Source organism: Bombina bombina, chromosome 4, assembly GCF_027579735.1.
Source record: "Bombina bombina isolate aBomBom1 chromosome 4, aBomBom1.pri, whole genome shotgun sequence".
Lineage (NCBI taxonomy): Eukaryota > Metazoa > Chordata > Amphibia > Anura > Bombinatoridae > Bombina > Bombina bombina.
The window spans coordinates 1,044,899,032-1,044,971,120 of record NC_069502.1 but is presented as its reverse complement, the minus strand read 5'-3'; positions in this window follow the sequence as shown (position 1 = coordinate 1,044,971,120).

The following is a 72,089-nucleotide window of genomic DNA, read 5'->3' as shown; positions in this document are numbered from 1 at the left end:
GTGCAGCTTAGGTGATAGGCAAGTTGCAAGTTAGAGCATTAATTACTGTTGTGACAAATATTGGAGAATCATAGGAAAGCAGTTTGGAACACATAAATGCAGAGTTCTGAGTTTATGTATTTGTAGCATGATATTGAGCAATGACAAGTTGTAACAGTGATTAATTGTAAAGTTCAAAGTATGATTCAGTTGTAGCAAACAGAGAATGATCATCGCAAGATACAAACTTGCAATTTAGATTGAGTTCAGAGTTATGCAAAATAGTAGTGTCCAGGAAACATATGGTTACTTGCGCTTTAGTAGAAATCAGGCTTAAGTAGAGAGGTAAGGGTCTAAACTTGAATATCTCAAGGAAAGTCCATGCTGGAAACAAACACAGGAATCTGTAAATCAAGAACAAACTTCAAAGCTAGAGCAAAGCATAATAGGCCTGAAATGACTAAACAGAGGCTGAGAGAATCAGGTGCATGAATAATTTATTAAGCAGACAAGTTCCAGCAGTAGAATCAAGGCAGACTATGCCCCAAACAGCATGTTTGACATAAGCAAGGAAGGCAGTCTTAAAGGGACAGTGGTAGCAGGTAGGCAAATGTTACAAAGTGCTATATTTCACTGGACTTGTCTTTCTTTGACATACAGAAATGCAGGGGATGCCCCTGCTCCTTAGTGGACAATTTATCAATGTCTGGCGGACATGATACACTGTAGTATATCATGTCCGCCAGACATCCCCGAATGCCGACAGCATACTCTATCCGCATTTAACATTTCACAAGCAGTTTTGGTGAACTGCTTGTGCAATGCCGCCCCCTGCAAATTTGTGGCCAATCGGCCGCTAGCAGGGGGTGTTAATCAACCCAATTGTATGATCAGGCAGATTGATGTCCGCAGCCTCAGAGGCGGGGGATGAGTTAAAGAGCAGCGGTCTTAAGACCGCTGCTTCTTAACTCCTGTTTCCGGCGAGCCTAAATGCTCGCGTGGAAACAGATGCATTGGGGCTTATACGGACCTTGTTAAATCGTCCCCCTTAGGGACGTTCCCTGCATTTCAGTATGTGAAAGAGAAACAATCCCTGTGCAAAATATCACTGCATGACATGAGATTTCTGCTGCATTTACACTTTGTACTTTGTATTTGATATTACTTTCCACTTCAGTGTCAGGGTTTTTTCCCTGTTTTGTTTGCCATGTGCTGCTGGCAGCCATTTTACTCACCTCTCTTCCTGACTATGGTGCATTGTGGGGGATGCTTCTCATTTCCTGCACTTCCTTTTATGGCCAGACTGGTGTGCATCATCCATGTGAGACAGGATGCAGTCTCAGAATTATGATATCATCACTTATTATTTAAAGGGCCTCTGTTCAGTATGCTTTGCCTTTGCGTTGTCTCAGACCTGTTTGTGAGAGTTCCTGTGTATTACCTGGCTGCCTGTCATCCTACCTGGTTCCTGATCCCTGGCTTGTTCCTGACTCTGCTGTTTTCCTTGTTGCTGATTCCGGCTCGTCTGACTATTCGCCTTGGCTCCTGACTCGGCTCGTCTGACTACCTGCTCTGGTTTTTACTCCTGGCTTGTTATTTGACTTGTGGACTTTATATTATTTTTTGCTATTAATAAAGGTGTGATTATTTTTGTTTGCACTTCTCGTCTCAGTCTGATTCCTGGCACCCTGACATTACGCAAAGGCCATGAATCCTTATGGTGCTAATAATCCACCTTTACCTGCCATCATTTCCAGGATGGATGTACAGGATCACCGCTTGGATCAATTTGCACTAGCCGTGCAAACCCTGTTGACTCGCATTGCACATTTGGACCAAAGTGTCCCACAAGTTATGGCTGCTCCTGTTTCCGCTGCTGCACCTATGCCTACCAGGAGCATGTCTGGTTCTGCACCTCTACCTCAGCGATATGAAGGTGATCCTATTCAGTGCAGAGAGTTTTTGAACCAGGTAGGCATTTACTTTGAGATGTTACCTCAGGCGTTTCCCTCTGACAGAGCTAAGGTGGGATTTCTCATCTCGTTACTCTCTGACACAGCTCTTGCCTGGGCTAATCCCTTGTGGGAGACAAATAAACCTGTGATTTCAAATTACCCTGAATTTGTGGCCTACTTTCGAAGGGTATTTGATGTTCAGGCTTGCTCCTCCTCTGCTGCTAAACGACTCATCTCCATTCAGCAAGGTACAAGATCTGTTGATCAGTATGCTATTGAGTTCCGTACGCTTACCGCAGAGGTAGGTTGGAACAATGAAGCCCTTGTTGCTGCCTTCTTTCATGGGCTCTCTGATGCGATTAAAGACGAAGTTGCTGCTAGAGATTTACCAGATTATCTCGAGGCATTGGTGTCTTTTTTGATCCTAATTGACATCAGACTCAGAGAGAGGCCCTCTTGCAAGGAGCGCTTGCAGAAGCATCCTGTTCCGTTGTCTCCTACGTGTTTGTTCCCACCCATGCCTTCCTTTCCTCCCATGCCTCCTGGTCCCGAGTCAACAGGTACTGCTGAGGCGATGCAGTTGGGATTCACGCGTCTCTCCGTGGTGGAGAGGGCCTTTAGGAGGAGGGAGGGGCTCTGCCTCTATTGTGGGTTACAGGGCCTCCTTTTGAGGTCTTGTCCACACGGCCGGGAAACACTCACACCTAAGGTCCTGTCGGGGGCAGACCTTGGGTGGTTTATCCTCGTTCCCGGAACCGAAACCTTTGGTCACGGTTGTCCTTTCCTGGGTGGACTCCTCCATAGTTACTTAGGCTCTTGTTGACTCCGGTGCTGCGGGCTATTTCATTGACAGTGCTTTTGTATCAAAGCACTCCATTCCTGTTTTGCCTCGGTCCATTCCGCTTGCTATTGAGGCCATTGATGGCAGGCCCCTTCAGCCCGCACTCGTTAATCACGAAACTGCTCCGTTGTCTATGGCTGTTGGGGCTCTCCATTTTGAAACCCTCCAGTTCCAGGTGATAAACTCTCTGCATTTTCCGGTTGTTCTGGGTTATCCCTGGCTCCAAAAGCACAATCCCAGTCTAGACTGGCACAGATCCGAAATTTTGTCGCGGTCCCCGCAATGTATTTCCACTTGTCTTTGGAAACCAGTTAAAGTCTTGTGCACTTCTTTGGTATCTCAATTGCCAGAGGAGTATCGAGAGTTCCTAGACGTTTTCGAAAAGGTGCGTGCCGGTACGTTGCCTCCTCTCTGGTCTTAGGATTGTGCCATAGACCTGCAACCTGGAGCCATTCCTCCTCGGGGCCGGGTGTACCCTCTGTCTGTTGCAGAGAATTGTGCTATGGAGGAGTATGTTGCCGATGATCTGTCGCGGGGGATCATCCGCAAATCCTGCTCTCCTGCAGGGGCTGGCTCCTTCTTTGTGAAGAAAAAGGGTGGCGAGTTAAGACCATGCATCGATTATAGGGGTCTTAATTGTCTTACCATTAAGAATGCTTACCCTATTCCGCTCATTACGGAACTCTTTGACCGCTTCAAGGGAGCTACGGTCTTTACTAAACTTGATTTTAGAGCAGCGTACAATCTCGTTAGGATTAAGGAGGGCCACGAATGGAAAACAGCATTTAACACCAGGATCGGGCATTATGAGTATCTCGTAATGCCCTTTGACCTATGTAATTCTCCTTCTGTTTTTCAAGAATTTATTAATGATGTCCTACGAGATATGTTGCAACACTCACCCACACTTGAGGCCCATCGTTCTGATGTTACACAGGTTTTTCAGAGACTACGTTAGAACGGCCTGTTTTGTAAACTCAAGAAATGTGAGTTCCATCAGACTCAAGTAACCTTCCTAGGTTATGTTATCTCCATTGCAGGGTTCTCCATGGATCATGACAAGTTATCTGCAGTTCTGCAGTGGCCTCGCCCAGTTGGTCTTCGGTCTATTCAATGTTTTTTTGGCTTCACCAATTACTACAGAAAGTTTATTAAAAACTTTTCTTGATTGGTCAAACCTATCACAGACATGACCCGTAAAGAGAATGATCCACTCCATTGGTCACCTACTGCCATTAAGGCCTTTGATAGTCTTAAGACTGCCTTTGCTGCCACTCCAGTTCTGGCTTATCCTAACCCTGTCCTGCCTTTTCGTTCTTGAGGTCGATGCATCTGAGACTGGAGTAGGTGCCCTCTTGTCTCAACGTCCTATGCCTGATGGTTTCTTGCATCCGTGTGGTTTCTTCTCTAAAAAATTGTCTCCAGCAGAGTGCAATTATGAAATTGGTGACAGGGAATTACTGGCCAAAATTTTGGCACTCAAGGAATGGAGGCATCTTCTCGAGGGTACTAGCATGCCAGTGCTCATTCTTACTGACCACAAGAATTTAACTTTTCTATTTGAAGCAAAACGTTTGTCGCCCCGACAGGCCAGATGGGTGCTATTTTTGTCTCGGTTTAATTATGTGGTCTCCTACCTGCCTGGTAGTAAGAATGTTAGGACTGATGCCCTCTCTCGACAATTTTCGCCTCTGTCCAAGGAGGAGTCTGTACCTACTCCTGTTATACCTCCTGACCATATTTTGGCTACCATACATACTAATTTGACTTCTCCCTGGGGGAGGAGATCCTGGCTGCACAAACCAATGCACCTCCTGAGAAACCTATTGGTAAGTGTTTTGTTCCTGAGAATCTTCGAACTAAACTTTTGCACACTTACCACTATCATAAAGCCGCAGGTCACCCAGGCAAGAACCAAATGATTTGGTCTGTCACTCGACAATTCTGGTGGCCAGGTCTTCGTTCTGATGTTGCTGCGTATGTTGCCTCCTGCTCAGTTTGTGCACAGAATAAGTATCCTCGACGTCTTCCTGTGGGTCTTCTTCAACCTATTGCTAATGGTGAGCATCCTTGGACACATCTTTCCATGGACTTCATTGTCGAGCTCCCTGTTTCCAATGGCAATACTGTTATCCTTATGGTGGTTGACCGTTTTTCTAAAATGTCACATTGCATTCCCTTGATGAAGCTGCCTACCGCTCAGGAGCTTGCTTCCATTTTTGCCAGGGAGGTCTTCCGTTTACATGGGTTACCCAAAGAAATAGTGTCGGACCGGGGTAGCCAGTTTGTCTCCAGATTTTGGCATTTCTTTTGTGCTCAAATGGGGATCCAGCTTTCCTTCTCCTCGGCATATCACCCTCAATCCAATGGGGCTGCGGAACGGTCTAATCAAGCTCTGGAACAGATCCATTGCTATGTCTCAGATCACCACAATAATTGGTCTGAACTGTTACCTTGGGCAGAGTTTGCTCATAATAGTGCTATTAATGCTTCCTCCAAGTAATCCCTGTTCATGGCGAATTATGGGTTTCAACCATCCTTGTTGCCCGATTCATTCATGTCTCAGGGTATTCCGGCTTTGGAGGAGCATCTCCGGCAACTACGTTCCTTGTGGGTGCAGAATCAGGATTGCATTCATCGATCTATGCAGCGCCAAATGTTCCAGGCTGATCGTAGGCGTCTGCCCGCACCTTCCTACCAGGTTGGTGAGAGAGTTTAGCTGTCCTCCCGCAACTTGAACCTTCATGTGCCTTCCAATAAATTGGCTCCCCGTTATGTTGGTCCTTTTCGAATGCTCCAACGGGTTAATCCTGTGTCCTACGCTCTTGACCTTCCTCCTGCTATGCACATCTCCAATGTTTTTCATGTCTCCCTCTTGAAACCATTGGTTTGTAATCGGTTGACCACTGTGTTGCCTCATCCCCATCCTATCTTTGTTGACAACCATGAGGAGTATGAGGTCATCAGCATTATTGACTCTCGTATGTCCAGGGTTCACTGGAGGGGCTACGGTCCAGAGGAGCATTCTTGGGTTCCCTCCTCTGATGTTCATGCTCCCGCCCTCCTCCGTGCCTTCCATGCCTGTTTCCCCAATAAGCCTTTTGTCCTCCTGCGGGGGAGGGGTCGTTGAGGGGAGGGTACTGTCAGGGTTTTTTCCCTGTTTTGTTTGCCATGTGCTGCTGGCAGCCATTTTACTCACCTCTCTTCCTGACTATGGTGCATTGTGGGGGATGCTTCTCATTTCCTGCACTTCCTTTTATGTCCAGACTGGTGTGCATCATCCATGTGAGACAGGATGCAGTCTCAGAATTGTGATGTCATCACTTATTATTTAAAGGGCCTCTGTTCAGTATGCTTTGCCTTTGCATTGTCTCAGACCTGTTTGTTCCTGTGTATTACCTGGCTGCCTGTCATCCTTCCTGGTTCCTGATCCCTGGCTTGTTCCTGCTGTTTTCCTTGTTGCTGATTCTGGCTCGTCTGACTATTCGCCTTGGCTCCTGACTCGGCTCGTCTGACTACCTGCTCTGGTTTTTACTCCTGGCTTGTTATTTGACTTGTGGACTTTTTATTAATTTTTGCTATTAATAAAGGTGTAATTATTTTTGCACTTCTCATCTCAGTCTGATTCCTGGCACCCTGACATTCAGATTATGTTTTGTTTACATTTAAACTTTGCATTTCTATTTTTTATACAGCAGTGTATTTAGAATTGTGATTTTACAAATTTGAATTATGCGTTCAGAGTTTCTGTTTACCTTTAACAAATTAGGATTGTACGTTTTATATTTATGTGTATCGTTTACAAATTAGATTGTACTTTGCAATTCTTCTATTTAAAATAAAACTGAAAAACTGTCAGCTTTAGTTTCCCAAAGCTACATTACTTTCTTTGTGTCAGACAATCAAACATTCTCTAGATTGGAGACAAATTATAGTGCAGACTTCACAGGGGCTTAACACACTGAATTTTCGAAGAAAAAGGGCTGAACCTGGAAGTCCCAGAGAGATGAGAGATGCCTTCCTAACCCTTAATATCCCTTTAAGTAAGAACCTCCCATCAACTCCCTACCCCAATTTAAAGCTCACCTTTTCAAGCACACTTCTCTATCCTGCTTTATAGGATATTATTAGGATATTTTCCTTTACAGGTCAAACTACGAAGTTATTATCTCTAAATCTAACTTCTGAAATACTTCTACCTGAACTTCGTATTTCATTAAGTCTCTTTATATATCTCAAGCCGTTACAGATATTTAACTTACAAGTTTGCTTAGCTTGAACAAATCAACTGTTTCTCTCCTCGCCGCATCGATAACCGGAAGTAAGTCACGCTCACACGCCACGGTCTCACTAACCGCTCGAGTCTCTTCCAGGTAAGACGCTCACTGCTGTTCTCCCAAACTCATCGTCTGAACGGAATAAGGTAAATTGCACCCAGACTGTATTACTTGTATCTGAACTTTGCTTACAATTTACTGCTTAAGTCTGCTCTCAGCTTTGCATATATAAGATCGCAACTGAATCACCAATTTACTCAATCTGTCTGAAGTTAAGTGTTACCTCGCTTAAAGGACTTTGTATATATATCTTTTAGTTTGGTGTGTGAGTGTGTGAAGATGAATGGATGAACTGAGACACAGAAGATAATAATCAAAGTAACAGTTATCTGAAGCTAAGTTAAACTCTCTATCAAAACTGTTGCTCTTTAAAGATTATGTTCTCGTTACTCTTTCTATATAGTTCAAAAAAGGCATATTACTCAGAACATTCAATCAAGTCTCTGATAATATGATTTAACTTTTGAACAATAAGCTCACCGTTTTTGTTCTCTTTTACAAAGAAATAGTATCAGAGACAATATACAAAAGAGCAACAAACACTATTTTTTTTTTTAAAATATATCTTTATTGAAAGGGAGTTACAGCATTAGACATCAGAAGACATACATCTCATCAAGTATACAATACTTAACACGGAATTCAGTTTGCTTAGTAGTCGGATCACAAAATGACTAGATAGATATACAGTTCCATCCTCATTAGCGTATTTTAACATGACAGTTTACGATCCGTCAACAGGGTGTTTGCATATATCAATGTTTGTCCAAGTAGCTGCTACCCTCCATTTTTCATATTTTATAAACAATAACTTAACATAACTTATAACCTTATTAAACCTACTCTAATAAATAACATTGACCGAACACTCAGAAACAGTTCAGCCTCTGGGGGATATGTCTTTTTAAATCTTCCTTAGAAGAGAGAGGGGGGGGGCAGGGAAAAAAAAAAAAATAGTAGAGAGGGAAGTAAGTTCCTACATTTCTTAGAAGAAAGATGTAACCTCAATGTCGTACCCGGTCCCTGCTAGGGGTATATTAGGGAGAGGTTCAGATATTGCTCCCCACTTCCCCCTTAGTGTCGCTTCCATCATTATTTCAGTCTGCAGGAAGGGTCCCAATATTTGTTTTGTTTATCTAATTGGAGTGTTCCCAGGAAAGTCTTCCACTTCTTTAAAAAGGACAATAATCTTCCACCTGTATCCAATAACGTGTCTTGTTGCTCAATAAATATTTGTTTAAAAAGGGCTCTTTTGAACTGTGCCAGTGTGGGAGGGCGTCTAGTACACCATAAAGTCAGAATGCAATTCCTAGCTATCAAAGTACAGAGGGTGCAAAAGGAATGTGACTTTGCATTGATCCCCTCCCATGAAAGCAGGTATATATTGTCTATGGTGAATGTTATCTCTATTTTCATTATTTTCTTAAACCAGTACTGCAAGAGTCCCCAGAAGCGCCGAACCATAGGGCAGTCCAAAAAATAGTGGGATAAAGAGGGATTAGGGAATCTGCACTTAATACAGTGATTCGGGAGTTGGGGGTTCCATTTACTTCGTCTACTAGGTGTGATATAGTCTAGATGTAGCATCCTGATTTGGGCCTCTCTCAGTGTTACACTTAATGTAGCTGATTTAACTTTTAAGATGCTAGCTGTGATGTCTGCGCTAGTGATATCTGGTGTGAGTACTTTCTGTAATTTAGATAATACGTAGCCCTGTGTCTTGACCAGTTGGGATCTAAGCAATGTCCTGTACAGTGCCGAGATGGAGAAACCTCCCAGGCTATATGCCGTTTGAGTGATTGCAAACGGGGATTGATGCCAGAAGTTCTTATCCGAGTCTATCAGAGCGTTCATATAATGTCTGATTTGCAGGTAAGCAAAAAAATGCCTGTGTGGTAAGTCAAATTTAGTTTTTAACTCCTGAAAAGTTCTGACTGTGTGTAGCAGTGGGTCCAGGACATCACCAACTTTATTTAAACCCCTCTCCCTCCACTCAGCAAAGGGCGCATGATCGCTTCCCGCTGGGAAGTCAGGATTCCCTATAATAGGGATAAACTTTGGAGATGGTCGGATAGAGCCAAGCAGTTTATGCGCCTTTGTCCAAACTTTGAGAGGGTCTTCATACAAAAAGCTGTTTCTTAGCCGCTGTGGGAGATCGCCCAACGAGAGATAAGGCAACATATTCAATGCCAAAGGTGCCACAACCGACTCCTCTAGTGATTTATCACAAAAATGTTGTGTGTCTAATTGCCAGTCCATAACTCTCAGAAGCGCTGCCCAATTGTAAAACTTGATGTTTGGGAGACCCAAGCCTCCCTCCAGAAAGGGATGGTGAAGCTTGTGAGCAGCCATTCTAGGCTTCTTTCCCCTCCACACAAAGTGTTGAATTGCTTTCTCCAGGCCTCTAATGTCTTTCTTGTGCAGCACAAAGGGAAGCATCAAAAGTGGATAGAGGATTTTTGGCAACAGGGACATCTTAAGAAGATTTATATGTCCCGTTAAAATTTATTTATACGTCCATTTCCCCATCTGGGAGCATATCGAAGCACATTGAGACTCCAGGTTCATCTGATATAATTTATTCGGATCAATGTTTAAGTGAATCCCAAGATAGGTGAGGGAGTGTACGACTTCCACAAAGGGATAGGCCGTACCTCCGGGACTGTTTCTATGTAACCACAGGATCTCAGACTTCAGATTGTTTATCTTGTATCCAGAGAAGCTACCGAATATCTCCAGCGATTTCAAGATCCTTGGAATGTGCGTCCTGGGAGATTCCACAAACAGCAGCATGTTGTCTGCATACAATGCTAGCTGTTGGACACTGTTACCTACTCTGACTCCCGGAAAAATCTGTCTCAATTTAATCGCAAGGGGTTCCAGGGCAAGGTCAAAAATCAAAGGTGACAGGGGGCAGCCCTGTCTTGTGCCTCTTTCAAGCCGAAAGTCTGGAGAAAAGTGTCCATTAACCATGATTCGGGCCATAGGGGCTTGGTAAATTTTGCGCAATGCCGTGATGAAGGGGCCCTGAAAATTAAAACGTTCCAAGGTGTCAAAAAGATAGGGCCACTCTACCCTATCAAAAGCCTTTTCTGCGTCTAAAGACAGCAGAAAGGCTTCTGGTTGCTCGTCCGCCCCTCTCCTCTCGTCCTTTCCCGGTAGTGATTGATCACCTGAAGAACCCGTCGCAGGTTGGTTACAGACGATCTGCCAAACACAAATCCCGTCTGGTCAGGGTGTAAGAGGCCAGGGAGTAGAGGTTTTAAGCGATTTGCCAGTATTTTGGTATAAACCTTGTAGTCCGCGTTAAGCAATGAGATTGGGCGGTATGATTCTGGGGCAGAGTGATCCTTCCCCAGTTTGGGAATCAGGGTTATATGGGCTGATGAGAATGTAGGAGAAGGGGAATTATTCTCAGTGAGGAGATTATTATATAGCTTCCCCAGCGCAGGGGATACCTGGGATAACAGCATTCGATAGAATTCTATCGGAAGGCCATCTGGGCCAGACGCCTTGCCCAATGCTATTGATTTTATTGTATGCTGGATCTCTTCAACCGTGATGGGCGCATTCAGAGACTCTAGCTGCTCCTCTGTTAAGGTAGGCAGTACCAGATTGTCCCAGAATTGATGCAGTTTTGCCGCCTCAGCCATTGGTTGTTTGGTATATAGGGATTGGTAGTACTCTGCAAAGCAGTGTGCCACCTCCAGTGTCGTTTTGTATGTTGTCCCCTTATAAGTCAAGGCAGCCACTTCCCGCCTCGCTTCCTTTTTGTTTACCAGGGATGCCAGCATATGACCCGACCTACCTCCAAACCTGTAGAACTTCCCGGCAGTTCGCAAGAGCCCATACGCTGCTTTTTGCTTCAAGAAATTGTCCATTTGTTCCTTAATCCCTACAAAGGCGTCATAAGCCTCTTTGGAGTTAGTAATAGAGTATGTTTGATATGCCAGATCCATACTCTTCTGAAGTTCATCATGTTTCCTCTGAAGATTTCTCTTCAGCGTCGACATATAAGAAATAACCTGTCCCATAAGGAGCACTTTTGCAGTGTCCCAAAACAGCTGTGGCCTATCTAGGTTCTGTTTATTGTCAGTTAAAAAATCATTCCAGCAGTGTGTAAGGTATTTTAGAAATTTTTCAGAGTTCATCAGATAAGTTGGGAATCTGAGTATGTTTCTGTTAGGTTTGGGCTTATTTAAGTCTAGCACAATTTCTATAGGCGCGTGATCCGATAGTATGATCGAATGTATTTTTTCAGAGCGAACCAGCGGGATCATGGAGTCAGATACTAAGAATAGATCTATTCTAGAAAATGAACCCGCCGCCCTAGAAAGACATGTGTAGTCTCTATCCGTTATATGTCTCCTTCTCCATATGTCACAGACCTCGAGGTCAGACTGTAATCTCTGAAATATTTTGTGTTCATATCTGCCTCTATATTTCAAGGACTTAGGATTGGCCTCTTGTGGTGGGGGCCTCGATCTATCCAACTGTGTATTGGGGGTCAGATTAAAATCCCCACCCAAAATAAATGGGAATCCTGTGAATGGGGTAAGAGCCCGTATGAGTCTGTCCCAGAACAATGAATCCTTGTTGTTTGGTGCGTATAGGTTACAAAAGATATAAATTGTATTGTCTATTTTGACTTTAAGTATAAGAAACCTACCCTCACTGTCTTTGCATGTATGAAGGATATCAACTGAATTTCTTTTCCCGAAGAGTATGGCAAGTCTCCTACTTGAGCTGGTAAATGAGAGATATGACAGTGTGCCCACCCATTGTCTTTTAAGTTTATCATGCTCTTTATCAACCAAGTGTGTCTCTTGAAGGAATGTAACATCAGTATCTAATTTTTTTAGGTGTGTCAGGATCAAGCTTCTCTTAATCGGGGAGTTGATGCCCCCTACATTCCATGAATGGATCCTAAGTGTCATTTAAGGCCAAGGTGGGAAAGAAAGAGACAGAAGAGAAGAAGAGGAGAAAAAAGAAAAAAAAAATTCCCCCCGCTCCCCCCAGTCAGGGGACCAACCTGCATAGGATGACTGTGTTTTGTTCAGTTTGCATGTAGGTGAAAGTACAGTCCTGGCTGAACTTTCTTATATAGGGGTTTGTGGTGAGCCTTCAGGGAGTCGTGGCCTTGCTTCACAGTTGGCTGAACACAGTGAGTTGGACTACTGGGAAGTTTCAGCCTGCCCCAATAGCACCATTGAGTGCATCACGTTTGTGAGTACATCATCGTTTTATATTTTTTATCATTTGTTCTGGTGGTACTAGGCCATTGTGGCGCCTCTGTTTTCTTTCTACAGATAACAAGAAAGAGTTAGTGCAAAATATACAGCATAAATATAAGTAAGTACAGGCAAAAGTCTGGGGGTGGCCTGGGGGTGGCCTTGATAAGCATTGGGGTTATTATACAATAGTTATCAAGGCTCTGGGGTTGTGTATAGGCAAGAGCTACCAAAGTGTAATTTACATTGGAAAAGGTCACAGATAAAAGGACATTAAAGGGATGTTAAACAGTTTGTTTCATTGTTGTAATAAAAAACACTAAGCAGAGGGTTGTACCTACAAGAAGTCATTGCAATACATATTATTCAATATTTTAAAAGGATTTTACTTTTTTTCTTCTTATTTTTAACTTAAAGGGACAGTCTAGTCAAAAATAAAGTTTCATTATTCAGATTGGACATGTAATGTTAAACATGTTAATGTTATCATCAAATGGGCTTTGTTCTCTTGGTATTCTTAGTTGAAAGATAAACCTAGGTAGGCTCATATGATAATTGCTAAGTCCTTGAAGGCCGCCTCTTATCACATGCTTTTTTATTTGCTTTTCACAACAGGGGAATGCTAGTTCATGTGAGCCATATAGATAACATTGTGATCACGCCCGTGGCTTGTGGCAAACTGCACTAATTGGCTAAAATTCAAGTCAATAGATAATAAATAAAAATTCATGTGATCAGGGGGCTGTCAGAAGATACTTAGGTACAAGGTAATCACAGAAGTAAAAAGTATATTATTATAAGGTTCCAGAACTGTCTTGCCTGAGGCAATCAGCAAACCTTTCAGAATGGATTTAATAAATGATGTTCGCCTTCCGGGGTTATCAACAATCCACATTCCCTTTGGGCCATAGGAAACCATCCCCCTCCCTCCTGTGTTAACCAACATAACAAATAAAACAAATAACATGTCAATAAACATTACACATAAAATAAAACTAAGAACACGGTAGCTATTGCTGTTATTAATGTATTTCAAAGTATAGCAATTTTATGTTTTTGTATAGAAAAGAATTTACAACCAGCCCCGTGGACCTGTGAATTTCAACTTCACACAGGCCCATCAGGGGCAGTCGTTTAGAGGCCTGTCGCTGAGCCAGTGATATGCAGTCATTCAACAGGATCATATTAGCGAATAAAACATGTAAGTCAAAAATAGTTTTAGCAGCCTTGCCATATGTGGGTTCCACGTTAACCTGTCTGTATAAAGACCTGATTAGCCCATAGAAGGATGTCCCAGCTAGCCCCACGGACCCGTGAATTTCAACTGCACACAGGCCCATTAGGGATAGCCGCATAGGAGTCCATCGCCGGGTCAACAATAAATAGAAATTTAACAGTATCACAGTACCTATCATGACATATAATTTGAAATTATTTTCAACAGTATTACCATATATGAAATCAGTGATGATCTGTCTGAAAGGAGTTGTGACCAATCCCGAGGACCCGCCACTGTCATCTACACCTGGGTCCTCGGGAGTCGGCCACATCGTAAGATGTGTCTGTGGTAGACTGCATACCCATGCTTGTAAGGCGCAGGTCACTGCTAGAGCATGTGTCTCAGGTCCCTGTAGGCTTTTATGAGCCATCCGTAACCCTCCTGTGTTATCAAATAGAGCAGATGAAACAAACAACATGACAATAATCATTACATGTATAGTAGGATTAAAAAAAAAAAGAAACCCCTGGCGTTGCAACAAATATAATTCAGGGTTATCCTCGACTCAGCAGTAGCATGTAATAATTCTTTGTTTTTATGTAGAAAAGAAATTTCAACCAGCCCTGTGGACCTGTGAATTTTAACTTCACACAAGCCCAGCAGGGGTAGTAGCATAGGAGCCTGTCGCTGAACCAATGATACATAAGCGAGTAATAGAATCACAGTAATAAACATAACACATAACTTAAAAACATTTCTAACTGGGGAAATAAATTTCCCAACATTACAAACATAACTTTCTCCTGGTTTGATCCCTGCCCGATTATCATTGTCACTGCTAGTAACTGGGATGTGTTTCTGAAGTTTAATGGCATAGTATATTTCATGTCTAGTCAGTCCAAAAACTTTTAACTGAAGTTCTCTTCGGGAGGGCCAGGAGGTTCCAAAATGAACCCTCATTGCACTCATGGGTCAGTGCAGCGTGTAAATGCAGCAAAATCTCAGCCCCCCTTAGCCTTCTCCACTTTGTTTTTCGGTTGTCAAATAAGTTTCCACGGCTTGAGGAGAGTGGAAGAATTTGGGGCCATGGGTGGTCTGTAGCCTAAGCTTTGCAGGAAATAACAGTGCTGCCTGTCTTCCCTGATCGTAGAGACGGGAGCAGATGGGCGCAAATTCCTTGCGCTGTCTTGTAACCTCAGAAGAGAAGTCTTGGAATAAAAGCAGCCTATTGCCCTCATAAATGATTTCCTTCTTCAATCTGTAGGCCCTGAGAATTTTTAGTTTCTCCTGGAAATTGAGACATTTAAATATAACTTGTCTTGGCTTGGTGTTGTTGGTTTCTAGATTGCGCTCCGGGCCCACTCTGTGAGCCTCTCTACATCAATAGGAAGGATATCCTGTGAAATGCCCAGGAGTTTCAGGAATATCAATGCAGTAAAGGCCAAGAGATCCTTACCCTTCACCTTTTCAGGGAGGCCTACTATGCTCAGGTTATTGCGGCGGCTACGATTTTCCAAATCGTCAACTCTCTCTTGTAAAGCCTTATTTTGATGCAGAATTTGCTGTAAAGAATTGCCAGCATCTACTTGCCTATCCTCTACGTCTGAGATTCTATTTTCAGCCGCCGTTAGGCGCGTGGAGTATTGCCTAACCTCGCTGGTGATAGTATCTAGGCCCGCCTGCAGGCTCTTCATTTTAGGTAGAAAGAAAGATTTAAGTTCTGTCATTAGTTGTCCCCTGTCATCTGCATTACTGGATTGCTCCATTGGGGGTGGGGATGTTTCTGCACTCATCTCAGAGTGGTGCCTATTCTTTTTATCTCCCACTTTATTTCTATGGGCCATGGTGCTGTCTTGGGGGGATGACAGTTTATAGAAGTATTTATCCACTTTCATGTAAACTTGGCCTGGAGTCAGCCTTTACTATGTTGTATGTGTGAGAATCTCTTAAGGGCACAGTAGGTATAATCACAAACACTGTAATGTGGTGGGTATAAGGGTATTGCACTCAACAGCCCAGCACACTCTATTGCCAAGGGTATTAAAAATTATTCGTGCACAAGATCTTAATAATGCAGCACCTCTAAGTTGTGCAGAGTTCTGAGTTCTCAGTGCTGTGTCCACTGGGCAGCAAAAAAACTGAAACGGTGATGGTTAATAAATAGCTGTAAGGCTTTCAGTAGCTGCCTATTCAATCAATGCCATGTCATATGCTTAGCTGTACACAGTCCAATCACCCCCAGTAGTTCAGAAACAATGCTGGCACCCTCAGTCAGGTTTGAAAATGCCCAGAATTATCCCCAAAAATGTCTCTCACTTACAGGGTGATTTGTGTAGGCGTGTAGGAGCAGAACAAAAAAGTGAATCTTACCCAGATTTTTGGCCAGAGCTGCAAGGGGATCTGTCCCACGTGTATTCCAAGATGGCTGACTAGCTCCGTATAGAAGTTACAGCAGCAGGAGTCTGGAGCTGGGTGTTGCGGCTACTAAGTTCCGGAGCTCGCCACTTAAGAGATCCCTCCAGGAGTGTTAGGCAATCTCTCTCACCTCAGCCTCTGGTTCAGGCCTGTCTCACCCTTTCCACGTGGCTTGACTGTTAGACATGTGTACGAGTGGAAAGGGGGAGCGGTTCTTCACCCCGTCACTCAGCCGGATCTCACCTCGGGGTAGGCGGGTGATGCCCCTGTTATGTCCTCACTATCTTCGGTCCCTTTCCGGAGCTCCTCTCTGTAGCTCAAGTAGCGGGGAATGCTCCGACCCGCCACTCCTCTTTGTCTTAGGCACTGCACGGACTTGCAGCGGGGGCAGATGTCAAACGCCGGTGCTTAGAATAGCCGGGTACCCAATGTACCAAGGTCAGAATGCACCCAGGTCCTTAGGAGAGTATAATGCCCGCACAATAAGGGCAGTTATATAGGTCAGAAACCCTCAATAAGAGTTTGCAGGTCCGGAGCTCTTACACCAGGCTGCTTCCTCCTAGGCCCGCCCACCGGAAGTCAACAAACACTTTTTAAGTCAAAAAGTGTGTTACAGAATTAACAGGCCTCATACTCTGCTAAAGTAACAGTTTAACCATGGAAGCAAAAGAAGTTAAGAATGAAATCACCAACATTAATAAAAAATTGGATTACCTCGCCCATGGTTTAACTGAAGTACAAACAGAGAACACTGCATTAAAAGCATTAATTAAAGAATGTTTAACCCCTAAAGAGCTGGAGATACCTGAGCCTCAGATCCAGCCTCCAACTCCATTCTCTGGTAAACACGCTACTTTCAGAGATTTTAGAAATGCATGTAACTTACTTTACTCTCTCAAACCCAGGACATATCATACCGAGAGAATAAAAGTCTTTATCACCATATCTTATCTAGTGGGTGAACCCAGGACATGGGCCAACAGATTATTTGAGGCAAATGATCCTATAATGAATTCCTTACAGGAGTTTTTTTCTGCCATGTCCACCTTATATGAGGACGCTGATACTCAGATTAATGCAGAATTTAAATTACGTGCCCTGAGACAAGGGAAGAGGACCGTTGAGGAATACATCACAGACTTTCAGATGTGGGCCTCAGATTTCAGATGTGGGCCTCAGTACTAACTAATCCCAGTTAGTTAGTACTTAAAGATGAATTATCTCGTCTGGAAATGGCTGAGACTTTATCAGGGCTCACTAAATTATGCATTACGCTGGACAGACGTCTAAGGGAGTGAAAAGGCAGAGAGAATGGCGAGTGACAGCGTTCCAAGACGTTCATATCCTGCACAAACTTCACAAGAACCCCTATCTAACCCCCGTACCTATGGAGATTGAGACTATTAGGGGACCACTTACCCCAGAGGAGAAAATAAGGAGAAGATTATCTAACCTTTGCCTATACTGCGCACACAAAGAGCATTCCGTCAGTGCTTGTCCTTTACTATCCAAACAGAAGAAGGGTAAGAGACATCACATAAAACAGTTACACAATACTAATAAGACACATCAGTTAACTATACCTCTCTCCTTACAGTGGGATCAACACAATCTACAGACTGAAGGATTACTAGACTCTGGGGCGACGGGTGTATATATTAATACTGATTTTGTTGTTCAAAATAAAATTCCCACGGTGTGCAAAGCAAACCCAGTCTTTGTAAAATTAATTGATGGAACCTTAGTTATACAGGGACCTATCACTCACCATACCATACCACTCTTAATAAGTACTATAGGTGGGCATACTGAATATTTATCTTTTGACATACTACCTATAGCTCAACATTCAATTATATTAGGGTATACTTGGTTGAAGACACATAACCCTGAAATAGATTGGAGTCAAGACACTGTACTCCTTACTTCTACTTATTGCAAAACCACTTGTTACCCTCACTGTAATATAGCTAGAATGGAACAGGGAGTACCACTGGTTTATCAGGATCTGGGAGATGTATTCGATTTAAAGGAGGCAGAAAATCTGCCCCCCCCCATAGGACAATAGACATCATACCAGACTCACAGATACCACATGGGAAAATATTCCCAATGAGCCAAAAGGAATTACAAGATCTACGAACATATTTAGATGAAAACCTTAGAAAGGGATTCATTTCCCACTCAACCTCACCAGCAGCTGCTGGGATGTTTTTCGTTAAAAATAAAGACGGAACATTGCGCCCTATTATTGACTATAGAACTCTAAACAAAATAACGATAAAAAATCGATACCCCCTACCCTTAATTCCTGAATTACTGGAAAGATTAACTGGTGCCACGATTTTCACGAAACTAGACTTAAAAGGGGCTTACAACTTAATCCGTATAAAAGAGGGTGATGAATGGAAGACCGCATTTCGCACCAGATACGGCTTATATCAGTATAACGTTATGCCGTTTGGATTATGTAAAACTCCGGCAACGTTTTAGCATTTCATAAATGAAATTTTCCATGACCTCACTGATGTCTGTGTAATCATCTATCTGGATGATATCCTAATTTATTCAAAAACTTTATTAGACCATGAAAAACATGTTCGGTGGGTCTTGACAAGGTTGAGACAAAACAAACTCTACGCTAAATTAGAAAAATGTATTTTTCATGTGTCTGAAATTAAGTTCTTGGGTTATATTTTAAAACCCAATAAGATTGAAATGGATCCACAAAAAATCAATGCAATTATAGATTGGCCTAGGCCTACAACTGTACGCACACTCCAGAAATTTCTGGGATTTGCAAATTTCTATAGATTTATCAAAGATTTTTCAACAGTGGTAAAACCCCTCACTCAATTGACTAGTAATAAACAAAAATTTCTTTGGAACAACGAGACTCAGGAAGCTTTTACTAAGCTAAAAGACCTTTTCACCACCGCGCCAGTGTTAGCTCTACGGGACTGTAACCAATCATTTATCCTAGAAGTTGATTCATCTAATTCAGGGATTGGTGCAGTACTGTCACAGCAAAACATCATAACAAAACAGATCCATCCTATCGCTTACTATTCAAAGACTTTTCTACCTGCAGAAAGAAATTATAGTGTCCGTGATAAGGAATTATTAGCAATAAAACGTACTCTAGAACATTGGAGACACTTATTAGAGGGAACTAAAGAACCGTTTTTGGCATATACCGATCATAAAAATTTACAATATCTGAAAAGTAATAAGACCCTCTCATCCCGTCAGGTTCGATGGGCTTTATTTATGGACCGATTCAACTTTCAGATAACATACTGGCCTGGTACTGCCAATGCCAAAGCAGATGCTTTGTCACGACAATATGATAACAGCTTAACAGCAATTCAAACAACTCCAGTAATACCAGAAGAAAAATTCTTACGTTCTCTCACAAACCTAGAGACAGAGATACTTTCAGCTTTAACAAAAGAGACAACCATACCCCAAGATTGCATTAAAGATAAAACCACAGGTTTGCTTTATCATAAGGGAAGACTTTACATCCCTCATAACTTACGTAAACTTATATTATGATATACACATGATAATCTGTTATCTGGTCACACCGGAATTCAAAAAACCACCGAATTGACCAGACGCTATTTTTGGTGGCCACAGATGGAAAAGGTCATACCAGATTATATAACTGGATGTGATATTTGTGCAAGGAACAAGTTAGAACACAAGAAACCTATTGGATATTTAACCTCCCTACCTATTCCTGATAAACCATGGTCAACCATTTCCATGGATTTCATTGTTGAGTTACCTCTATCTCAACAATATAATACCATATTTGTAGTAGTTGATCAGTTGACCAAACTAGCACTTTTTACTCCACTTAAAGCCCTACCCACTGCTATGATAACAGCTAAGACATTCATTAATTCTATAGTCAGATTACATGGTTTACCAACAACCATAATTAGTGACCGGGGCATTCAATTTACCTCTGCTTTTTGGAGATCTCTGTGTAAGTTGTTAAAGATAGATGCTAGGTATTCAACAGCTTTTCACCCTCAAACTAATGGGTTAACTGAGCGTCTCAATCAAACATTAGAGCAATATCTTAGATGTTACATAACACACTTACAGGATGACTGGGTCACGTACCTTCCAATGGCAGAATTTGCTTACAATAACTCCATCTCTTCTTCAATAAAAATGACTCAATTTTTTGCCACTTATATATACCACCCTACCTCCATAGCTATTACTAATACAACAGTCAATTCCCCGAGCGCTACCACTTAAGCAAATAGTTTACAAGACAGACTAAAGACTTTAAAGACTCACCTAGCCGAAGCCAAAGAAAGACAAAAATTTTACTATGATCAAAGACGACAACAAACACCTGACTATAAGATAGGTGACCAAGTTCTTTTGTCCACAAAGCATTTACGGTTGCAAACACCAAGTAAAAAGTTGGCTAACCAGTTTATAGGACCATTCATTATTGACAAAATCATAAATCCTAATGCAGTAAGACTTCAGATACCAACCCATTATCGAATACACAATACTTTTCATGTCTCTGTTATAAAACCTTATACATCAGATCATGAAAGATTAAAACTAACTCCTCCACCCCCTACATTTCTTGATAATCAAGAGGAATTTGAAGTGGAAAAGATATTGGAATCTCGAATCAGGAGGACAAAGAAATAGTATCAGAGACAATATACAAAAGAGCAACAAACACTATTTTTTTTTTTAAAATATATCTTTATTGAAAGGGAGTTACAGCATTAGACATCAGAAGACATACATCTCATCAAGTATACAATACTTAACACGGAATTCAGTTTGCTTAGTAGTCGGATCACAAAATGACTAGATAGATATACAGTTCCATCCTCATTAGCGTATTTTAACATGACAGTTTACGATCCGTCAACAGGGTGTTTGCATATATCAATGTTTGTCCAAGTAGCTGCTACCCTCCATTTTTCATATTTTATAAACAATAACTTAACATAACTTATAACCTTATTAAACCTACTCTAATAAATAACATTGACCGAACACTCAGAAACAGTTCAGCCTCTGGGGGATATGTCTTTTTAAATCTTCCTTAGAAGAGAGGGGGGGGGGGCAGGGAAAAAAAAAAAAATAGTAGAGAGGGAAGTAAGTTCCTACATTTCTTAGAAGAAAGATGTAACCTCAATGTCGTACCCGGTCCCTGCTAGGGGTATATTAGGGAGAGGTTCAGATATTGCTCCCCACTTCCCCCTTAGTGTCGCTTCCATCATTATTTCAGTCTGCAGGAAGGGTCCCAATATTTGTTTTGTTTATCTAATTGGAGTGTTCCCAGGAAAGTCTTCCACTTCTTTAAAAAGGACAATAATCTTCCACCTGTATCCAATAACGTGTCTTGTTGCTCAATAAATATTTGTTTAAAAAGGGCTCTTTTGAACTGTGCCAGTGTGGGAGGGCGTCTAGTACACCATAAAGTCAGAATGCAATTCCTAGCTATCAAAGTACAGAGGGTGCAAAAGGAATGTGACTTTGCATTGATCCCCTCCCATGAAAGCAGGTATATATTGTCTATGGTGAATGTTATCTCTATTTTCATTATTTTCTTAAACCAGTACTGCAAGAGTCCCCAGAAGCGCCGAACCATAGGGCAGTCCAAAAAATAGTGGGATAAAGAGGGATTAGGGAATCTGCACTTAATACAGTGATTCGGGAGTTGGGGGTTCCATTTACTTCGTCTACTAGGTGTGATATAGTCTAGATGTAGCATCCTGATTTGGGCCTCTCTCAGTGTTACACTTAATGTAGCTGATTTAACTTTTAAGATGCTAGCTGTGATGTCTGCGCTAGTGATATCTGGTGTGAGTACTTTCTGTAATTTAGATAATACGTAGCCCTGTGTCTTGACCAGTTGGGATCTAAGCAATGTCCTGTACAGTGCCGAGATGGAGAAACCTCCCAGGCTATATGCCGTTTGAGTGATTGCAAACGGGGATTGATGCCAGAAGTTCTTATCCGAGTCTATCAGAGCGTTCATATAATGTCTGATTTGCAGGTAAGCAAAAAAATGCCTGTGTGGTAAGTCAAATTTAGTTTTTAACTCCTGAAAAGTTCTGACTGTGTGTAGCAGTGGGTCCAGGACATCACCAACTTTATTTAAACCCCTCTCCCTCCACTCAGCAAAGGGCGCATGATCGCTTCCCGCTGGGAAGTCAGGATTCCCTATAATAGGGATAAACTTTGGAGATGGTCGGATAGAGCCAAGCAGTTTATGCGCCTTTGTCCAAACTTTGAGAGGGTCTTCATACAAAAAGCTGTTTCTTAGCCGCTGTGGGAGATCGCCCAACGAGAGATAAGGCAACATATTCAATGCCAAAGGTGCCACAACCGACTCCTCTAGTGATTTATCACAAAAATGTTGTGTGTCTAATTGCCAGTCCATAACTCTCAGAAGCGCTGCCCAATTGTAAAACTTGATGTTTGGGAGACCCAAGCCTCCCTCCAGAAAGGGATGGTGAAGCTTGTGAGCAGCCATTCTAGGCTTCTTTCCCCTCCACACAAAGTGTTGAATTGCTTTCTCCAGGCCTCTAATGTCTTTCTTGTGCAGCACAAAGGGAAGCATCAAAAGTGGATAGAGGATTTTTGGCAACAGGGACATCTTAAGAAGATTTATATGTCCCGTTAAAATTTATTTATACGTCCATTTCCCCATCTGGGAGCATATCGAAGCACATTGAGACTCCAGGTTCATCTGATATAATTTATTCGGATCAATGTTTAAGTGAATCCCAAGATAGGTGAGGGAGTGTACGACTTCCACAAAGGGATAGGCCGTACCTCCGGGACTGTTTCTATGTAACCACAGGATCTCAGACTTCAGATTGTTTATCTTGTATCCAGAGAAGCTACCGAATATCTCCAGCGATTTCAAGATCCTTGGAATGTGCGTCCTGGGAGATTCCACAAACAGCAGCATGTTGTCTGCATACAATGCTAGCTGTTGGACACTGTTACCTACTCTGACTCCCGGAAAAATCTGTCTCAATTTAATCGCAAGGGGTTCCAGGGCAAGGTCAAAAATCAAAGGTGACAGGGGGCAGCCCTGTCTTGTGCCTCTTTCAAGCCGAAAGTCTGGAGAAAAGTGTCCATTAACCATGATTCGGGCCATAGGGGCTTGGTAAATTTTGCGCAATGCCGTGATGAAGGGGCCCTGAAAATTAAAACGTTCCAAGGTGTCAAAAAGATAGGGCCACTCTACCCTATCAAAAGCCTTTTCTGCGTCTAAAGACAGCAGAAAGGCTTCTGGTTGCTCGTCCGCCCCTCTCCTCTCGTCCTTTCCCGGTAGTGATTGATCACCTGAAGAACCCGTCGCAGGTTGGTTACAGACGATCTGCCAAACACAAATCCCGTCTGGTCAGGGTGTAAGAGGCCAGGGAGTAGAGGTTTTAAGCGATTTGCCAGTATTTTGGTATAAACCTTGTAGTCCGCGTTAAGCAATGAGATTGGGCGGTATGATTCTGGGGCAGAGTGATCCTTCCCCAGTTTGGGAATCAGGGTTATATGGGCTGATGAGAATGTAGGAGAAGGGGAATTATTCTCAGTGAGGAGATTATTATATAGCTTCCCCAGCGCAGGGGATACCTGGGATAACAGCATTCGATAGAATTCTATCGGAAGACCATCTGGGCCAGACGCCTTGCCCAATGCTATTGATTTTATTGTATGCTGGATCTCTTCAACCGTGATGGGCGCATTCAGAGACTCTAGCTGCTCCTCTGTTAAGGTAGGCAGTACCAGATTGTCCCAGAATTGATGCAGTTTTGCCGCCTCAGCCATTGGTTGTTTGGTATATAGGGATTGGTAGTACTCTGCAAAGCAGTGTGCCACCTCCAGTGTCGTTTTGTATGTTGTCCCCTTATAAGTCAAGGCAGCCACTTCCCGCCTCGCTTCCTTTTTGTTTACCAGGGATGCCAGCATATGACCCGACCTACCTCCAAACCTGTAGAACTTCCCGGCAGTTCGCAAGAGCCCATACGCTGCTTTTTGCTTCAAGAAATTGTCCATTTGTTCCTTAATCCCTACAAAGGCGTCATAAGCCTCTTTGGAGTTAGTAATAGAGTATGTTTGATATGCCAGATCCATACTCTTCTGAAGTTCATCATGTTTCCTCTGAAGATTTCTCTTCAGCGTCGACATATAAGAAATAACCTGTCCCATAAGGAGCACTTTTGCAGTGTCCCAAAACAGCTGTGGCCTATCTAGGTTCTGTTTATTGTCAGTTAAAAAATCATTCCAGCAGTGTGTAAGGTATTTTAGAAATTTTTCAGAGTTCATCAGATAAGTTGGGAATCTGAGTATGTTTCTGTTAGGTTTGGGCTTATTTAAGTCTAGCACAATTTCTATAGGCGCGTGATCCGATAGTATGATCGAATGTATTTTTTCAGAGCGAACCAGCGGGATCATGGAGTCAGATACTAAGAATAGATCTATTCTAGAAAATGAACCCGCCGCCCTAGAAAGACATGTGTAGTCTCTATCCGTTATATGTCTCCTTCTCCATATGTCACAGACCTCGAGGTCAGACTGTAATCTCTGAAATATTTTGTGTTCATATCTGCCTCTATATTTCAAGGACTTAGGATTGGCCTCTTGTGGTGGGGGCCTCGATCTATCCAACTGTGTATTGGGGGTCAGATTAAAATCCCCACCCAAAATAAATGGGAATCCTGTGAATGGGGTAAGAGCCCGTATGAGTCTGTCCCAGAACAATGAATCCTTGTTGTTTGGTGCGTATAGGTTACAAAAGATATAAATTGTATTGTCTATTTTGACTTTAAGTATAAGAAACCTACCCTCACTGTCTTTGCATGTATGAAGGATATCAACTGAATTTCTTTTCCCGAAGAGTATGGCAAGTCTCCTACTTGAGCTGGTAAATGAGAGATATGACAGTGTGCCCACCCATTGTCTTTTAAGTTTATCATGCTCTTTATCAACCAAGTGTGTCTCTTGAAGGAATGTAACATCAGTATCTAATTTTTTTAGGTGTGTCAGGATCAAGCTTCTCTTAATCGGGGAGTTGATGCCCCCTACATTCCATGAATGGATCCTAAGTGTCATTTAAGGCCAAGGTGGGAAAGAAAGAGACAGAAGAGAAGAAGAGGAGAAAAAAGAAAAAAAAAATTCCCCCCGCTCCCCCCAGTCAGGGGACCAACCTGCATAGGATGACTGTGTTTTGTTCAGTTTGCATGTAGGTGAAAGTACAGTCCTGGCTGAACTTTCTTATATAGGGGTTTGTGGTGAGCCTTCAGGGAGTCGTGGCCTTGCTTCACAGTTGGCTGAACACAGTGAGTTGGACTACTGGGAAGTTTCAGCCTGCCCCAATAGCACCATTGAGTGCATCACGTTTGTGAGTACATCATCGTTTTATATTTTTTATCATTTGTTCTGGTGGTACTAGGCCATTGTGGCGCCTCTGTTTTCTTTCTACAGATAACAAGAAAGAGTTAGTGCAAAATATACAGCATAAATATAAGTAAGTACAGGCAAAAGTCTGGGGGTGGCCTGGGGGTGGCCTTGATAAGCATTGGGGTTATTATACAATAGTTATCAAGGCTCTGGGGTTGTGTATAGGCAAGAGCTACCAAAGTGTAATTTACATTGGAAAAGGTCACAGATAAAAGGACATTAAAGGGATGTTAAACAGTTTGTTTCATTGTTGTAATAAAAAACACTAAGCAGAGGGTTGTACCTACAAGAAGTCATTGCAATACATATTATTCAATATTTTAAAAGGATTTTACTTTTTTTCTTCTTATTTTTAACTTAAAGGGACAGTCTAGTCAAAAATAAAGTTTCATTATTCAGATTGGACATGTAATGTTAAACATGTTAATGTTATCATCAAATGGGCTTTGTTCTCTTGGTATTCTTAGTTGAAAGATAAACCTAGGTAGGCTCATATGATAATTGCTAAGTCCTTGAAGGCCGCCTCTTATCACATGCTTTTTTATTTGCTTTTCACAACAGGGGAATGCTAGTTCATGTGAGCCATATAGATAACATTGTGATCACGCCCGTGGCTTGTGGCAAACTGCACTAATTGGCTAAAATTCAAGTCAATAGATAATAAATAAAAATTCATGTGATCAGGGGGCTGTCAGAAGATACTTAGGTACAAGGTAATCACAGAAGTAAAAAGTATATTATTATAAGGTTCCAGAACTGTCTTGCCTGAGGCAATCAGCAAACCTTTCAGAATGGATTTAATAAATGATGTTCGCCTTCCGGGGTTATCAACAATCCACATTCCCTTTGGGCCATAGGAAACCATCCCCCTCCCTCCTGTGTTAACCAACATAACAAATAAAACAAATAACATGTCAATAAACATTACACATAAAATAAAACTAAGAACACGGTAGCTATTGCTGTTATTAATGTATTTCAAAGTATAGCAATTTTATGTTTTTGTATAGAAAAGAATTTACAACCAGCCCCGTGGACCTGTGAATTTCAACTTCACACAGGCCCATCAGGGGCAGTCGTTTAGAGGCCTGTCGCTGAGCCAGTGATATGCAGTCATTCAACAGGATCATATTAGCGAATAAAACATGTAAGTCAAAAATAGTTTTAGCAGCCTTGCCATATGTGGGTTCCACGTTAACCTGTCTGTATAAAGACCTGATTAGCCCATAGAAGGATGTCCCAGCTAGCCCCACGGACCCGTGAATTTCAACTGCACACAGGCCCATTAGGGATAGCCGCATAGGAGTCCATCGCCGGGTCAACAATAAATAGAAATTTAACAGTATCACAGTACCTATCATGACATATAATTTGAAATTATTTTCAACAGTATTACCATATATGAAATCAGTGATGATCTGTCTGAAAGGAGTTGTGACCAATCCCGAGGACCCGCCACTGTCATCTACACCTGGGTCCTCGGGAGTCGGCCACATCGTAAGATGTGTCTGTGGTAGACTGCATACCCATGCTTGTAAGGCGCAGGTCACTGCTAGAGCATGTGTCTCAGGTCCCTGTAGGCTTTTATGAGCCATCCGTAACCCTCCTGTGTTATCAAATAGAGCAGATGAAACAAACAACATGACAATAATCATTACATGTATAGTAGGATTAAAAAAAAAAAGAAACCCCTGGCGTTGCAACAAATATAATTCAGGGTTATCCTCGACTCAGCAGTAGCATGTAATAATTCTTTGTTTTTATGTAGAAAAGAAATTTCAACCAGCCCTGTGGACCTGTGAATTTTAACTTCACACAAGCCCAGCAGGGGTAGTAGCATAGGAGCCTGTCGCTGAACCAATGATACATAAGCGAGTAATAGAATCACAGTAATAAACATAACACATAACTTAAAAACATTTCTAACTGGGGAAATAAATTTCCCAACATTACAAACATAACTTTCTCCTGGTTTGATCCCTGCCCGATTATCATTGTCACTGCTAGTAACTGGGATGTGTTTCTGAAGTTTAATGGCATAGTATATTTCATGTCTAGTCAGTCCAAAAACTTTTAACTGAAGTTCTCTTCGGGAGGGCCAGGAGGTTCCAAAATGAACCCTCATTGCACTCATGGGTCAGTGCAGCGTGTAAATGCAGCAAAATCTCAGCCCCCCTTAGCCTTCTCCACTTTGTTTTTCGGTTGTCAAATAAGTTTCCACGGCTTGAGGAGAGTGGAAGAATTTGGGGCCATGGGTGGTCTGTAGCCTAAGCTTTGCAGGAAATAACAGTGCTGCCTGTCTTCCCTGATCGTAGAGACGGGAGCAGATGGGCGCAAATTCCTTGCGCTGTCTTGTAACCTCAGAAGAGAAGTCTTGGAATAAAAGCAGCCTATTGCCCTCATAAATGATTTCCTTCTTCAATCTGTAGGCCCTGAGAATTTTTAGTTTCTCCTGGAAATTGAGACATTTAAATATAACTTGTCTTGGCTTGGTGTTGTTGGTTTCTAGATTGCGCTCCGGGCCCACTCTGTGAGCCTCTCTACATCAATAGGAAGGATATCCTGTGAAATGCCCAGGAGTTTCAGGAATATCAATGCAGTAAAGGCCAAGAGATCCTTACCCTTCACCTTTTCAGGGAGGCCTACTATGCTCAGGTTATTGCGGCGGCTACGATTTTCCAAATCGTCAACTCTCTCTTGTAAAGCCTTATTTTGATGCAGAATTTGCTGTAAAGAATTGCCAGCATCTACTTGCCTATCCTCTACGTCTGAGATTCTATTTTCAGCCGCCGTTAGGCGCGTGGAGTATTGCCTAACCTCGCTGGTGATAGTATCTAGGCCCGCCTGCAGGCTCTTCATTTTAGGTAGAAAGAAAGATTTAAGTTCTGTCATTAGTTGTCCCCTGTCATCTGCATTACTGGATTGCTCCATTGGGGGTGGGGATGTTTCTGCACTCATCTCAGAGTGGTGCCTATTCTTTTTATCTCCCACTTTATTTCTATGGGCCATGGTGCTGTCTTGGGGGGATGACAGTTTATAGAAGTATTTATCCACTTTCATGTAAACTTGGCCTGGAGTCAGCCTTTACTATGTTGTATGTGTGAGAATCTCTTAAGGGCACAGTAGGTATAATCACAAACACTGTAATGTGGTGGGTATAAGGGTATTGCACTCAACAGCCCAGCACACTCTATTGCCAAGGGTATTAAAAATTATTCGTGCACAAGATCTTAATAATGCAGCACCTCTAAGTTGTGCAGAGTTCTGAGTTCTCAGTGCTGTGTCCACTGGGCAGCAAAAAAACTGAAACGGTGATGGTTAATAAATAGCTGTAAGGCTTTCAGTAGCTGCCTATTCAATCAATGCCATGTCATATGCTTAGCTGTACACAGTCCAATCACCCCCAGTAGTTCAGAAACAATGCTGGCACCCTCAGTCAGGTTTGAAAATGCCCAGAATTATCCCCAAAAATGTCTCTCACTTACAGGGTGATTTGTGTAGGCGTGTAGGAGCAGAACAAAAAAGTGAATCTTACCCAGATTTTTGGCCAGAGCTGCAAGGGGATCTGTCCCACGTGTATTCCAAGATGGCTGACTAGCTCCGTATAGAAGTTACAGCAGCAGGAGTCTGGAGCTGGGTGTTGCGGCTACTAAGTTCCGGAGCTCGCCACTTAAGAGATCCCTCCAGGAGTGTTAGGCAATCTCTCTCACCTCAGCCTCTGGTTCAGGCCTGTCTCACCCTTTCCACGTGGCTTGACTGTTAGACATGTGTACGAGTGGAAAGGGGGAGCGGTTCTTCACCCCGTCACTCAGCCGGATCTCACCTCGGGGTAGGCGGGTGATGCCCCTGTTATGTCCTCACTATCTTCGGTCCCTTTCCGGAGCTCCTCTCTGTAGCTCAAGTAGCGGGGAATGCTCCGACCCGCCACTCCTCTTTGTCTTAGGCACTGCACGGACTTGCAGCGGGGGCAGATGTCAAACGCCGGTGCTTAGAATAGCCGGGTACCCAATGTACCAAGGTCAGAATGCACCCAGGTCCTTAGGAGAGTATAATGCCCGCACAATAAGGGCAGTTATATAGGTCAGAAACCCTCAATAAGAGTTTGCAGGTCCGGAGCTCTTACACCAGGCTGCTTCCTCCTAGGCCCGCCCACCGGAAGTCAACAAACACTTTTTAAGTCAAAAAGTGTGTTACAGAATTAACAGGCCTCATACTCTGCTAAAGTAACAGTTTAACCATGGAAGCAAAAGAAGTTAAGAATGAAATCACCAACATTAATAAAAAATTGGATTACCTCGCCCATGGTTTAACTGAAGTACAAACAGAGAACACTGCATTAAAAGCATTAATTAAAGAATGTTTAACCCCTAAAGAGCTGGAGATACCTGAGCCTCAGATCCAGCCTCCAACTCCATTCTCTGGTAAACACGCTACTTTCAGAGATTTTAGAAATGCATGTAACTTACTTTACTCTCTCAAACCCAGGACATATCATACCGAGAGAATAAAAGTCTTTATCACCATATCTTATCTAGTGGGTGAACCCAGGACATGGGCCAACAGATTATTTGAGGCAAATGATCCTATAATGAATTCCTTACAGGAGTTTTTTTCTGCCATGTCCACCTTATATGAGGACGCTGATACTCAGATTAATGCAGAATTTAAATTACGTGCCCTGAGACAAGGGAAGAGGACCGTTGAGGAATACATCACAGACTTTCAGATGTGGGCCTCAGATTTCAGATGTGGGCCTCAGTACTAACTAATCCCAGTTAGTTAGTACTTAAAGATGAATTATCTCGTCTGGAAATGGCTGAGACTTTATCAGGGCTCACTAAATTATGCATTACGCTGGACAGACGTCTAAGGGAGTGAAAAGGCAGAGAGAATGGCGAGTGACAGCGTTCCAAGACGTTCATATCCTGCACAAACTTCACAAGAACCCCTATCTAACCCCCGTACCTATGGAGATTGAGACTATTAGGGGACCACTTACCCCAGAGGAGAAAATAAGGAGAAGATTATCTAACCTTTGCCTATACTGCGCACACAAAGAGCATTCCGTCAGTGCTTGTCCTTTACTATCCAAACAGAAGAAGGGTAAGAGACATCACATAAAACAGTTACACAATACTAATAAGACACATCAGTTAACTATACCTCTCTCCTTACAGTGGGATCAACACAATCTACAGACTGAAGGATTACTAGACTCTGGGGCGACGGGTGTATATATTAATACTGATTTTGTTGTTCAAAATAAAATTCCCACGGTGTGCAAAGCAAACCCAGTCTTTGTAAAATTAATTGATGGAACCTTAGTTATACAGGGACCTATCACTCACCATACCATACCACTCTTAATAAGTACTATAGGTGGGCATACTGAATATTTATCTTTTGACATACTACCTATAGCTCAACATTCAATTATATTAGGGTATACTTGGTTGAAGACACATAACCCTGAAATAGATTGGAGTCAAGACACTGTACTCCTTACTTCTACTTATTGCAAAACCACTTGTTACCCTCACTGTAATATAGCTAGAATGGAACAGGGAGTACCACTGGTTTATCAGGATCTGGGAGATGTATTCGATTTAAAGGAGGCAGAAAATCTGCCCCCCCCCATAGGACAATAGACATCATACCAGACTCACAGATACCACATGGGAAAATATTCCCAATGAGCCAAAAGGAATTACAAGATCTACGAACATATTTAGATGAAAACCTTAGAAAGGGATTCATTTCCCACTCAACCTCACCAGCAGCTGCTGGGATGTTTTTCGTTAAAAATAAAGACGGAACATTGCGCCCTATTATTGACTATAGAACTCTAAACAAAATAACGATAAAAAATCGATACCCCCTACCCTTAATTCCTGAATTACTGGAAAGATTAACTGGTGCCACGATTTTCACGAAACTAGACTTAAAAGGGGCTTACAACTTAATCCGTATAAAAGAGGGTGATGAATGGAAGACCGCATTTCGCACCAGATACGGCTTATATCAGTATAACGTTATGCCGTTTGGATTATGTAAAACTCCGGCAACGTTTTAGCATTTCATAAATGAAATTTTCCATGACCTCACTGATGTCTGTGTAATCATCTATCTGGATGATATCCTAATTTATTCAAAAACTTTATTAGACCATGAAAAACATGTTCGGTGGGTCTTGACAAGGTTGAGACAAAACAAACTCTACGCTAAATTAGAAAAATGTATTTTTCATGTGTCTGAAATTAAGTTCTTGGGTTATATTTTAAAACCCAATAAGATTGAAATGGATCCACAAAAAATCAATGCAATTATAGATTGGCCTAGGCCTACAACTGTACGCACACTCCAGAAATTTCTGGGATTTGCAAATTTCTATAGATTTATCAAAGATTTTTCAACAGTGGTAAAACCCCTCACTCAATTGACTAGTAATAAACAAAAATTTCTTTGGAACAACGAGACTCAGGAAGCTTTTACTAAGCTAAAAGACCTTTTCACCACCGCGCCAGTGTTAGCTCTACGGGACTGTAACCAATCATTTATCCTAGAAGTTGATTCATCTAATTCAGGGATTGGTGCAGTACTGTCACAGCAAAACATCATAACAAAACAGATCCATCCTATCGCTTACTATTCAAAGACTTTTCTACCTGCAGAAAGAAATTATAGTGTCCGTGATAAGGAATTATTAGCAATAAAACGTACTCTAGAACATTGGAGACACTTATTAGAGGGAACTAAAGAACCGTTTTTGGCATATACCGATCATAAAAATTTACAATATCTGAAAAGTAATAAGACCCTCTCATCCCGTCAGGTTCGATGGGCTTTATTTATGGACCGATTCAACTTTCAGATAACATACTGGCCTGGTACTGCCAATGCCAAAGCAGATGCTTTGTCACGACAATATGATAACAGCTTAACAGCAATTCAAACAACTCCAGTAATACCAGAAGAAAAATTCTTACGTTCTCTCACAAACCTAGAGACAGAGATACTTTCAGCTTTAACAAAAGAGACAACCATACCCCAAGATTGCATTAAAGATAAAACCACAGGTTTGCTTTATCATAAGGGAAGACTTTACATCCCTCATAACTTACGTAAACTTATATTATGATATACACATGATAATCTGTTATCTGGTCACACCGGAATTCAAAAAACCACCGAATTGACCAGACGCTATTTTTGGTGGCCACAGATGGAAAAGGTCATACCAGATTATATAACTGGATGTGATATTTGTGCAAGGAACAAGTTAGAACACAAGAAACCTATTGGATATTTAACCTCCCTACCTATTCCTGATAAACCATGGTCAACCATTTCCATGGATTTCATTGTTGAGTTACCTCTATCTCAACAATATAATACCATATTTGTAGTAGTTGATCAGTTGACCAAACTAGCACTTTTTACTCCACTTAAAGCCCTACCCACTGCTATGATAACAGCTAAGACATTCATTAATTCTATAGTCAGATTACATGGTTTACCAACAACCATAATTAGTGACCGGGGCATTCAATTTACCTCTGCTTTTTGGAGATCTCTGTGTAAGTTGTTAAAGATAGATGCTAGGTATTCAACAGCTTTTCACCCTCAAACTAATGGGTTAACTGAGCGTCTCAATCAAACATTAGAGCAATATCTTAGATGTTACATAACACACTTACAGGATGACTGGGTCACGTACCTTCCAATGGCAGAATTTGCTTACAATAACTCCATCTCTTCTTCAATAAAAATGACTCAATTTTTTGCCACTTATATATACCACCCTACCTCCATAGCTATTACTAATACAACAGTCAATTCCCCGAGCGCTACCACTTAAGCAAATAGTTTACAAGACAGACTAAAGACTTTAAAGACTCACCTAGCCGAAGCCAAAGAAAGACAAAAATTTTACTATGATCAAAGACGACAACAAACACCTGACTATAAGATAGGTGACCAAGTTCTTTTGTCCACAAAGCATTTACGGTTGCAAACACCAAGTAAAAAGTTGGCTAACCAGTTTATAGGACCATTCATTATTGACAAAATCATAAATCCTAATGCAGTAAGACTTCAGATACCAACCCATTATCGAATACACAATACTTTTCATGTCTCTGTTATAAAACCTTATACATCAGATCATGAAAGATTAAAACTAACTCCTCCACCCCCTACATTTCTTGATAATCAAGAGGAATTTGAAGTGGAAAAGATATTGGAATCTCGAATCAGGAGGAGAAGATTGGAATATCTGATACAATGGAGAGGTTATGGTCCTGAAGAGAATTCCTGGCAACCTGTCTGCAGTTCATGCATCAGAACTTCTGAAGCGTTTCCATCGTCGCTATCCTTCCAAACCTCATCCAGGTTCTCCAGGGGTGCTCCCTTAACGGGGGGGGGGAGATGTAATATCCCTTTAAGTAAGAACCTCCCATCAACTCCCTACCCCTATTTAAAGCTCACCTTTTCACTTACAAATTGCCTGTTAATTGAAGTGTATGTTAAGCACACTTCTCTATCCTGCTTTATAGGATATTATTAGGATATTTTCCTTTTCAGGTCAAACTACGAAGTTATTATCTCTAAATCTAACTTCTGAAATACTTCTACCTGAACTTCGTATTTCATTAAGTCTCTTTATATATCTCAAGCCGTTACAGATATTTAACTTACACGTTTTTCTTAGCTTGAACAAATCAACTGTTTCTCTCCTCGCCGCATCGATAACCGGAAGTAAGTCACGCTCACACGCCGCGGTCTCACTATCCGCTCGAGTCTCTTCCCGGTAAGACGCTCACTGCTGTTCTCCCAAACTCATCATCTTAAGGGAATAAGGTAAATTGCACCCAGACTGTATTACTTGTATCTGAACTGTGCTTACAATTTATTGCTTAAGTCTGCTCTCAGCTTCGCATATATAAGATCACAACTGAATCACCAATTTACTCAATCTGTCTCAAGTTAAGTGTTACCTCGCTTAAAGAACTTTGTATATATATCTTTTATTTTGGTGTGTGAGTGTGTGAAGATGAATGGATGAACTGAGACACAGAAGATAATAATTAAAGTAACAGTTATCTGAAGCTAAGTTAAACTCTCTATCAAAACTGTTGCTCTTTAAAGATTACGTTCTCGCTACTCTTTCTATATAGTTCAAAAAAGGCATATTACTCAGAACATTCAATCAAGTCTCTGATAATATGATTTAACTTTTGAACAATAAGCTCACCGTTTTTGTTCTCTTTTACAAAGAAATAGTATCAAAGACAATATACAAAAGAGCAACAAACACTTTTTAAGTCAAAAAGTAACAAGTAACACTTCCATAGAAAGTAATGAATCTCTCTGGGATACAACATTTCACAAAAGAGAGAGACGGTAACCGGAGAAAACTTGGGGCTGATATAAAAGCTCAGTTGCATCAATTACAAATTAAACTGAAGTGTTTTCACTACAATTGTCTCGCCTGTTATACAAAACCTCTCTGCCCTTTCTAGATGATCTAAGAAGTGTTGTTGGTTGTGTTAGGCCCTTAAAAAAAATTAGAAACACACATTTTATTTTGAGAAATGTTTATGCTACAAAAGGATAAGGGTACAGCCGCACAATAAAAGGCACCAAAAAGGGCTATTAAAATACAAAAAGAGCCTTTATTAGATCATAATTAAAATCATAGGTACATGGCCACAGACATCCTGACTGGTTTTGTGCCCTAGCAGGCACTTAATCATAGGATACTAGACACTGCGCAGACTCCCTATTTAAAGGAACAACAGCCTGCAATCACTGAAACTTCAAAACACTCAAATTAATATATGGTATATACACAGCATGAATTTCATAATTACACATGAAAAAAGGAGAACAGAAGAAGACAGATAGTTTACACCAAATACAAGTTAAATAGTTTCTATATTGTTTCAAAAAATGTATAGCAACACTTCATAGTGATAACAAATTCATAAATCACTTAAGGAAATAAAAAAAAAATACAGAATATATATATATATATATATGTATATATGGATACACAATTTTAATTTCAATATATTATCATGTCTTGACAAGGATTGTTCAATTGATCACTGACTCACAAGGGTTAGATTACATATTAATGGTAATTCCTAAACATATGAATCTACTGGACATGTAATATATATATATATATATATATATATATATATATATATATAATAACAAATGAACATAATTGAATCAACTCAAAAAAGAAAATTTAATTTCATTCAATAAAATAACTCTGATCCCATTCCCGGTTTAAGCCCATGGGAGTAATTGTCCTCAATTTGTATATCCAATAGAGTTCTTGTTTTAGTAACAATTTATATTTGTCACCACCTCTAACAGGAGGCATCACCCTGTCAATAACCTGAACTCTCATATAAAAGACATTGGTCATGTGGGTTAAATTATGATGTATAGCTATAGCTGATTCTTTATCGAACACCTTGGAATCCCTAATATGTTCCCTCACTCTAGACCTCAGTTCCCTAGAGGTCTGACGTTCATACTGCAGGGAACATATTTTGTATTCCAGGAGGTAGACAACAAAAGAGGTTCTGCAATTAGCATAAAATGTGCTAACAAATTCTTCATGTGTTACTGTACTTTTAAAGACATTGCCCAATTTAACACTCCACAAGTAATGCAAGGACCATTACCATACCTATAAGTGCCTTTCCTTCGAATCCACTCACTTCTATCAATGCTCCCTGTATGTACTAGACTGGTGGCTAGTTTGGTAGCTAATGTTGAAGGTTTCTTGGGAACAAACTTGCATTTTGCAATGACATTAACTAAAGCACTCTCATCCTTCAAGATATTTAACTTCTGTTTTAGAATTGAGCATATCTGGTAAAACTGGTTAGAGTACTCTGTAGGAAAACCAACCTTCTCCTGAGTGACTGAACCTTTCTTTTTAGAAGTTGAGATCAAATCTTACTGTCTTTCTCTTAACCTCATTAAGGGTACACTTTAAACGCTTTTCATCATACCCCCTAACTTTAAGGTGTTCAATTAATGCCTTTGCCTGTTTATCAAACAACTCATCAGAATTTGTGTTCCTCCCTAACCGCATAAACTGACCTCTGGGAATAGACCGCACCAAATATGGTGGATGACACAACTAAGAGCTCGCTTCCATTGAGCCGTTAAAAATGGAGCCGTAAGCTACTGAAGGGGTCAACAGCTAAAAGTAATTTATGGCTTCATTTTAGTACCAGGTTTCCATTGAAAAGGTTTTTGCTTTGCAAGCGGTCGCGTAGGTGTAAGTTAATGTTGTGTTAATGCTTCCACCCGATGCCGGATTTCTAAAACATTAATAGGTAACTATGGTGACCCGAACCTTACACTACAATGATTCTCATATACAACGCCACATACAAGTGCGGCACCTATATTTTACCTAAAATAAAATCAAACACCTAACGCATGCGCAATATCTACCTCTCAACCGCAACCCCCCACCACAATAACTAATATATTAACCCCTAATCTGCCAACCCCCATACCGCAAAGTATCTATCTGTCACCTAGATTACGAGTTTTGCGCTAAACAGGGTGCAAAACAAGCACAACAAAAGTTGCGTTATTTCACCCCCTTAGCGCTGCCATTACGAGTTACTGAAAAGCCTCCATGTGCGTGAGATATGGTGGCGTTAAGCTCCATAACGCACAAAAGCCAAGGGCTGCTTGATGTGCTTGTGCACGTTTTCCCCCAAAGACATCAATGAGGAGAGAGTGTTAGAAAAAAAACTAACACCTGAAGTGTGTAATGTCGATCGCCGTAACGCAATCCCATTGATGTCTATGGGCAAAAAATGTTATTTCTAAACTTAACACCCTAAACCCCAAGTCTAAACACCCCTAATCTGCCAACATCCCGACACCTAAATAAAGTTATTAACCCCTAATCTGCCGCTCCCGTTATCGCCGCCACTAATAAAAGTTATTAACCCCTATTCTGCCGCTCCCGTTATCGCCGCCACTATAATAAAGTTATTAACCCCTATTCCCCCACACCCCGACATTGCCGCCACTATAATAAAGTTATTAACCCCTATTCCCCCGCACCCGACATTGCCGCCACTATGATAACGCTATTAACCCCCAAAATTGCCGCCCCCCACGTCGCAAAACACTAAATTAACTAATAACCCCTAAACCTAACACCCCTAACTTTAAATTAAAATATAACTCTATTTAAATAAATAAAAACTTACCTGTGAAATAAAAATAAACCTAACATTAAACTATAAATTAACCTAACCTTACTATTCTAATAAAATAAAAAATACTACCAAATACCAATTAAAATATCTAAATTACAAATTTAAAAAAACCTTACACTACGAAAAAAATTAAAAAATCTAAATTACAACAAAAAAAATCAAATCCTTCAAAAAATTTAAAAAATCTAAGTTTACCAAAAATAATTAACACTAAAATCATGGAAAAAATAAATAAAAACAATTACACCTAATCTAATAGCCCTATAAAAATTAAAAAGGCCTCAAAAAATAAAAACACCTAGCCCTTAAAATGGCATTTTGTAGGGCATTGCCCTAAAGAATCCAGTTCTTTTACCTGTAAAAAAATACAAAGTCCCCCCAACAGTAAAACCTACCACCCAACCAAGCCCTCAAAATAAATAGGTTTATCTAATAGCCGCGATGTGGGTAGGCAGCAGATTAGGGGTTAATAGGTTTAAAATAGTGTTTGCAATGAGGGAGGGCGGCGGTTTAAGGGTTAATAGGCAGTTTATGGGTGTTAGTGTACTTTGTAACAGTTTAGTTATGAGTTTTGTGAAACATTTTTGTTACACAAAATCTATAACTACTGGTCTCAGATGGCGGTATGGATCATGTCGGTATAGGCTGTAATGCAAGCATTTAAGCCTCACTGCACAACATGTAATACCGGCGCTATGAAGATGCCACACAAAAATGTCATTTGTTTGAGTGCGCAATTGACGCTGAGTTACAGGCTAAAATGCTTGCGGTATAGCTATACCGACATGACTCCAAATAGTGCGTTCCTGCTTTTACGCTGAAATTGCCATATTTTCAGCGTTAAAAGCCGCAACGCAAAACTCGTAATCTAGGTGAAAGTTATTAACCCCTAAACCGCCATCCACCCACAACGCAATCTAGCTATTTAAACTACTAACCCCTAATTTGCAATGCCCCCACAACGCAACTTATAATAAATGTATTAACCACTAAACCACCATGCCCCCACATCGCAAAGTACCTATTTAAACTATTAACCCCTAATCCGCCATCCCCCCACATCACAACTTATAATAAATGTATTAACCACTAAACCACCATGCCCCCACATCGCAAAGTACCTATTTAAACTATTAACCCCTAATCCACCATCCCCCTTACATTGCAACTTATAATAAATGAATTAACCTCTAAACCACCATGCCCCACAATGCAAACTATCTATTAAATCTATTAACCCCCTAATCTGCCATGCCCCCACAACACAAACTATCTATTAAATCTATTAACCCCCTAATCTGCCATCCCCCCACAACACAAACTATCTATTAAATCTATTAACCCCTAATCCGCCATGCCTCCACAATGCAAACTATCTATTTAAACTATCAATCCCTAATCCCCCATTAACCCACATCGCAATTAACCTAATAAATCTATTAACCCCTAAACTTCCAATCCCCTCAACGCAAATAACTAATCACTAAGCCCCCTAACCTAACACCCTCTAAATTAAAATAATCCTAAATTGCAATTAAAATAAAAAACTAACATTACTTTATAAATTAAAAAACTAAGTTTAAATTAAGATAAAATTACAGAAAATAAAAAATTCTAACATTACATAAAATAATAAACAAAATTATCAAAAATTAAAAAACGAATCCCTATGAAAATAAAAAAGCCCCCCAAAATAAAAACACACCCTAATTTAATACTAAACTACCAATAGCCCTTAAAAGGGCCTTTTGTAGGGCATTGCCCTAAGTTAAACAGCTATTTTCCATAAAAAAATTACTAAGTCCCCCCACAGTAAAAACCCCCACCCACCAAACCCCCCAAAATTAAAAAAAAACTAACACTAAAAAATCCTAAACTACCCATTTGTATGGGCATTGCCCTTAAAAGGGTATTCAGCTCTTTTTCTGCCCTTAAAAAGGCATTGAGCTCTTTTTCTATTGCCCAAAATCCCTAATCTAGAAAATTTAAAAAAATAAATAAATTAAAAAAAAAAAAAAATTAAAAGAAAAAGTCTAACTCTAACTCCCAGATAGGTGCTCACGATTCCTGAAGTCCGGCGGGGAAGTCTTCTTCCATCTTCCATCGACCCCTTCTATCTTCATCCAGGACCGCAGAACTGAAGACCGGTGACTGCGGAACTGAAGACCAGCAACTGCGGAACCATGCAGCGTGGAGGATCCTCTTCATTTGATAGCCGCCTTACACTGAATAGTGAATTTAAGATACACAATTAAATATGGCGTCTCTTACATTCCTATTGGCTGATTTAAATCTTCAAATTCAAATCAGCCAATAGGATGAGAGCTACAGACCATCAAAGTTAATGAGCACGTTCTAAGCGCCTCATTCCACTCCTTTGTTGAGGAATCAACTTTACAGTCTAATTTATATTTAAATTTTAGTTATAGTATAACCTTGAAACAACTAAAAAGCTTAGAAGAAAATTTTGGCCCTAATGATTTTGATATTCCGTTACCAACGAAGAGTTCCTCCTAATTTGGGAGGGTGGGAGAATCATTTCTTATACATTGATACTAATCCATTTAAGGATCAAATTGTCCTTTACATGCGTTTTATTGACAATTTGATATTTATTATCAGGGAACCATTTGATTTTGCAACTTCTATAGAATATTTGAATGGCAATTATCTGAATTTGAGATTTGTTGGTGATATGCAGAGTGACTCTGTTAAATTTCTAGATTGGAATCTGTTTGGTGATGCTGAGAATGGCATTATAATCAGTGACACCTTCCGTAAACCGACAGCTGGGAATAATATCTTACATGCTAAGTCGTGTCATTCACCATATTAAGTGCGGTCTATTCACAGAGGTCAGTTTATGCGGTTACGGAGGAACACAAATTCTGATGAGTTGTTTGATAAATAGGCAAAGGCATTAATTGAACGCCTCAAAGTTAGGGGGTATGATGAAAAGCTTTTAAAGTGTACCCTTGATGATCTTAAGAGAAAGACTCAGTCAGATTTGATCTCAACTTCTAAAAAGAAAGGTGCAGTCGCTCAAGAGATGGTTGTTTTTTCTACAGAGTACTCTAACCAGTTTTACCAGGTATGCTCCATTCTAAAACAGAACTTAAATATTTTGAGGGATGAAAGTGCTTTAGTTAATGTCATTGAAAAATGCAAGTTGGTTCCTAAGAAACCTTCAACATTATCTACCAAACTAGCCCCCAGTCCAGTACATACAGGGACCATTGATAGAAGTGAGTGGATTAGAAGGAAAGGCACTGATAGGTGTGGTAATGGTCATTGCATTACTTGTGGAGTGTTACTATTAGGCAATGGTTGTAAAAGTACAGTAACACATGAAGAATTTGTTAGCACATTTTATGCTAATTGCAGAACCTCTTTTGTTGTCTACCTCCTAGAATGCAAAATTTGTTCCCTGCAGTATGAACGTCAGACTTCTAGTGAACTGAGGTCTAGAGTGAGGCTGTACTCTTATCCTTTTGTGCTTATTTTTGTCAGGCCGTTTTGCCATTTTCAGCCTGCACCCCTTTCAACTGATTGCACTGGGGACTGTTCCACCTCCGCTTCCCGTTGACACACAGGGGCCGATTTATCAAGCTCCGTATGGAGCTTAAAGACCACTGCTCCATTACTTGTCTGCCTGCTCTGAGACCACAGACAAAAATCAACCCGATCAAATACGATCGGGTTGATTGACACCTCTTGATTGGCCGTGAATCTGCAGGGGGCGGCATTGCACCAGCAGTTCACAAGAACTGCTGGTGCAATGATAAATGCCGACAGCGTATGCTGTCTGCATTTATCGATATGCAGCGGACTTGATACATATCATGTCCGCTCACACATTAATAAATATACCCCACAGCATCTGCAGGACCTGCAGCGGTGAGGAGAGTGTGTGTTTAAATTTTTATGTTACACTCTTGTGTTCTTCACGTGATAAGTGGATATACTATGGGACAAAAAGCCTATTTATGTAATATTCATATTTAATAAAGGTTTTAACTATGTGTTTACTGTAAATATTTCACATTCCAATGTTCTCCACAAAGCAGAATATGTTCTATCTATTTATAAATAGATATTCCTATATATATCTATATATATTTACACGTATATATAATCATGTATATATAGGTATACATTCATATTGTACCAAAAAAAACATCAGATATATGTAGAAATATTTATTTACGAATAAATAGAACATATTCTTTTATGTGAAGAACAATGTGAATTATTCATATCTTCATGTTTGATAAGCGCAAATGAGTATATGCAATCATGTTTCTACTTTTTTTTCTCCATTGACTTCTATGGATGAATACATGAAAGCGCACGCAATATTCTAACTTTAGATTTTTGCGCTTGTCAGGTTACCCCAACAGCGATAACATTTTACTTTCCACTCATAATACAAGCAGGAGCATTAATTTGTGATCCACTTATAATTTGACCCTTTATTGGGACTCACAACCAAGTAGAGGAATCGGCTAGGTAGAAATTTTCCTTGTCTGCCTAATTGTATTCAAGATGATACTTCCACAATCAGCTCTGTACTAATGTGAAACTATAATAATGCAGTAGTTTAATTAGTCCTGCTTCTTATGATCAAATAGCTTGTGAGTATAACCTCCTTTACAACCGACATTTTGTGTATATAAAAAGCATAGAGATGCCTTTGTTTCATAGGAACCATGTACTTTCTATAGTTTTCTATCGGCTAAATTTAGAGTTTTGTCGGTAACGACCCGCGTAGCTAACGCTGGCTTTTTTCTGGCCGCACCTTTAAAATAACTCTGGTATTGAGAGTCCACAGAATGGCTGCGTTAGGCTCAAAAAAAGCATATTTAACGCAACTTCAACTCTCGATACCAGAGTTGCTTACGGACGCGGCCAGCCTCAAAAACGTGCTCGTGCACGATTCCCCCATAGGAAACAATCCTATCAGCCAATCGGAATTCGAGGGACGCCATCTTGGATGACGTCATTTAAAGGAACCGTCATTCGGCGAGTAGGCGTCGGGAGAAGAGGATGTTCCGCGTCGGCTGGAAGATGATGGCTCTGGAAGAAAGAAGATTGAAGATGCCGTTGATAGAAGACTTCAGCCGGATCATGGACCTCTTCAGCTCCCACTTGGATGATGACTTCAGCCGGATCATGGACCTCTTCAGCCCCCTGCTTGGGCTTGGATCAGGACATCGGAGGAGCTCTTCTGGATCGATCGGTGAACCTGGTATGGTGAAGACAAGGTAGGAAGATCTTCAGGGGCTTAGTGTTAGGTTTATTTAAGGGGGGTTTGGGTTAGATTAGGGGTATGTGGGTGGTGGGTTGTAATGTTGGGGGGGGTATTGTATGTTTTTTTTTACAGGCAAAAGAGCTGAATTTCTTGGGGCATGCCCCGCAAAGGGCCCTGTTCAGGGCTGGTAAGGTAAAAGAGCTTTGAACTTTAGTAATTTAGAATAGGGCATTTTTTTATTTTGGGGGGCTTTGTTATTTTATTAGGGGGCTTAGAGTAGGTGTAATTAGTTTAAAATTGTTGTAATATTTTTCTGATGTTTGTAAATATTTTTTTATTTTTTGTAACTTAGTTCTTTTTTATTTTTTGTACTTTAGTTAGTTTATTTCATTGTATTTATTTGTAGATATTGTATTTAATTAATGTATTGATAGTATAGTGTTAGGTTTAATTGTAGGTAATTGTAGGTATTTTATTTAATTAATTTATTGATAGTGTAGTGTTAGGTTTAATTGTAACTTAGGTTAAGGTTTATTTTACAGGTAATTTTGTAATTATTTTAACTATTTTAGCTATTGTACCTGGTTAAAATAAATACAAAGTTACCTGTAAAATAAATATAAATCCTAAAATAGCTATAATATAAATATAATTTATATTGTAGCTATATTAGGATTTATTTTACAGGTAAGTATTTAGCTTTAAATAGGAATAATTTATTTAATAAGAGTTCATTTATTTCGTTAGATTTAAATTATATTTAACTTAGGGGGGTGTTAGTGTTAGGGTTAGACTTAGCTTTAGGGGTTAATACATTTATTAGAATAGCGGTGAGCTCCAGTCGGCAGATTAGGGGTTAATGATTGAAGTTAGGTGTCGGCGATGTTAGGGAGGGCAGATTAGGGGTTAATACTATTTATTATAGGGTTAGTGAGGCGGATTAGGGGTTAATAACTTTATTATAATAGTGGTGCAGTCCGCTCGGCAGATTAGGGGTTAATAAGTGTAGGCAGGTGGAGGCGACGTTGTGGGGGGCAGATTAGGGGTTAATAAATATAATATAGGGGTCGGCGGTGTTAGGGGCAGCAGATTAGGGGTACATAAGTATAACGTAGGTGGCGGTCGGCAGATTAGGGGTTAATTATTGTAGGTAGCTGGCGGCGACGTTGTGGGGGGCAGGTTAGGGTTTAATAAATATAATATAGGGGTCGGCGGTGTTAGGGGCAGCAGATTAGGGGTATATAAGGATAATGTAGGTGGCGGTCGGCAGATTAGGGGTTAAAAAAATTTAATCGAGTGTCGGCGATGTGGGGGGGCCTCGGTTTAGGGGTGCATAGGTAGTTTATGGGTGTTAGTGTACTTTAGGGCACAGTAGTAAAGAGCTTTATGAACCGGCGTTAGCCCAGAAAGCTCTTAACTACTGACTTTTTTCTGTGGCTGGAGTTTTGTCGTTAGATTTCTAACGCTCACTTCAGACACGACTCTAAATACCGGAGTTAGGAAGATCCCATTGAAAAGATAGGATACGCAATTGACGTAAGGGGATCTGCGGTATGGAAAAGTCGCGGCTGGAAAGTGAGCGTTAGACCCTTTCCTGACTGACTCCAAATACCGGCGGTAGCCTAAAACCAGCGTTAGGAGCCTCTAACGCTGGTTTTCACGGCTACCGCCAAACTCCAAATCTAGGCCTAAGCTTCTATGCAGGAGAGTGTCTAACTGGAGGTGCTACTTAATTGCATATAGCATCTATTACTGCTAATCGTTATATTTCTGCTTATTGATATATTGCCATTGGTATAGACCTATTACTATATTATATGAAATGCTGGATCTCCATCTAACATTAGCTTTTATTGTTATTATTAATGTTTATAATCTTTTCCTCTTTAAAAAGGGCTCATATATTTCCTCATAATCAATAGACAGTAGTGCCATTGTTCTCTTATCTTCTTTGATGTTATTTTGGGATTGGAAGAGCGTTTAATGTAGACACTTGACAAAATATTATGCCCAGATAGGTAAGCACTGGATCTTTTTCTGCTCTATATATTACATTTGATGCTCAGCTACTGCTGACCTACAGAACCTTATATAGCCATTTTTATGCACCTATAGAAAGCAAACTAATTTTATACTCCATATATTGTTTTTCTACCTGATAGGTGATATTTACATAATTTAATTTATACAATATTTAATTTAAGGCTCTTTTACTTAGGCAATTTATGCAATTAATCTTAGTTTTGATGTTTTGTTTAGTTTATTTTATTCTCTTTAATCTAACTAGAAAATCATGAGGAGTTCCAGTGGCAAAGACAATGTATGTGTTCCGGAAACTGTATAACTTGTGCCAAGTGTATTAAACTCTTATTTTGTTTCTCATTGCAAACTTTGTGGAGCATATTTATTAAGCAGCGGATGCTGCAATCTACCCCTGAAGTTTCCGGCTCACTGAAAACCTATGTTAAGAAGCAGCGGTCGTAAGACTGCTGCTCTTTAACTTGTCCACCACCTTTTAGTTGGCGGACAGCAATAATTCCGATCCGATCCGATAGCAGCTTATTGGCCGCGAATGTGCAGGGGGTTGCACTGCACAAGCATTTCACAAGAAATGCTTGTGCAATGTTAAATGCTGACAGCATATGCTGTTGGCATTTAGCGATGCCGGGCGGACATGATTTGCTGCAGCAAATCATATCCTCACGGCATTTGTTAAATCTACCCCTTTCTGTGAATTTGCATTTTTCGTTCTTGTAAGGCTTCATACTAACACTTTTCTTTGCTAACTGTTTAGGAAGATTATCTGTTTATTATAACTTATGTCTTCTATTTATTGTATCTAAAACTTTTTGCACCCAACAATAGTTATTTCTGTCTCTTGAAGTTTAACAATGGCTTTGACTAGTACAACTTTGTATGCTCTCTTTTAATATTGTATGCCGGGAACTTCCTCAATAAAAAAGTAAAAAAAAAACACACAATTGAAGTTCCGCTTGTAAACCTGTGAAGCACTGTGGGTCCAGAGCAGAACATTTGATTTGTGCGACTTGCGCTTCTGATATGAAAGGGTCTATTGTATATGTTAGTTTTGGTTGGATTCCCAGTTTCTATCTTGATTACAAGTAATTAATACATAAAAAGGCTTTTTCATTAACTTTTCTAGTGAAAACATATTTATGGTAGCATGCTTTTAACGCACGGATATATTTTGCAGTGGGATCACTTGAAAAACACGCTGACCAGAAAGCAAACAGCCATTTTGGGAGAAAATAGCCGAACCATTATGATCGACCCCTCAGTTATGTACAGTTAGTCACATTTGAAGTGGTATTGGGCTTTTGGTCTGGAGCTTATGGAATATGTGCGTGACGACAATCACTAGCCCCATTCATTTCAGGATCTGCACTGTGTTGCTGACCTGGAATTGACTTTGTGGCAGTCATTAAAATAGTACTGAGCAAACAATAGTGTGATAATACAAATAATAAATAAATATGAAAACAATTTCATATTGATTTATATGGCCTTGTGCATTGTCATTTGAGGCGAAGACTGGAAACACATAATCCCAGACTTGTAATGCTTTTATTACAGCTAGTTAGTAGAACACTCTATGTAACCAGTTATTAAATCTATAAGGCAATAATCACTTAATATTGAAAGGAACATTAAACACTTTGAGATGGTAATATAAAATGATAAATCATAAATATATATAAAAAACTATACAATATACTTTCATTATTTATCTTGTCCCCTTTCCTGTAATTCCATTCTGAAATAGTAAGCATTTCCGTTCCTGCTACAAATGGAAGTGCAGAACACTGTTATATTCCACACAGCCATTGGCTGCACACTCTAGTAGCCTATGTTTAACTGTCCCTAATTGGCCACAGCAAAGAAAGTAACCTAAGTTACAACATGGCAGCTCCCATTGTTTTGTAGACATATGTTTTGCAGATGCTGCTTTCTACGCCCGAAGTTTCTGGCTCACCGGAAACGTAAGTTAAGAAGCAGCAGTCATAAGGCTGATGCTCCTTAACTTGTCCGTCACCTTTTAGGTGGCGGGCTGCAATCATCCCAATCTGATCGGGATGATTGACACCAACTGCTAGCTGCCGATTGGCCGAGAATGTGCAAGGGGCAGCATTGCACAAGCATTTTACTAGAAATGCTTGTGCAATGTTAAATGCTGATACCTCACTCATAAAAGGCATAGCCCCCAAAAAACCTTTACAAATAAGTAACATGACAGGTTTCTTCACTTGCGGCAAATGCAAAGGTTGTAACTACACCAGAAGAACACACAAAACATTTGACTCCACAGTTACGGGAAAACAATTTGAAATAAAAGAATTCATTACTTGCAAAAGTAAAAATGTGATATATTTGTTGCAATGTGGCTGCAAAATCCAGTATTTAGGACAAACGTCCAGATTTTTAAAAACAAGAATCATGGAACATCAAAATAAAATAGAAAAGAATCATGATGACCACGGAGTGCCGCTACACTGCAACAATTGTGAACATTTCACAAAAGAATCCTTTCTATGGATAGGAATTGAGAAGGTTGAACTTCATTGGAGGGGTGGTAATCTGGCAAAACAACTAGACCAAAGAGAATTAAAATGGATACATACACTTAGAACATATGCCCAATGGGGTCTAAATAAGGACACAAAAATTGCTGCCTTTGTCTAAAAAACTCTTAACATAGGAAAGGGGGGGACAAAATAAATGATAAATTCAAAAGATGAAAATATGAGGCCTAAATAAATCAGTAACATTTTTTGTTCCTGTTGAGGTGAATACGATTATAAGGACACACACAGGAAAAAAAAAAAAAAAAGGGGGGCAAAATAAATATGTATTTAAACAGACAGTTCATGTCATATCATCACACTTAATGTTTATATATACACATATTGTACAAAAGAATATAATTCTCACACTTAATTTCAAGAAATTATATGCAACACACAAGTCGCTGAGTCAATATCTAACATTCAATAAATATAGAAGTCTATTTATAATATGAATGTTTAATTATGAAAAGTATCTATTCCAACTTGTAATATACTTCTAAGTGGCAATTTATTCTACCTCCTCTAAATATTTGGATAAGCAGAATTCATATAAGAAACTTTGTATCTGTGAATAACACTTATGTCTTTTTATTTTGAGAAAATCAGAAACTGTTTTTCATTGGACATTCGATAACATGTGATACCCACTGACATACCGGACCTGAAAGGGAACTTGAAACAGAAAACTACCTGAAAGGGAACTACAAAACCGGCAAAAATGATGATATCTACAGAAATTTTATATTTTAAAACAAACTTATAGTTTCTAATATAATTAATATTGTTTTTTATGTTTTTTTAGATGTTTATTTTAAATTTACAATTGAAATTTTGAATCGGGTGTAAACCTGCTCTCCTCCAATGGGGAAGCAGGTAGCGTAACTGACATGTATTTAAAGGCCGCCTGTGCAGCGGAAAGGTATGCTTTGGTTTGTAAAGCACTTTTATTGCTCTTGAGAAAGACGGCTGGGACCGTTGAAACGCTTTTGCGTTGAGCCAAATAAAGACAAACTTTTTTACTGAATCTGTGATATTGTCTTTTCATATTGGGAAGGAGCCGGTAACCTGCAATATACACTGTGAGTAGATATTCACCTTTGTATGATGTATTGTCTGATATTTCAGCACCACTATTTTGCACCTAGACTTATACAACTGAGGAAGGAAAGGAAAGGAAGATACCAACGACTGATACAAGCTGAACCAGCGCCTCCAGCTAGCACACCTGATATATTCACACAGACCTTGGGAGAGACTGTGGGACGGCTGCGGTTCACCAGAAGGGGAAAGTATTAATACATATTATACACCTGTTTGCATGTAAAGCAGAAGAGAGATATTGCAACACAGTTTTATTTGTTTAAAAAACACACAACGAGCAACCAAAGGTAGTATGCTCACATTTAAAAACCTCAATACATATGAGGTAGTTCAAAGCAATTCCAAACACAGGGAGAAAATATATCTCTCAAGCTGAATCTTCGACAGGACATAAAAGTTCAAAGTCATGGCATTTTTCAGAAATTATCCTTATGCGTTTCAAAGGTTAATGCTATATGCTCCTTCTTTATTAGAGGATAAATTACTGGAGAATGCCATGTTAAACATACTTAAATCCCGGGGCTGTGGCACGCCCCTCAAATCTCACAATTCCATTGGTTGAAACTTTCCCCACATGACTAAAACATCATAGTGGGTTTGGTATATCACAGGTATAGCATAATTTATTTGGTTAGTAATACTTAATTTACTAAATATAAATATAGTTAAATCACCAAACATTTTTGAGCCTGGAAATTGCCATACAAGAGACCTGATTAAATTTATGTACAAAACTTAACACATACACAATCAGTTACGTGGACAAAATAAACTTTCTCACTTCCAACATGGGTGTGTATGCAGACTCTTGTTACAATTGGCAAAGGTATATTTACGTCATGCCCAATAGTAACCTATGGGATAGTAGTGCTAAATTTGCTAAATGTCAAGTATCGCACATTTCATTTATAATCCTTAATTTACTAAGTACAGATAAAGTTTTGTCCCCAAACATTTTTGAGACTGTGTGCTACTATATATAAGACCTGATTGCTATAATACACAGACCTTAGCGAGCAAGCAATCAGCAACGAGCACACACTGCAAATCTCCACTCACAACAAAGGTGAATTAGCTAAGTGTAGAGTTTAGTCCCCAAACATTTTTGAGCCTGGGTAAGACCTGATAGCTATAATGCACAGACCTTAGCGTATATCAAATCCGCTATGGATACACACTGCAGATCCCCATTGCCAATATGGGTGAGTGAGCCAACTATCGCTGTAATTGTCTGAAGCAGGTTTACATCATGCGCAGTAACAGCCCATGGAAAAGGGGCACGTAATGATCACATGGTATCGGGTGCAAGTTAGGTTTACGTGTTGTATCCAGTGAATAGTTCTAAGGAAGTACGATGCTACGAACTTTGTATGTATTTCATGTTTAGAGATCAGTAGCAGCAACATGAATGGAGGATGCAATTATTGACAACGTGTATATGTTGTGATCATCTACATATATACACTGGTACTCAATGTGTAGAGCATGTAAAGATAAGTCTAGCTGATAAGATCATATTCATTTATCAGAAAATGTAGTTATAAATAGAAAGGGATCACCTAGGACAATAGTTGGATCCACTATTAGAATACCATAAATATATTAATATTGTAGATATGATTATACCTACATATTTCTTCATTTTACAAAATGTGTAAAAGGTTATAATAATAATAATCCAAATTCTTCATAAAAAAATCTAAAATCTTAAAACGTGTATTAAAATATTAGATATTAAAAATAGTGATAATTCAGAGTTGTAGGGTACTTGTACTGTTTGCTTTTGTTACAATGATATATATCTATTACAATAATATGCACTTAGTAACCAGGAAAGTACATGTTAAAGTTCCAGTGAAAAGTTGAAGTAATGAAAAAAGGTTTATCACCAACCTGTTGGCTACCGTCTGCTGCCTCTGACTCCCACAGACTTCCAGCCGTGTGAACAATGGTGTATTCAGCTTCCTTATATTCCAAATCCAATAATGGCTTATGACCGTTATCCAGTCATTAGAAGGAAGAACTTGATAATGTGGTTTTTAATTCTTTTCTTCTTGCTGTCGCCATGTCAGCGACAAACACATTGTAGTAAACAAAGGTCTCCACCATTTGTCAAAAAACTTTAACAGGAGAGCATGGGAATAAAGTTAAAAATCCACTTTATTAGTTACATGTAAAATCGTCAAGCACACAGCATACAGGACTCCAAACAGCTGACGCGTTTCCTGCCTTAACGGCACTTCATCAGAGCTGTTGTACAGATGTGTTACGTAAACATTTAACCTCTATGGGTCTGTTGTCAAACCAATCAAATCCATTGTAATTTAAATCCTTCATATTTAAAACGTTAGAATATAGCCAACTTTAGTACAATACATACACACTCAATACAATTTTAAACCATAATCATCAAAGAGGAAAAAGGTAATAATTAGAATACAGATGTCTACAATTAGCGTTATGCGGACTGGAGCTATCTTGGCAAAGTTATATCAATCCTAGTAAACTAACCCCTTGTATTACGGCACAGTGGTAAAGCAAGGTAGACCACATTTATATTTAGATGTAATAACTACTTTACAAACAGACAGTGTCTCCTCCACTGATCTAACTGTGAATTCTAGCCTCCTCACTTATATCATGGGCAAATGATCTAAACGCAACAGTGCAGCTAACAAGTAACATTTGTTTAAAAGAAAAATACTAATCTTTTCAGATACAAAGTTAAAATTGCAAAGTAAGCATCAAGACACTCGCCCACACATACAGTGAAAGAAATACTCCAATGATGAAACTTTCAAACATTTAAAAGATATCTCAGAGTATTAATACATTCTAAATACATTATAAACATCTCAATAGGATAGGAGCACAGGCAAGTTTAACATACATTTATAAAAGACAAATACTAAGAGTATGTATTTAAGTTGTGCATCCAATCCCAGAGCATCAAGTATGTAAGTATATACAATAAGGCAAGAACCAAGAGGTTTTATAAGAGAGAGAACGTCAAAAAAATGTTTACACATTAATACTTGCCCATATAAGTATAGTTATATGACCCATCGACTCAAAGAAAACGTGATAGTAATTAGCAAACTACGGCCTAGATTTGGAGTTCGGCGGTAGCCGTCAAAACCAGCGTTAGAGGCTCCTAACGCTGGTTTTGGCCGCCCGCTGGTATTTGGAGTCAGTGATTAAAGGGTCTAACGCTCACTTTTCAGCCGCGACTTTTCCATACCGCAGATCCCCCTACGCCATTTGCGTATCCTATCTTTTCAATGGGATCTTTCTAACGCCGGTATTTAGAGTCGTTTCTGAAGTGAGCGTTAGAGCTCTAACGACAAAATTCCAGCCGCCTGAAAATAGCAGGAGTTAAGAGCTTTCTGGCTAACGCCGGTTCATAAAGCTCTTAACTACTGTACCCTAAAGTACACTAACACCCATAAACTACCTATGTACCCCTAAACCGAGCTCCCCCCACATCGCCGCCACTCGATTAAAATTTTTAACCCCTAATCTGCCGACCGCCACCTACGTTATACTTATGTACCCCTAATCTGCTGCCCCTAACCCCGCAGACCCCTGTATTACATTTATTAACCCCTAACCTGCCCCCCACAACGTCGCCGCCAGCTACTTAAAATAATTAACCCCTAATCTTCCGACCGCAAAGCGCCGCCACCTACGTTATCCCTATGTACACCTAATCTGCTACCCCTAACACCGCCGACCCCTATATTATATTTATTAACCCCTAATCTGCCCCCCTCAACGTCGCTGACACCTGCCTACACTTATTAACCCCTAATCTGCTGAGCGGACCTGAGCGCTACTATAATAAAGTTATTAACCCCTAACCCGCCTCACTAACCCTATAATAAATAGTATTAACCCCCTAATCTGCCCTCCCTAACATCGCCGACACCTAACTTCAATTATTAACCCCTAATCTGACGACCGGAGCTCACCGCTATTCTAATAAATGTATTAACCCCTAAAGCTAAGTCTAACCCTAACACTAACACCCCCCTAACTTAAATATAATTTACATCTAACAAAATAAATTAACTCTTATTAAATAAATTATTCCTATTTAAAGATAAATACTTACCTGTAAAATAAATCCTAATATAGCTACAATATAAATTATAATTATATTATAGCTATTTTAGGATTAATATTTATTTTACAGGCAACTTGGTATTTATTTTAACTAGGTACAATAGCTATTAAATAGTTACCTAGTTAAAATAATAACAAATTTACCTGTAAAATAAATCCTAACCTAAGATATAATTAAACCTAACACTACCCTATCAATAAAATAATTAAATAAACTACCTACAATTACCTACAATTAACCTAACACTACACTATCAATACATTAATTAAACACAAATCCTACAAATAAATACAATTACATAAACTAGCTAAAGTACAAAAAATAAAAAAGAACTAAGTTACAAAAAATAAAAAAATATTTACAAACATAAGAAAAATATTACAACAATTTTAAACTAATTACACCTACTCTAAGCCCCCTAATAAAATAACAAAGCCCCCCAAAATAAAAAATTCCCTACCCTATTCTAAATTAAAAAAGTTACAAGCTCTTTTACCTTACCAGCCCTGAACAGGGCCCTTTGCGGGGCATGCCCCAAGAATTTCAGCTCTTTTGCCTGTAAAAGAATAAATACAATACCCCCCCCAACATTACAACCCACCACCCACATACCCCTAATCTAACCCAAACCCCCCTTAAATAAACCTAACACTAAGCCCCTGAAGATCTTCCTACCTTGTCTTCACCATACCAGGTTCACCGATCCGTCCTGGCTCCAACATCTTCATCCAACCCAAGCGGGGGTTGGCGATCCATCATCCGGTGCTGAAGAGGTCCAGAAGAGGCTCCAAAGTCTTCCTCCTATCCGGCAAGAAGAGGACATCCGGACCGGCAAACATCTTCTCCAAGCGGCATCTTCGATCTTCTTCCATCCGGTGCGGAGCGGGTCCATCTTGAAGCAGGCGACGCGGATCCATCCTCTTCTTCCGTTGTCTCCCGACTAATGACGGTTCCTTTAAGGGACGTCATCCAAGATGGCGTCCCTCGAATTCCGATTGGCTGATAGGATTCTATCAGCCAATCGGAATTAAGGTAGGAATTTTCTGATTGGCTGATGGAATCAGCCAATCAGAATCAAGTTCAATCCGATTGGCTGATCCAATCAGCCAATCAGATTGAGCTCGCATTCTATTGGCTGATCGGAACAGCCAATAGAATGCGAGCTCAATCTGATTGGCTGATTGGATCAGCCAATCGGATTGAACTTGATTCTGATTGGCTGATTCCATCAGCCAATCAGAAAATTCCTACCTTAATTCCGATTGGCTGATAGAATCCTATCAGCCAATCGGAATTCGAGGGACGCCATCTTGGATGACGTCCCTTAAAGGAACCGTCATTAGTCGGGAGACAACGGAAGAAGAGGATGGATCCGCGTCGCCTGCTTCAAGATGGACCCGCTCCGCACCGGATGGAAGAAGATCGAAGATGCCGCTTGGAGAAGATGTTTGCCGGTCCGGATGTCCTCTTCTTGCCGGATAGGAGGAAGACTTTGGAGCCTCTTCTGGACCTCTTCAGCACCGGATGAAGGATCGCCAACCCCCGCTTGGGTTGGATGAAGATGTTGGAGCCAGGACGGATCGGTGAACCTGGTATGGTGAAGACAAGGTAGGAAGATCTTCAGGGGCTTAGTGTTAGGTTTATTTAAGGGGGGTTTGGGTTAGATTAGGGGTATGTGGGTGGTGGGTTGTAATGTTGGGGGGGGGTATTGTATTTATTCTTTTACAGGCAAAAGAGCTGAAATTCTTGGGGCATGCCCCGCAAAGGGCCCTGTTCAGGGCTGGTAAGGTAAAAGAGCTTGTAACTTTTTTAATTTAGAATAGGGTAGGGAATTTTTTATTTTGGGGGGCTTTGTTATTTTATTAGGGGGCTTAGAGTAGGTGTAATTAGTTTAAAATTGTTGTAATATTTTTCTTATGTTTGTAAATATTTTTTTATTTTTTGTAACTTAGTTCTTTTTTATTTTTTGTACTTTAGCTAGTTTATTTAATTGTATTTATTTGTAGGAATTGTGTTTAATTAATTTATTGATAGTGTAGTGTTAGGTTAATTGTAGGTAATTGTAGGTAGTTTATTTAATTATTTTATTGATAGGGTAGTGTTAGGTTTAATTATATCTTAGGTTAGGATTTATTTTACAGGTAAATTTGTTATTATTTTAACTAGGTAAGTATTAAATAGTTCTTAACTATTTAATAGCTATTGTACCTGGTTAAGATAATTACAAAGTTGCCTGTAACATAAATATTAATCCTAAAATAGCTATAATATAATTATAATTTATATTGTAGCTATATTAGGATTTATTTTACAGGTAAGTATTTATCTTTAAATAGGAATAATTTATTTAATAAGAGTTAATTTATTTCGTTAGATGTAAATTATATTTAAGTTAGGGGGGTGTTAGTGTTAGGGTTAGACTTAGCTTTAGGGGTTAATCAATTTATTAGAATACCGGTGAGCTCCGGTCGTCAGATTAGGGGTTAATAATTGAAGTTAGGTGTCGGTGATGTTAGGGAGGGCAGATTAGGGGTTAATACTATTTATGATAGGGTTAGTGAGGCGGATTAGGGGTTAATAACTTTATTATAGTAGCGCTCAGGTCCGCTCGGCAGATTAGGGGTTAATAAGTGTAGGCAGGTGTCGGCGACGTTGAGGGGGGCAGATTAGGGGTTAATAAATATAATATAGGGGTTGGCGATGTTAGGGCAGCAGATTAGGGGTACATAGGGATAACGTAGGTTGCGGCGGTTTACGGAGCGACAGATTAGGGGTTAATAATAATATGCAGGGGTCAGCAATAGCGGGGGCGGCAGATTAGGGGTTAATAAGTGTAAGGTTAGGGGCGTTTAGACTCGGGGTACATGTTAGGGTGTTAGGTGCAGACGTAGGAAGTGTTTCCCCATAGGAAACAATGGGGCTGCGTTAGGAGCTGAACGCTGCTTTTTTGCAGGTGTTAGGTTTTTTTTCAGCTCAAACAGTCCCATTGTTTCCTATGGGGGAATCGTGCACGAGCACGTTTTTGAGGCTGGCCGCGTCCGTAAGCAACTCTGGTATCGAGAGTTGCATTTGCGGTAAAAATGCTCTACGCTCCTTTTTTGGAGCCTAACGCAGCATTTGTTTGAACTCTCGATACCAGAGTTAATTTTATGGTGCGGCCAGAAAAAAGCCCGCGGAGCGTTAACAGCCCTTTTACCGCCAAACTCCAAATCTAGGCCTACATTTCTTAATAGTAATATAGCCTGGAAAGTCAAAACAACACATTATTCCCATACAGATGGAGGAAATAGATTGCAGAAAACATTCAACAACATACTAAGTCAGCAAACTTAACACTTTACCCATCTTCTATAAACAATTTAATGTCACTGATTCTATTGATGCCCAGAGGGGATCTTGTGCACAGGGTAAAGATCCAATAGATCTCTCTTTTGCTGAGCGCTTGAAATCTATCGCCCCCTCTAAGTCCCAATAAAACCTGTTGAATCCCTTGGAAACAAAATGCTTCACATCCCATGTCATGTTGGGCAAAATGTTTTGCCACTGGCGTCTTAGGTATTTCTGCATCGAATGACAATAGATGTTCTCTAATTCTGTCCTTTAGCATTCTTGAGGTGAGGCCTGTATACTGAAAATTACATACTTTACAGGTAATCAAATATATAATATACAGGTATACCTCACTTTACAGCGCTTCACTTTACAGCGCTTCGCTAATACAGCGCTTTGTGGAGCTGAATTTCAACCTCCAAGGATTTTGAAACAGTGCTGTAATCATCGTGAGATTGCGAGAAATGTGACTGGCAACATTTTGTTATGTGCAGTTCACTCTGTTTACAGTATTACAGTGCAATCTGTGTCTCAGTGTTATAGTCTGGCAAATTTTACTACAGTAATTGTCACTATCTTACAGGTACAGAATTTATTGAATACTAATTTTATACTGTGCTGTGCTAGAGTTAAACTAAACGTAGCACTATTGCACCCCTAATACATGTTTGTTCAAGCATGTTATAAAGTGTTTAAGCCCACTGGCAAGTGAAAAGAAAGCTAAAACTGCCTTGTTTCACTTTAAGGCGGTTTTCCCTTTACAGCGGGGCTCCGGTCCCTAACCCGCTGTATAAGCGGGGTATACCTGTATGTTGAATTGCAATTGATGCGATTTTTTATTTTATATGTCATTTTGGTTTGTGTGGAGGTAAACATATCCCCTACTTTGGCATACTTACAACTCTTACATGGCCTATTACCACATCTGTAAAAACCTGGTTGTGTTGAAAGCCAACCTATATTCCTTGCTCTTTTTTTGGTAACATTATTGCTGAAATTTTTCCTTATTAAATCACCAATCGTTTTGGACCTACGTGGGATAAAGTTACATTTATTTTGAAGTATAGATAGATCCTTATCCCTTTCTTATATTGGTAATCTTTTCCTAATAATGTTACAAATATCGTTGTACTGATTACTGTATGTTGTTATGAAATCGATGCCATCTCTACTACCCACAGGTTTGATCTTATCAGCTAGCAATCTCTCTCTGTCCATACTTGAATCATATCCTCTTTCAGTAAGTCGTACCGTTAGATTGTTTGTATAATGCCAATAGCTGTTCAGGATTGTGCAGTTACGCCTCAGTCGCATATACTGAGGTATGCCCTTTTTTAAGTTCATAGGGTGTGAGGAATCTGCCCTAAGTATGGTATTACCTGATATATCTTTTCTATAAACCTCAGTTAGGATTTTAGTTTCATCATGACCAAGTAAGACATCTAAATAAGGCATAGTTGCTTTTAAATGACTATATGTAAATTTCAAATTTTCATCATTTGTATTTAGATGTCTTAGAAAATAATTTAAGGATTTAACACTACCCCCCCCCCCCCATTCCAATAGCGTGTCATCGATATAGCGGGTGAAAAAATTGATATTATGTCTGAAAGGATTACCTGCCCCAAATATTGCCCATCCTTCAAAATCAGCTAAAAATAAATTAGCATACGAGGGGGCAAATTTTGCCCCCATCGCAGTGCCACTTTTCTGAACAAAAAATTCACCATTGAAAACAAAGTATTTGTGTCTTAGTAAGAATGTAATTGCTTCTAGTATGTAACCAATGAGACTAGGTTCATAGTCAGAGTATCGTTCCAGCATTCTTTTCACTGATCTAATGTCTAAAGTATGTGGTATACAAGAGTATAAACAGACCACATCAATGGTAGCCAACATATAGTTTTCTCTCCATTCAAAATTATCCAATATCCTAATTAGATGTTTGATATCCCTTAAAAATCCAGGTAAAGATTGTACCACTGGCTGTAGTTGGGCATCCACCCATTTTCCCAGTCTTTCACCTAGGGACCCTATTGCTGAAATATTAGGGCACCCTGGGGGATTTGTAAGGGATTTGTGTACCTTAGGCAAGAATTTAAATAAGGGTACCCTAGGAGATTCAACATTGATGTAATCACTCAATTTTTTATTTAGAATTTTATCTTGAATTCCTGTATCACATTTTGTAGTTCTTTCTGACAAAAGAGAGGTCTATTGGATCTTTACCCTGTGCACAGGAACCCCTCTTGTCATCAATAAAATCAGTAGTGACATTAAATTTTTATAACGTGCTGTTTTGACTTTCCAGGCTATATTACTATTAAGAAACGTAGTTTGCAAATTACTATCACAGGTTTTCTTTGAGTAGATGGGGTCATATAACTATACTTATATTGGCAAGTATTAATGTGGAAAAAAACATTTTGGCATTCTCTCTCTTATAAATCTTTGTGGTTTATGGTTGTTACAATTGGCAAAGGTATATTTACGTCATGCCCAATAGTAACCTATGGGATAGTAGTGCTAAATTTGCTAAATGTCAAGTATCGCACATTTCATTTATAATCCTTAATTTACTAAGTACAGATAAAGTTTTGTCCCCAAACATTTTTGAGACTGTGTGCTACTATATATAAGACCTGATTGCTATAATACACAGACCTTAGCGAGCAAGCAATCAGCAACGAGCACACACTGCAAATCTCCACTCACAACAAAGGCGAATTAGCTAAGTGTAGAGTTTAGTCCCCAAACATTTTTGAGCCTGGGTAAGACCTGATAGCTATAATGCACAGACCTTAGCGTATATCAAATCCGCTATGGATACACACTGCAGATCCCCATTGCCAATATGGGTGAGTGAGCCAACTATCGCTGTAATTGTCTGAAGCAGGTTTACATCATGCGCAGTAACAGCCCATGGAAAAGGGGCACGTAATGATCACATGGTATCGGGTGCAAGTTAGGTTTACGTGTTGTATCCAGTGAATAGTTCTAAGGAAGTACGATGCTACGAACTTTGTATGTATTTCATGTTTAGAGATCAGTAGCAGCAACATGAATGGAGGATGCAATTATTGACAACGTGTATATGTTGTGATCATCTACATATATACACTGGTACTCAATGTGTAGAGCATGTAAAGATAAGTCTAGCTGATAAGATCATATTCATTTATCAGAAAATGTAGTTATAAATAGAAAGGGATCACCTAGGACAATAGTTGGATCCACTATTAGAATACCATAAATATATTAATATTGTAGATATGATTATACCTACATATTTCTTCATTTTACAAAATGTGTAAAAGGTTATAATAATAATAATCCAAATTCTTCATAAAAAAATCTAAAATCTTAAAATGTGTATTAAAATATTAGATATTAAAAATAGTGATAATTCAGAGTTGTAGGGTACTTGTACTGTTTGCTTTTGTTACAATGATATATATCTATTACAATAATATGCACTTAGTAACCAGGAAAGTACATGTTAAAGTTCCAGTGAAAAGTTGAAGTAATGAGAAAAGGTTTATCACCAACCTGTTGGCTACCGTCTGCTGCCTCTGACTCCCACAGACTTCCAGCCGTGTGAACAATGGTGTATTCAGCTTCCTTATATTCCAAATCCAATAATGGCTTATGACCGTTATCCAGTCATTAGAAGGAAGAACTTGATAATGTGGTTTTTAATTCTTTTCTTCTTGCTGTCGCCATGTCAGCGACAAACACACTGATTTGCCTTCTAGTGGATAGGGCTTCTCCAACTCACCCTTAACTTGAATAAATTGTAGTAAACAAAGGTCTCCACCATTTGTCAAAAAACTTTAACAGGAGAGCATGGGAATAAAGTTAAAAATCCACTTTATTAGTTACATGTAAAATCGTCAAGCACACAGCATACAGGACTCCAAACAGCTGACGCGTTTCCTGCCTTAACGGCACTTCATCAGAGCTGTTGTACAGATGTGTTACGTAAACATTTAACCTCTATGGGTCTGTTGTCAAACCAATCAAATCCATTGTAATTTAAATCCTTCATATTTAAAACGTTAGAATATAGCCAACTTTAGTACAATACATACACACTCAATACAATTTTAAACCATAATCATCAAAGAGGAAAAAGGTAATAATTAGAATACAGATGTCTACAATTAGCGTTATGCGGACTGGAGCTATCTTGGCAAAGTTATATCAATCCTAGTAAACTAACCCCTTGTATTACGGCACAGTGGTAAAGCAAGGTAGACCACATTTATATTTAGATGTAATAACTACTTTACAAACAGACAGTGTCTCCTCCACTGATCTAACTGTGAATTCTAGCCTCCTCACTTATATCATGGGCAAATGATCTAAACGCAACAGTGCAGCTAACAAGTAACATTTGTTTAAAAGAAAAATACTAATCTTTTCAGATACAAAGTTAAAATTGCAAAGTAAGCATCAAGACACTCGCCCACACATACAGTGAAAGAAATACTCCAATGATGAAACTTTCAAACATTTAAAAGATATCTCAGAGTATTAATACATTCTAAATACATTATAAACATCTCAATAGGATAGGAGCACAGGCAAGTTTAACATACATTTATAAAAGACAAATACTAAGAGTATGTATTTAAGTTGTGCATCCAATCCCAGAGCATCAAGTATGTAAGTATATACAATAAGGCAAGAACCAAGAGGTTTTATAAGAGAGAGAACGTCAAAAAAATGTTTACACATTAATACTTGCCCATATAAGTATAGTTATATGACCCATCGACTCAAAGAAAACGTGATAGTAATTAGCAAACTACGGCCTAGATTTGGAGTTCGGCGGTAGCCGTCAAAACCAGCGTTAGAGGCTCCTAACGCTGGTTTTGGCCGCCCGCTGGTATTTGGAGTCAGTGATTAAAGGGTCTAACGCTCACTTTTCAGCCGCGACTTTTCCATACCGCAGATCCCCCTACGCCATTTGCGTATCCTATCTTTTCAATGGGATCTTTCTAACGCCGGTATTTAGAGTCGTTTCTGAAGTGAGCGTTAGAGCTCTAACGACAAAATTCCAGCCGCCTGAAAATAGCAGGAGTTAAGAGCTTTCTGGCTAACGCCGGTTCATAAAGCTCTTAACTACTGTACCCTAAAGTACACTAACACCCATAAACTACCTATGTACCCCTAAACCGAGCTCCCCCCACATCGCCGCCACTCGATTAAAATTTTTAACCCCTAATCTGCCGACCGCCACCTACGTTATACTTATGTACCCCTAATCTGCTGCCCCTAACCCCGCAGACCCCTGTATTACATTTATTAACCCCTAACCTGCCCCCCACAACGTCGCCGCCAGCTACTTAAAATAATTAACCCCTAATCTTCCGACCGCAAAGCGCCGCCACCTACGTTATCCCTATGTACACCTAATCTGCTACCCCTAACACCGCCGACCCCTATATTATATTTATTAACCCCTAATCTGCCCCCCTCAACGTCGCCGACACCTGCCTACACTTATTAACCCCTAATCTGCTGAGCGGACCTGAGCGCTACTATAATAAAGTTATTAACCCCTAACCCGCCTCACTAACCCTATAATAAATAGTATTAACCCCCTAATCTGCCCTCCCTAACATCGCCGACACCTAACTTCAATTATTAACCCCTAATCTGACGACCGGAGCTCACCGCTATTCTAATAAATGTATTAACCCCTAAAGCTAAGTCTAACCCTAACACTAACACCCCCCTAACTTAAATATAATTTACATCTAACGAAATAAATTAACTCTTATTAAATAAATTATTCCTATTTAAAGATAAATACTTACCTGTAAAATAAATCCTAATATAGCTACAATATAAATTATAATTATATTATAGCTATTTTAGGATTAATATTTATTTTACAGGCAACTTGGTATTTATTTTAACTAGGTACAATAGCTATTAAATAGTTACCTAGTTAAAATAATAACAAATTTACCTGTAAAATAAATCCTAACCTAAGATATAATTAAACCTAACACTACCCTATCAATAAAATAATTAAATAAACTACCTACAATTACCTACAATTAACCTAACACTACACTATCAATAAATTAATTAAACACAATTCCTACAAATAAATACAATTACATAAACTAGCTAAAGTACAAAAAATAAAAAAGAACTAAGTTACAAAAATAAAAAAATATTTACAAACATAAGAAAAATATTACAACAATTTTAAACTAATTACACCTACTCTAAGCCCCCTAATAAAATAACAAAGCCCCCCAAAATAAAAAATTCCCTACCCTATTCTAAATTAAAAAAATTACAAGCTCTTTTACCTTACCAGCCCTGAACAGGGCCCTTTGCGGGGCATGCCCCAAGAATTTCAGCTCTTTTGCCTGTAAAAGAATAAATACAATACCCCCCCCCAACATTACAACCCACCACCCACATACCCCTAATCTAACCCAAACCCCCCTTAAATAAACCTAACACTAAGCCCCTGAAGATCTTCCTACCTTGTCTTCACCATACCAGGTTCACCGATCCGTCCTGGCTCCAACATCTTCATCCAACCCAAGCGGGGGTTGGCGATCCATCATCCGGTGCTGAAGAGGTCCAGAAGAGGCTCCAAAGTCTTCCTCCTATCCGGCAAGAAGAGGACATCCGGACCGGCAAACATCTTCTCCAAGCGGCATCTTCGATCTTCTTCCATCCGGTGCGGAGCGGGTCCATCTTGAAGCAGGCGACGCGGATCCATCCTCTTCTTCCGTTGTCTCCCGACTAATGACGGTTCCTTTAAGGGACGTCATCCAAGATGGCGTCCCTCGAATTCCGATTGGCTGATAGGATTCTATCAGCCAATCGGAATTAAGGTAGGAATTTTCTGATTGGCTGATGGAATCAGCCAATCAGAATCAAGTTCAATCCGATTGGCTGATCCAATCAGCCAATCAGATTGAGCTCGCATTCTATTGGCTGATCGGAACAGAAAATAATTTAAGGATTTAACACTACCCCCCCCCCATACCAATAGCGTGTCATCGTGCCATCGCAGTGCCACTTTTCTGAACAAAAAATTCACCATTGAAAACAAAGTATTTGTGTCTTAGTAAGAATGTAATTGCTTCTAGTATGTAACCAATGAGACTAGGTTCATAGTCAGAGTATCGTTCCAGCATTCTTTTCACTGATCTAATGTCTAAAGTATGTGGTATACAAGAGTATAAACAGACCACATCAATGGTAGCCAACATATAGTTTTCTCTCCATTCAAAATGATCCAATATCCTAATTAGATGTTTGATATCCCTTAAAAATCCAGGTAAAGATTGTACCACTGGCTGTAGTTGGGCATCCACCCATTTTCCCAGTCTTTCACCTAGGGACCCTATTGCTGAAATATTAGGGCACCCTGGGGGATTTGTAAGGGATTTGTGTACCTTAGGCAAGAATTTAAATAAGGGTACCCTAGGAGATTCAACATTGATGTAATCACTCAATTTTTTATTTAGAATTTTATCTTGAATTCCTGTATCACATTTTGTAGTTCTTTCTGACAAAAGAGAGGTCTATTGGATCTTTACCCTGTGCACAGGAACCCCTCTTGTCATCAATAAAATCAGTAGTGACATTAAATTTTTATAACGTGCTGTTTTGACTTTCCAGGCTATATTACTATTAAGAAACGTAGTTTGCAAATTACTATCACAGGTTTTCTTTGAGTAGATGGGGTCATATAACTATACTTATATTGGCAAGTATTAATGTGGAAAAAAACATTTTGGCATTCTCTCTCTTATAAATCTTTATGGTTCTTGCCATATTGTATATACTTACATACTTGATGCTCTGGGATTGGATGCACAACTTAAATACATACTCTTAGTATTTGTCTTTTATAAATGTATGTTAAACTTGCCTGTGCTCCTATCCTATTGAGATGTTTATAATGTATTTATAATGTATTAATACTCTGAGATATCTTTTAAATGTTTGAAAGTTTCATAATTGGAGTATTTCTTTCACTGTATGTGTGGGCCAGTGTCTTGATGCTTACTTTGCAATTTTAACTTTGTATCTGAAACAATTAGTATTTGTCTTTTAAACAAATGTTACTTGTTAGTTGCACTGTTGCGTTTAGATTATTTGCCCACGATATAAGTGGGGAGGCTAGAATTCACAGTTAGATCAGTGGAGGAGACACTGTCTGTTGGTAAAGTTATTACATATAAATATAAATGTGGTCTACCTTGCTTTACCACTGTGCAGTAATACAAGGGGTTCATAGTAGTTTACTAGGATTGATATAACTTTGCAAAGATAGCTGCGGAATCTGTTGGCGCTCTAAAAATACCTGATAATAATAATAATAATAATAATAATAGCTCCAGTCTGCATAACGCTAATTGTAGACATCTGTATTCTAATTATTACCTTTTTCCTCTTTGTGATGATTATGTTTTAAAATTGTATTGAGTGTGTATGTATTGTGCTAAAGTTGGCTATATTGTAACGTTGTAAATATGAAGGAGTTACATTACAATGGATTTGATTGGTTTGACAACAGACCCATAGAGGTTAAATGTTTACGTAACACACCTGTACACTAGCTCTGATCGAGTGCCGTTAAGGCAGGAAACGCGTCAGCTGTTTGGAGCCGTGTATGGTGTGTAGTGATGTCCCGAACTGTTCGCCCGCGAATGGTTCACAGCGAACATAGCTTGTTCGCGTTCGCGTTTGTGGGTGAACACATGGCGATGTTCGATCCGCCCCTATGTGTCATCATTGTGGAAACTTTGACCCTTTATGTCACAGCCGCCTGACACATTAGAGCCAATCAACATAAGACACTCCCTCACAGACACTCCCAGCTACTCGGAATCCGCCATTTTAGACTCATAACGACCTTGCTTTTTTAATGAAAGGACGTGTTGTGTTTTTGCTCCTGACATTAATAGGAAAAACATAGCTAGGCTAGTGTATTTACAGTCCAGAAGGACTCCACTCATCTCTGCTGCAAGCACAGCACCCCAAAAAGCCCTTTTTAGGGCTATATTTTTCTATTTTTTTTTATTAGCATTTGCCTGGCTTTCAGCTGTGTGTTTAAGGCTCACAGCATATGCTGTGATTACTGCCACCACTGATATCTCCCTAACAACATTAGTTTAAATTTAACTAACCCAAAAATGTAATTATTTTTCTAGTCTAATTTTTTTTCATTTTCTATCAGGCCAGTGTCACACAGCATATACTCTGGTATATTGCTCTGTGCCAGCCAGCAGCCACCAGTGTTAATATCCGTTTATAACATTATTTTAAATTTAAAAAAAAAAAAAACACAAAAAAATATTTTGCTAGTGTAATCTAATTACATTTACTATCATGCCTGTGTCTGTCAGGCTCACTCAGCAAGCATTAATATACCATTAATATACCTCATTTTTTTTCAGTCTTTTGGTTAATTGGTCTGTGCCAGGCAGCCACCCAGCACTCATATCTATTCTTCTTCCCCTTAATTTTAATATAAAAAAAAAAAGTTTAAATTGGTTTGCTAGTGTAATCTAATATAATTTTCTATCCGGCCTGTGTGTTTTGCTGACATAGAGAGCCTACTGTGTTTACTTGCTGCCCTCCCTAGTCTATGAGCTACGACTCATATGTGTTTAACCTTTTTTTAATTCCCCCCCCCCAAAAAATAATTTCAATCATTTTTCTAGTGTAATCTAATAGTATTTTCTATCAGGCGTGTGTGTATCCGACTTACAGAGCCTACTTTTTTTAATAGCTGCCCTTCCAAGGCTATCAGCCACGACTCATATGTATGTGCTTAACCTTTTTCTTAAAATTTCAAAAAAAAAGTCTTTAAATCATTATGCTAGTGTAATCTAATTGTATTTTCTATCAGGCCTGTGTCTAACTGTCTATCTGACTTACACAGCATACTGTTGTTATAATTGCTGCCCTACGTAGCAGCCAGCCAGTGCGACCACTCATAGAGTCATATGTGCATTGCACTTCTTAACATAATTTTAATATTAAAATCAAAAATTTTAAAATATTTTGCTAGTGTAATCTAACTTAATTTTCTATCAGTCCTGTGTTTTTGTCACTTACACGGCATACTGTGTTAAATTGCTGCCCTACCTACCATCCACGACTCATATCTGCCAGCCTGTCTGCCAGGCCCAAGTAGCCAATTAGTGGCACCAATCACAATTCTTGTAACAGTAATTAAAAAAAAAAAATCATAATTTTTTGGACTGCAAATATTCAGTCTTTTAGTGCCATTGAATTTCATTTACCTCCTGCCTGCCACTGCCAGCCTTTTGTGCCAGGCCGTCTAGCCAACTATTTACACCAATCATAATTGTTGTCACAGACAGTATAGTTAGTAATTTAAATAAAAATTTATTTTAGTGTTGATCTTAATCCTCAGTTTGCTCGTGCCCTAGAATTGCACTTTTCTACTGCCTTCCAAGCCTGTGTGCCAGGCCTACTTGAAAAATATTTACACCAATCATAGTTGTTGTGACATTATTCTTAATAATTAAAAATTAAAATTGTTGGTAATAGTTGTTGTGAATCCTCAGTTTGCTGGTGCCATTGAATAGCACTTTCCTCCTGCCTGCCAGCCTTTTGTGCCAGGCCGTATTTCCAACTATTTAAACCAATCATAATTGTTGTCACAGTATAGTTACTAATTAAAATTAAAAAATTCTTGATTGTTGATGATCTTAATCCTCAGTTTGCTCGTGCCCTAGAATTGCACTTTTTTACTTCCTTGCAAGACTGTGTGCCAGGCCTACTTGAAAAATATTTACACCAATCATATTTGTTGTGACAGTATTCTAATAATTAAAAATTAAAATTTTTGGTAATAGTTGTTGTGAATCCTCAGTTTGCTGGTGCCATTGAATAGCACTTTCCTCCTGCCTTGCAGCCTGCTGTGAGCCAGGCCCACCTAGCCAATTGTTGTCAGCAATCATATTTCTGTTAACAGTATTGCAAAAATTGTCAATCATCACTGTTTAGACTGTCAGTAATCAGTCTCCTAGTGTCCTTGAATTGCATCTACCTCCTGCCTGCCATCCTTTTGTGCCAGGCCGTCTTGCCAACTATTTACACCAATCCTAATTTTTTGTCACAGTATAGTTACTAATTAAAATTTAAAAAATCTTGATTGTTGATGATCTTAATCCTCAGTTTGCTCGTGCCCTAGAATTGCACTTTTTTACTTCCTTCCAAGACTGTGTGCCAGGCCTACTTAAAACATATTTACACCAATCATATTTGTTGTGACAGTATTCTAATAATTAAAAATTAAAATTTTTGGTAATAGTTGTTGTGAATCCTCAGTTTGCTGGTGCCATTGAATAGCACTTTCCTCCTGCCTTGCAGCCTGCTGTGAGCCAGGCCCACCTAGCCAATTGTTGCCAGCAATCATATTTCTGTTAACAGTATTGCAAAAATTGTCAATCATCACTGTTTTGACTGTCAGTAATCAGTCTCCTAGTGTCCTTGAATTACATTTACCTCCTGCCTGCCAGCCTTTTGTGCCAGGCCGTCTTGCCAACCATTTACACCAATCATAATTGTTGTCACAGTATAGTTGCAAATTAAAATTAAAAAATTCTTGATTGTTGATGATCTTAATCCTCAGTTTGCTCTTCCCCTAGAATTGCACATTTTTACTTCCTTCCAAGACTGTGTGCCAGGCCTACTTGAAAAATATTTACACCAATCATATTTGTTGTGACAGTATTCTAATAATTAAAAATTAAATTTTTTGGTAATAGTTGTTGTGAATCCTCAGTTTGCTGGTGCCATTGAATAGCACTTTCCTCCTGCCTTGCAGCCTGCTGTGAGCCAGGCCCACCTAGCCAATTGTTGTCAGCAATCATATTTCTGTTAACAGTATTGCAAAAATTGTCAATCATCACTGTTTAGACTGTCAGTAATCAGTCTCCTAGTGTCCTTGAATTGCATCTACCTCCTGCCTGCCATCCTTTTGTGCCAGGCCGTCTTGTCAACTATTTACACCAATCCTAATTTTTTTGTCACAGTATAGTTACTAATTAAAATTAAAAAAATCTTGATTGTTGATGATCTTAATCCTCAGTTTGCTCGTGTCCTAGAATTGCACTTTTTTACTTCCTTCCAAGCCTGTGTGCCAGGCCTACTTAAAAAATATTTACACCAATCATATTTGTTGTGACAGTATTCTAATAATTACAAATTAAATTTTTTGGTAATGGTTGTTGTGAATCCTCAGTTTGCTGGTGCCATTGAATAGCACTTTCCTCCTGCCTTGCAGCCTGCTGTGAGCCAGGCCCACCTAGCCAATTGTTGCCAGCAATCATATTTCTGTTAACAGTATTGCAAAAATTGTCAATCATCACTGTTTTGACTGTCAGTAATCAGTCTCCTAGTGTCCTTGAATTGCATTTACCTCCTGCCTGCCAGCCTTTTGTGCCAGGCCGTCTTGCCAACTATTTACACCAATCATAATTGTTGTCACAGTATAGTTACAAATTAAAATTAAAAAATTCTTGATTGTTGATGATCTTAATCCTCGGTTTGCTCTTCCCCTAGAATTGCACTTTTTTACTTCCTTCCAAGACTGTGTGCCAGGCCTACTTGAAAAATATTTACACCAATCATATTTGTTGTGACAGTATTCTAATAATTAAAAATTAAAATTTTTGGTAATAGTTTGTTGTGAATCCCCAGTTTGCTGGTGCCATTGAATAGCACTTTCCTCCTGCCTTGCAGCCTGCTGTGAGCCAGGCCCACCTAGCCAATTGTTGTCAGCAATCATATTTCTGTTAACAGTATTGCAAAAATTGTCAATCATGACTGTTTAGACTGTCAGTAATCAGTCTCCTAGTGTCCTTGAATTGCATCTATCTCCTGCCTGCCATCCTTTTGTGCCAGGCCGTCTTGTCAACTATTTACACCAATCCTATTTTTTTTGTCACAGTATAGTTACTAATTAAAATTAAAAAAATCTTGATTGTTGATGATCTTAATCCTCAGTTTGCTCGTGCCCTAGAATTGCACTTTTTTATTCCTTCCAAGCCTGTGTGCCAGGCCTACTTAAAAAATATTTACACCAATCATATTTGTTGTGACAGTATTCTAATAATTAAAAATTAAAATTTTTGGTAATAGTTGTTGTGAATCCTCAGTTTGCTGGTGCCATTGAATAGCACTTTCCTCCTGCCTTGCAGCCTGCTGTGAGCCAGGCCCACCTAGCCAATTGTTGCCAGCAATCATATTTCTGTTAACAGTATTGCAAAAATTGTCAATTATCACTGTTTTGACTGTCAGTAATCAGTCTCCTAGTGTCCTTGAATTGCATTTACCTCCTGCCTGCCAGCCTTTTGTGCCAGGCCGTCTTGCCAAATATTTACACCAATCATAATTGTTGTCACAGTATAGTTACAAATTAAAATTAAAAAATTCTTGATTGTTGATAATCTTAATCCTCAGTTTGCTCGTGCCCTAGAATTGCACTTTTTAACTTCCTTCCAAGACTGTGTGCCAGGCCTACTTGAAAAATATTTACACCAATCATATTTGTTGTGACAGTATTCTAATAATTAAAAATTAAAATTTTTGGTAATAGTTGTTGTGAATCCTCAGTTTGCTGGTGCCATTGAATAGCACTTTCCTCCTGCCTTGCAGCCTGCTGTGAGCCAGGCCCACCTAGCCAATTGTTGTCAGCAATCATATTTCTGTTAACAGTATTGCAAAAATTGTCAATCATCACTGTTTAGACTGTCAGTAATCAGTCTCCTAGTGTCCTTGAATTGCATCTACCTCCTGCCTGCCAGCCTTTTGTGCCAGGCCGTCTTGCCAACTATTTACACCAATCCTAATTTTTTGTCACAGTACAGTTACTAATTAAAATTAAAAAAATCTTGATTGTTGATGATCTTAATCCTCAGTTTGCTTGTGCCCTACAATTGCACTTTTCTACAGCCTTCCAAGCCTGTGTGCCAGGCCTACTTAAAAAATATTTACACCAATCATATTTGTTGTGACAGTATTCTAATAATTAAAAATTAAAATTTTTGGTAATAGTTGTTGTGAATCCTCAGTTTGCTGGTGCCATTGAATAGCACTTTCCTCCTGCCTTGCAGCCTGCTGTGAGCCAGGCCCACCTAGCCATTTGTTGCCAGCAATCATATTTCTTTTAACAGTATTGCAAAAATGGTCAATCATCACTGTTTTGACTGTCTGTAATCAGTCTCCTAGGGTCCTTGAATTGCATCTACCTCCTGCCTGCCAGCCTTTTGTGCCAGGCCGTCTTGCCAACTATTTACACCAATCATAATTGTTGTCACAGTATAGTTGCTAATTAATATTAAAAAAATGTTGATTGTTGATCTTAATCCTCAGTTTGCTTGTGCCATTGAATTGCACTTTTTTACTGCCTGCCAGCCTGTGTGCCAGGCCCAACTATCCAATTAGTGCCAGCAATCATATTTCTTTTAACAGTATTGCAAAATTTGTCAATCATCACTGTTTTGACTGTCAATCTGCAGTCTACTAGTGCCCTTGAATTGCATTTTCTTCCTGCCTGCCTGCCTGTGTGCCAGTCCCAACTAGCCAATTAGTGCCACCACTCATATTTATTGTAACAGGATTGGAATTTTTGTTAATCATAACTGTTTTGACTGTGATTCTTCAGTCTCCTAGTGCCATTGAATTGCAGTTTCCTTTCTCCCAGCGTGTGTGCCAGACAGGCCCATTTGACAAATAGTGCCAAACAATCATATTTGTTGCCACAGTACTTGTAAGTTGTAATATTTTAAAAAATTAACAATTTGTGATTTTTCAAACATCTGTCTTTTTTGTTGTTGTCAGTCTCACAGCGTATACTGTGCCCACTTTCACAGTGCCACCACTCAATTGGTGTAATAGTATTGTTAGTGTCCATTTAAAAAAAAATGACAGGCAGAGTCAGGCCACCCCGCAGGTTCCGTGGTCGTGGTGCTGTGATTCCTTTAGACGCCGGGTGCCAGGGGGGACGCAAAAACTTCTGAGGACCTAGTTGAATGGCTAACACAGGACACCCAATCTTCTTCAGCTTCCGCTGCTAGTCCTCCTAACCTTGACGCACCATCTAAGTCCAGCTGTGCTTTGCGCAGGTCTCAAGTGACCAGTGCCACTCCGCCGCCTGTCGCCACCACCAACACTAGCACCACAGCCGCTTCACTTGATCTGTCACAGGAGTTATTGACACATCATTTGGAAGAAATGAGTGATGCGCAACCATCATTGACAGAGGATGTAGATAATAGTGATCAGTCTCAGTCAGGCAGCATTACCGACATGGAGGTACGGTGTGATGATGATGATGTTGTACCCGCTGCTGCTTCCTTTCTTGATGTTTCAGATACAAGTGAAGCGGTTGATGATGATGTGTCGGTGGATGTCACGTGGGTGCCTGCTAGAAGAGAAGAAGAAGAGGGGGAAAGTTCAGATGGGGAGACAGAGAGGAGGAGGAGGAGGAGGAGGAGGAGACAATTTGGAAGCATGGGGAGGTCGTCTCAAGGAGCTAGTGGCACAGTCAGACAGTATGCATCGTCACCAGGGGTCAGCCAGACAGCACACCGACGCCCATCAACGCATGCTGTTGCCACCACCAGAATGCTGTCATCGCAGAGCTCAGCAGTGTGGCATTTTTTTTGTGTGTCTGCCTTTGACAACAGCGATGCCATTTGCAACCTGTGCCAAAAGAAACTGAGTCGTGGGAAGTCCAACACCCACCTAGGTACAACTGCTTTGTGAAGGCACATGGTCTCCCATCACAAAGGCCGATCGGAAAAACACATGAGTAGAAGCAGCACACAAAGTGAAAGCCACCCTCCTCCTCCTGCTCCATCATCTTCAGCCACGTCAACCAGTGCTGTCCTCCTTGCCCCCTCTCAACCATCCTCCACTCAGTCTCTCTTACGTAGCAGTTCCTGGTCA